The sequence below is a fragment of the Staurois parvus genome, unplaced genomic scaffold (genome assembly GCF_062004578.1).
Source record: "Staurois parvus isolate SC_StPar_1 unplaced genomic scaffold, SC_StPar_1.0 ptg000429l, whole genome shotgun sequence".
Lineage (NCBI taxonomy): Eukaryota > Metazoa > Chordata > Amphibia > Anura > Ranidae > Staurois > Staurois parvus.
Genome location: NW_028318225.1, coordinates 365,255 through 437,343, shown reverse-complemented (window position 1 = coordinate 437,343; position 72,089 = coordinate 365,255).

Genomic DNA, 72,089 nt, shown 5'->3' with positions numbered 1-72,089 from the left:
GTACTATGTATTTTTTTCATATATACAGTCATGGCCGAAATTGTTGGCACCCTTGATATTTCTCCAGGAAATCATGTATTTCTCACGAAACGTATTGCATTAACACATGTTTTGCTATACACATGTTTATTCCCTTTGTGTGTATTGGGACAAAACAAAAAAAGGGAGGAAAGAAAGCAAATTCGACATAATGTCACACAAACCTCCAAAAATGGGCTGGACAAAAGTATTGGCACCCTTTCACAACTGCGGATAAATAAGAATGTTACAAGCATGTGATGCTCCTGTAAACTCACCTGGGGCAAGTAACAGGTGTGGGCAATATAGAAATCACACCTGAAAGCAGATAAAAAGGAGAGACGTTCACTTAACCTTTGCATTGTGTGTCTGTCTGTGCCACACTAAGCATGGACAACAGAAAGAGGAGACGAGAACTGTCTGAGGACCTGAGAACCAAAATTGTGGCAAAATATCAACAATCTCAAGGTTACAAGTCCATCTCCAGAGAACTAGATTTGCCTTTGTCCACAGTGCGCAACATTATCAAGAAGTTTGCAACCCATGGCACTGTAGCTAATCTCCCTGGTCGTGGACGGATGAGGAAAATTGATGAAAGATTGCAACGCAGAATAGTCCGGATGGTGGATAAGCAGCCCCAAACATGTTCCAAAGACATTCAAGCTGTCCTGCAGGCTCAGGGAGCATCAGTGTCAGCGCGAACTATCCGTCGACATTTAAATGAAATGAAACGCTATGGCAGGAGACCCAGGAGGACCCCACTGCTGACACAGAGACATAAAAAAGCAAGACTACAGTTTGCCAAAATGTACTTGAGTAAGCCAAAAGCCTTCTGGGAAAACGTCTTGTGGACAGATGAGACCAAGATAGAGCTTTTCGGTAAAGCACATCATTCTACTGTTTACCGAAAACGGAATGAGGCCTACAAAGAACAAAACACAGTACCTACGGTAAAATATGGTGGAGGTTCAATGATGTTTTGGGGTTGTTTTGCTGCCTCTGGCACTGGGTGCCTTGACTGTGTGCAAGGCATCATGAAATCTGAGGATTACCAAAGGATTTTGGGTCGCACTGTAGGGCCCAGTGTCAGAAAGCTGGGTTTGCGTCCAAGATCCTGGGTCTTCCAGCAGGACAATGACCCCAAACATACGTCAAAAAGCACTCAGAAATGGATGGCAAAGAAGCGCTGGAGAGTTCTGAAGTGGCCAGCAATGAGCCCAGATCTAAATCCCATTGAACACCTGTGGAGAGATCTTAAAATTGCTGTTGGGAAAAGGTGTCCTTCCAATAAGAGAGACCTGGAGCTGTTTGCAAAGGAAGAGTGGTCCAAAATTCCGGGTGAGAGGTGTCAGAAGCTTATTGATGGTTATAGGAAGCGACTGATTTCAGTTATGTTTTCCAAAGGGTGTGCAACCAAATATTAAGTTAAGGGTGCCAATACTTTTGTCCAGCCCATTTTTGGGGTTTTGTGTGACATTATGTCATATTTGCTTTTCTGCCTCTGTTTTATATTTGTTCCAATACATACAAAGGGAATAAACATGTGTATAGCAAAACATGTGTTAATGCAATACCTTTTTTGTGTGAAATACTTGATTTTCAGGAAAAATATCAAGGGTGCCAACAATTTCGGCCATGACTGTATATATATATATATATATATATATATACAGTATATATGTACACTGATCAAACAAATTAAAGGAACACTTTGAAAATACATCAGATCTCAATGGGGAAAAATGTCATGTTGGATATCTATACTGATATGCACTGGGTAATATGTTAGGAACATAAGGATACCCATCGTTTTATGGAAATTAAAATTATCAATCTACAGAGGACTGAATTCAAAGACACCCTGAAAATCAAAGGGAAAAAATTATGCAACAGGCTAGTCCATTTTGCTGAATGCTCATTGCAGCAACTCAAAATGGTAGTTTGTATGGCCACCACGTGCTTGTATGCATGCCTATCAATGTTGGGACATGCTAGATCTAGACCAGGGCATCATTGAGCTCCTAGACAGTCTGAGGTGCAACCTAGTGGCGTCGGATGGACTGAAACATGATATCCCAGAGGAGTTCTATTGGATTTGATTCAGGCAAGCGTGGGGCCATTCAGTGGTATCAATTCCTTCAACCTCCAGGAACTGCCTGCATACTCTCTCCACATGAGGTCAGGCATTGTCATGCACCGGGAAGAACCCAAGACCCAGTGCACCAGCATAAAGTCTGACAATGGGTCCAAGGATTTCATTCTGGTACCTAATGGCAGTCAGGGTGCCATTTTCTAGCCTGTAGAGGTCTGTGTGTCCCTCCATGGATATGCCTCCCCAGACCATCACTGACCCACCACCAAAACAGTCATGCTGAACAATGTTACAGGCCGCATAATGTTCTCCACGGCTTCTCCAGACCCTGTCACGTCTGTCACATGTGCTCAGGGTGAACCTGTTCTCATCTTTGAAAAGCACAGGGCGCCAGTGACAGTCTTGCCAATTCTGGTGTTCAATAGCAAATGCCAATCAAGCTCTATGGTGCCGGGCAGTGAGCACAAGGCCCACTAGAGGACGTTGGGCCCTCAGGCCACCCTCATGAAGTCTGTTTCTGATTGTTTGGTCAGAGACATTCACACCAGTGGCCTGCTAGAGGTAATTTTGTAGGGCTCTGGCAGTGCTCATTCTGTTCCTACTTGCACAAAGGATCAGATACCAGTCCTGCTGATGTGTTAAGGACCTTCTACAGCCCTGTCCAGTTCTCCTAGAGTAACTGCCTGTCTCTGAGAATCTCCTCCATGCTCTTGAGACTGTGCTGGGAGACACAGCAAACCTTCTGGCAATGGCACGTATTGATGTGCCATCCTGGAGGAGTTGGACTGCCTGTGCAACCTCATTAGGGTCCAGGTATCGCCTCATGCTATAGAATTTAGTGACACTGGCCATAGCCAAATGTGAAACTAGTGAAAAACAGTCAGAAAAGATGAGTAGGGGAAATAAATGTCAGTGGCCTCCACCTGTAAAACCATTCCTGTTTTGGGGGTCATCTCATTGTTGCCCATCTAGTGCACCTGTTGTTAATTTCATTAACACCAAAGCAGCTGAAACTGATTAACAAACCCCTCTGCTACCTAACTTTATATTCAAGGTTTAAACAAAACGTCTTCCCAACCAGTATTTATCTGACTAAACAGAGAATTTAAGGCTCCCAGTCAACAGTCCAAAACATTGTCGGGTTACAGAGGCACATTGTCATGCATGTAATACCTTCACTATATTTAATACTGTTAACCATATTTTTTTTTATTTGCAGAGGCAAACATTTCCATCACAGCTATGATGGCCCCATTTACTAGATTTCACTGATTCCAACCCCCAGAAGTCTCCCTGGCCTTGCTTTCAGATGTGAAACTGGATCTTTCATTTAAAAATATAATTTCCCAAATTGCCCAGCCCTATCATATGGGGGATTAAGATGACAATCAAAGCATACTTATGGAAAGAGTTGTGTGGTGGATTGATTAAAAAGAATAATTTTGATTTCTAAAATATCGATCATTCACATGTGCCAACCTTATATGTTCTGCCCAAGATTCATAAAGGTTACACCCTTAGGCCACCCTATAGTTGCAGGATGGGGTCTATATTTGTGCTGTCCCTTTTGCTACATATCTTGATAGGTTATTAGCAGTACAGAACACTTTGACATACATCAAAGGTCTTTTTTTTTCATTACAAGGAGTCACATATGATGTAGCAGACATTCTACTGGGGGAATACATACTGCACATGGGGGGAATAAATATTGCAATTAATCTGAAAGAATTAAGTGATTTGTATACCGTTGAACAATTGCAATGGTTTCATTTGAATTCATTTGGTCCAAAAACGTTCACATTTTCAGGATGTTTTGTTATTTGCAATACAGAGGAGTTGCAATGGGATCCAATGTCACCCTGTAATTGGCAGGGGCATTCATGAACCAGTTTGAGACCTGATCTATGTATTCAGCTGGGGCATTCACAAGGCCTTGTTGTGTTTTGTGGGGCTAATCTGATAGAATTAAGTGATTTGTATACTGTTGAACAATTGCAATGGTTTCATTACTTTTTTGAATTATTTTTTTCCAAAAAAATTTCTAATTTTCAGGATGTTTTGTTATTTGCAGTACAGAGGAGTTGCAATGAGATCCAATGTCACCTTGTCATTGGCAGGGGCATTCATGAACCAGTTTGAGACCTGATCACTGTCACAATGCCCTGTTGTGTTTTGTTGGGCTTCATTGATGATGCATTTGCATTATGGAAGAGCAACATTGGTACACTATTTTCCTTTCATAAAGAACTAAATAGTTTTACTTTATCAATCCAATTTAATCTTACCATGGATTTGCATACAATTGTATTTCTGGACAGAAACAATTGTTGTACTATCCACTTTGACATACATATTAAACTAATTGATAGAAATCAGCTGTTTCTGCAGAACAGTTTTCATCAATTGTTAGCAGTAAATTAATGTGGGTTCACAGCATTGTCAGTGGAGATATTCGCAGAAAAAAAGAGATTTGTCAGAAATGGTTATGACAACAGGTTATCCAAAGGCATTGGTGGATTTTGAATTAATGAGATTGGAAAGGGTTACTACTACTGAGAAAGGGATGACATAAAGGAGGGTAAAAGCTGTCCCATTCCCTTTGCCACACAATCCAAGTTGTACAACAAAAATGTTTGGTATTCTAAAAGAAAATTGTCACATACTATTGGATATTTTTTTTAGATTATGTTGAATTCCAACAGATACAAGCTTTCAAAAGAACATGGTAGCTTATGAGATATGTTGGTGAAATCTGAATAGTTCTCACCTCTAGTGACATTTTTTGGGTCCCAGAAGAGCTCTCCTGTCTTTACTCAATGTAGTGTCAGTTATGAGGAACAACTACAAACATTAAAGAAATTCTCCCTGGAGAACAGAAGAAATGATCACAATATATTGTACAGATATCCAAATAGTGGTTCTAGCATAGGGAGAAATCTATTCAGTTTTAGGTCTCTTAAGAAGATATGTGGCCACTCATTGAAGCTGAATGGGAAGTGCTTTAACCTTAAACTGCATATGGGGTTCTTTATTATTAGAGTGGTAAGGATGTGGAACTCCCTTTCATAGTTGGTGGTGTCAACGGAGAGTGCTGATAATTTAAAAAAAACAAAACATTTAGATGTGTTTCTTTGTGAATGCAATGTACAGTGATATAGGAAATGGTAGTGACATAAACACACACACACACACATTAAACTGGATGGACTAGTGTCTTTATTCAACCTTATCAACTATGTAACTATATGTAGCATGTGAAAAGGTTCAGTAAGCTCTAGTTATTTTCAATATGGCCATTATTTTCAGCAAAAGCAGCAAAGGAGGCCTGAAAACAGTCACATGGCTGAACATAAAGATGGTTATGACAAAGAACATGAAATTTAACTTAATGAATTGAACCTCAGATCATTTAAACATATATATAAATCAGAACAACTGTTTAAATATAATTTCATCATCTTGGTCAGGGCTTTTTTTCTCAGAGAATAGGTGCAGGGTACTCCCCCTTCTAAATCTGCCCTTGTCTCCACCCCCTACCGACCTCAGAGCACCATCATTTGGTTCCACTTCCTGCCCACCCCTTTTAGAGAATAAAGAACCAAGTATATTTTTGTGGTGCTAAGTAATTTGTAAATGAAAAAAGAAAACTAGCAAAATAGACCTTGAGCAGCCAGCATTAATAGACCCACCACCAACAACAGATTTTGCTAGCAACAATAGATCCCTAAAGCAACAACGGAATCCCCAGGAACAATAGATGCCGCACAAAAAATGCTTGATCCAATAGATCAATTCCATCAACGATAGACCCCTGCCAACAACTTAGATTTCCCAGCAGCCAACATCAATAGACCCTACAGCAGTCAGCAACAATAGACCCACCAGCAACAATAGATCTATCTAGAAAAAATAGACCATCCTGCAGCTGTAGATCCCCCCAATGACAACAGATCCACCAGCAAACAGCATCAGTAGGCCCTCCAGCAGACAACAACAATAGACCCTTCCCTCAACAGTAGATCCCTGCCAGCAACAACTGACCCCCCGCAGAAGCAATAGATACCCACCAGCAACAATAGATCTCCCCTGCAACAATAGATCCCCACAACAATAGATCCTCTAGCAGCCAGCATCAATGGACCCTCCAGTGCACCCTAGTACCCCTTGCCATTAAAAACTGTAGTTTCAGTGCTCCCCCGAGTTCCTGCTGAAAAAAATCACTGATCATCATCATAATGACATACCTACTGAATTGTTAATCATAGCAAATGGTATGACTGATATAATATATTGTGTTTATTTGTGTACCTAAGAAAACTGGACATGGTCTATAACTGGCTAAGACTTAAATTCACCTTTGACTGTTTGTTACCTCTTGGGAAATATTGTTTGACTGAACCCTGACCACTTCAGTGTAATTTACTTTCTAATGTATTATATTCCATTATGTTTGATATTGATTTAAGCAGCAATGTGCATTATTTATCTTAGTGTGTGATGTACTAAGATAATACTTCAGGGAGAAGTTACATTTCCAAAGTGTATTCCACAAATTATCATTATCTTATCATACTCAGATGAAAATTTACTTTAATTAACTGAAGAAACAGAAAAGATCTGAAAATTACAATTGCATGCACATTGTAGTGAATGCCATCTGGATGCAAGCAAGGAAGGAGATTTATAGTGTTTTTACAGACAATTACATAGAGTAGGCTGTCCAGCAAAATGATCTGTGCATGTGCTGCCTTCACACAATGCCCTCAGAGAAAATGTCTATCAAAATGACGTGTCTGGGGAACCGTGAAGCAAAGACTTTCCATCTGGGATTTATACAAATATTTGATTAAGACAAAAAGGTATTATGTGGCAGCTATGAAAAACAACAATATTGTTTGTCCATGGAAATATACAACTTGAAGGTCAACATAGGCCTTTAAAGAGAGCATTTCGCCATCTACCTCATTATCTGTTCCCTGGCATTTATTTTCTCATACCCCTACTACATACACACACACACATGCAAATTTAGACAAAAATATGTTAACCTACTATTATGTGTAGGGTTTTGAGAAAACCAGATCAATAGGGAAAAACTGGAAACTCAGATTATATACAAGAAGAACTAAATGTCTTGTAGATTTTAACACAAGATCCCGGTCCTGCAAAACAACAATGCTGACAACTCCAAGCTGCCAATCTTGTGTAAACAAATAATATTTTTTTTTCTTGACACTATCAGAATATCAGAATATTGAATGTGCTCTAATATAAAGCAAAATCATATGGTATTATATTTATAAATTATCTTGTAAATAAGGATTATATTTTGTAGATATTTATGCAAGGCTTAGTTTGAATAAGCTGAGACTGCCAACTAAACTAAATATATTGGCCCTGCGGTTCAAACGTCATTTGAAAATTTTGAGTGTTTTACCATTATGCACATACAACCAAACCAATAGTAAAATTTGAGTGCTACATGACAGTGAAAATAATACATATTTTAACCCAGTGTTGGTAAGCACAAAGGTTTTCAGGGGTTGTCTGTGAGTCTGAATTTTGCAAGTGTTGTTATTTTGAAAGCATATTTTTAGGCACGGCATGAATAAATGGTCAATCACACGCACATACGCACACACACATACAACTATTTTGCTCACAATGGTCAAAAGCATAGGAAATTGATGTTTCTTCAACCTCCCAGGACCACTCAGTATGATGCTACATGCCTAAAACTCTTTGCCACCTGTACAGACTGCCCAGCACATCTCACTTCTTCTACACCTGCTCCTGCAAGAAATACAACTGATTCGTCTTCCATAGCTTACGCATCTTCCAAGAGAGACAAAACAAATAGAAAAGATAAGTATACAGTTGTGCTCAAACATTTGCATACCCTTGGAGAATTGGTATGCATGAGCAGCATAATGACAACATGGCAAAATTGATATCTACAAGAAAACATGAGTGAGTAGGCAAAACACAATTCTTTTATTTCTTATGGGATTCCTATTCAACTGTAGGTCATAACAGGATGGCACAATCATCAAAAAAACATGGCAACAAGTAAGCAAATGAAATTATACCTGTTCAAAAGTCTGCTTTAGTTCTTAATATTATGTATTGCCTCCTTTAGCATCAATGACAGCGTGCATTCTTTTGTAATAGTTGTCTATGAGGCCCCAAATTCATGCATGTGGTATAACTGCCCATTCATTTTGGCAAAATATACACAGAAGATAACTGGATACTAACAATTATAGGTAAAGTTGATCCAGGGAATATCCGATTGCCTCTCAGGGGATCAGGAAGGATTTTTTTCCCCTGCAGGAGCAAATTGGATCATGCTTTGCTGGGTTTTTTTGCCTTCCTCTGGATCAACTGTGGGTATAGGATTATAACTTCTTTTTTTTTTTAATGGTTGAGCTGGATGGACTTTTTTATTTTTTCAGGCAGACTAACTATGTAACTATGTTAGGTATCCATTTATAAATGCCTCCAGGTCATGCAAAGTCTTTGGTCGTTTTGCATGAAGATCATGGTTGAGATGCCCCCAGAGTGGCTCAATGATATTAAGGTCAGGAGATTATGATGATCACTCTAGAGCCTTCACTTTTTTCTGCAGTAACCACTGGAGGGTCAACTTGGCCTTGTGCTTAGGGTCATTGTCATGCTGGAAAGTCCAAGAGCGTCCTTAGCTTGGTTTTAAGAAAGCCCCAAAATTGCCACTAATTAATTGATTGAACAATACTGACTGCCATATTCAAGGCTTTTGATATCTTTTTATATACTTTTTCATTTTTATAAAGTTGCATTACCTTGTTATAGTTGACAGTTCGTTTCTGCTCCCCATGGCTCAGTATCTAGCCTGCTCAGTGTATCTACATGTAAGCTAACAAACTCTTTGACTATTTATACACAGACACTAATTGCAATTTAAAAAGACACAGATGTGGAAAATTAATCTTTAATTGCCTTTTTAATCTGTGTGTGTCATGTTGTGTGTCTGCACCACGGCCAAACATTCCTGGATATTTAAACTTTTGATCAGGGCCATTAGAGTGATTTCTGTTATAATTATGATTTAAAAAGGGGCCAAACAACTATGTGATAATAAATGACTTCATATGATCACTACCCTTAAATAAAAGACAGTTTTTTGGCATCAGTCATATTTTCAATATCAGTGACAAAATATTGATGATTTCTGCCAGGGTGTGCAAACTTTTGAACACAACTGTACATCGCCTATGTTCAAAACTCTCCATGTAAAGTAATTTACAGTTGCAAGAAAAAGTATGTGAACCCCTTGGGATTACATGGAGTTTTGCATGAATTGGGCATAAAATGTGCTTTGAACGTCATCTTAAGTCACAACAATAGAAGAACACAGTCTGCTGAACATAATACTACACAAACATTAGATGTTGCCATGGTTTAATTGCACATAACATGTAAACATTCACAGTGCAGGGAGGAAAAAGTATGTGAGGCCCTAGCTTAATGACTTCTCCCAGAGCTAATTGGAGCCAGGAGTGAGCCAACCTTGACTCCAATCAGTGTGATGATATTGGATGTGTTGCTGACAGCTGTCCTGCCCTTAAAAAACACACACCTGTTTTGGGTTTATTGGTTTCAAGAAGAACTGTCTGATGTGAACCATGCCTCGCAGAAAAGAGCTCTCAGAAGACCTAAGCTCAAGAATTGTTGACTTGCATGAAGCTGGAAAGGGTTACAAAAGTATCTCCAAAAGCCTTGATGTTCATGTGTCCACGGTAAGACAGACTGTCTACAAATGGAGAAAGTTTAGCACTGTTGCTACTCTCCCTAGGCGTGGTTGTCCTGTAAAAATGACTGCAAGAGCACAGCGCAGAATGCTGCATGAGGTAAAGAAGAATCCCAGAGTGTCAGCTAAAGACCTACAGAAATCTCTGGCACATGCTAACATTTTTGTTGACACATCTACAATAAGGAAAACATTAAACAAGAATGGAGTACATGGGAGGACACCACGGAGGAAGCCATTGCTGTCCAAAAAGAATATTGCAGCATGTTTGAAGTTTGCAAAAGAGCACCTGGATGTTCCACAGCACTACTGGCAAAATATACTGTGGACAGATGAAACCAAGATTGAGTTGTTTGGGAAGAACACACAACGCTATGTGTGGAGAAAAAAAGGCACAGCACACCAACATCAAAACCTCATCCCCACTGTAAAACATGGCGGAGGGAGCATCATGGTTTGGGGCTGCTTTGCTGCCTCAGGGCCTGGACGGATTGTTGTCATTGATGGGAAAATGAATTCCAGAGTTTATCAAGACATTTTGCAGGAAAACGTACGACCATCTGTCCGCCAACTGAAGCTCCGCAGAGGATGGGTGATGCAACAGGACAATGACCCAAAGCATACAAGTAATTCAACAAAACAATGGCTGCAACAGCACAAAATACGCCTTCTGGCGTGGCCCAGTCAGAGTCCTGACCTGAACCCGATTGAAATGCTGTGGCATGACCTTAGGAGAGCGATTCACACCAGACATCCCAAGAATATTGCTACACTGAAACAGTTTTGTGAAGAGGAGTGGTCCAAAATTACTCCAGATCGTTGTGCAGGTCTGATCTGCAACTACAGGAAACGTTTGGTTGAGGTTATTGCTGCCAAAGGAGGGTCAACCAGTTATTAAGTCCAAAGGTTCACATACCTTTTCCTCCCTGCACTGTGAATGTTTACATGTTATGTGCAATTAAACCATGGTAACATCTAATGTTTGTGTAGTATTATGTTCAGCAGACTGTGTTCTTCTATTGTTGTGACTTAGATGACGTTCAAAGCACATTTTATGCCCAAATTATGCAAAACTCCACGTAATCCCAAGGGGTTCACATACTTTTTCTTGCAACTGTAAACACTATTGAGCATGCAGCTATCATTGAACTAACTCCCAAGTTTTCCTCCTGGGACCCTAGAGGCATTAGGGAGTGACTTAACCACCTAAAGGATAGTGAAAATCCAGTGTGTAGAATGTAGGATAGTTATATTGTAGTTGTAAGTTGGTACAGTGCATTCATAAACTATTCAGACCACCTTAATTTTTTTCAATTTTGTTATGTTGTATCCTGATACTACAGTTGTTTAAATTATTTTTTTCTCTCATTAACTTGCACTTAGTACCCCATAATGACAAAGTGAAAACATAATTTTATAAATGTTTGCAAATAATGAAAAAGAAAAAAACAATATATCACATTGGCATTAGTATTTAGACCCTTTGCAACAACACTTACAATTTAGCTTAGGTGCATCCCAATTCTCTTGATCTCTGCTGAGATGTTTCTACACCTTGATTGGACTTCTGCTGCACTGAAAGTTCCCAAGAGCACAGTGACCACCAAAATTCACAAATGGAAGAAGTTTGACATAACCAAGAATCATCTGAGAGCTGATCGCCCGTCCAAACTGAGTAATTGGTTGAGAAGTGCCTTATTAAGAACCTGATGGTCACTCTGACTGAGCTCAAGAGATCTTGTGTGGAGATGGGACATAGTTCTAGAACGACAACCATCATTGCAGCCCTCCACCGATCTGGGCTTTATGGCAGAGTGGCTAGGTGGAAGTCTCTCATCAGTGAAAAACACATGAAAGCCATTAGGAGTTAGCAAAAGAGCACCTGAGAACTGTGAGGAACACGATTCTCTGGTCTGATGAAACCAAGATTGAAGTGTTTGGCCTCAATTCTAAACTCAATGTCTGGAGGAAACTAGGCATTGCTCATTACCTGCCCAATACCATTCCAACAGTGAAGCATGGTGGTGGCAGCATCATGCTGTTGCTCTGTTTTTCAGCAGCAGCAGGGACTGGGAGACAGGTTAGGGTTGAGGGAAATCTGATTGTAGAAAAGCACAGAGATAGCCTCAATGAAAACCTGTTTCACAATGCTCAGGACCTCAGACTGGGCCAAAGGTTCTTTCTAACATGGCAACGATCCTAAGTACACAGCCAAGACAACACAGGAGTAGCTTAGGGACAGCTCTGTGAATGTAGAGTGTCCCAGTTAGAGCTCTGACTTGCATCCTATTGAACATCTCTGGAGAGACCTGAAAATGGCTGTCCACCAATGGTCCCCATCCAACCTGAATGAGCTTGAGAGGGTTTGCAAAGAATGGTAGAAAATCCCCCAATCCAGGTGTGCAAAGCTTATTGTGTCATAGTACAAAAAATGGCCACTGTCCCAGCCTGTAACTGACCTTCACAGCAAGGAGCACATGGAAGGGTGACGCATGTCAAACAACAAGAGAAAAATTCCCAGCTCTAACTTGCCAGCCAGCTTGCAAACAAACTGAATTAACCTGTCTAACAGTATGTGTTAAAAACAGGGCTTTAGTTAGTACACATTTACAAACACATCCATAAGCTATAGAGCCTTGTCACAGCACCCGAGTATCCTGTAGTTCCTAACTCTCCAATTTTAAGAGCCCCCATAGTAGAGGCACATGTATTTAATGGATAGACCAAGGGCAGATGAAGCTGAGGGAGCCCACCCCTCCTTAAAGGTACAGGAGCGCATTGGATACCCAGCATGTAGCACAATGGCAGCTAAGGTATTCAGTGCACCCCCTCGACCAACAATTCAACAGTAGAAAAAATGACCACTGCCCCAGTCTATAACTGACCTTCACAGCAAGGAGCACATGGAAGGGCTACGCATGTCAAACAACAAAAGAAAAATTTCCAGCTCTAATTTGCCAGCCAGCTTGCAAACAAACCGAATTAACCTGTCTAACAGTATGCGTTAAAAATGGGTTTAGTTAGCAGACATTGTCATACCCAAAAAGACTCAAGGCTGTAATTGTAGGCCAAGGTGCTTCAACAAAGTACTGAGTAAAAGGTCTAAATACTTAAGTACATGTAATATTTCAGATTTTTCCTTTTAATAAATTCATTTTGTCATTATGGGGTACTAAGTGTATGTTAATGGGAAAAAAAAAAAATTAAACAACTGTAATATCAGGCGGCATTATAACAAAATTAAAAAAAGTGAAGGGGGTCTGTATACTTTATAAAATATATATAGTATATGGGCTGCGTAATGTGTTAGGAACGTAAGGATGCCTCATCATTTGATGGAAATGAAAATTATCAACCTTCAGAGGACTCAATTCAAAGATGCCCCGAAAATCAAAGTGAAAAAATGATGCAGTAGGCTAGTCCATTTTGCTGAAATTTAATTTCAGCAACTTAAAATGGTGCTCAGTAGTATGTATGGCCCCATGTGCTTGTATTCTATGCCTCACAACATCGGGGCATGCTCCTAATGAGACGACGGATGGTGTCCTGGGATATTTCCTCCAAGACCAGGGCATCACTGGGATCCTGGATAGTCTGAGGTGCAACCTGGCAGCGTCAGATGGACCGAAACATAATATCCCAGAGGTATTCTATTGGATTTAGGTCAGGCGTTCATGGCGGCTAATCAATGTTATCAATTCCTTAATCCTCCAGGAACTGTCTGCATACTCTCGCCACATGAGGTTGGGCATTGTCATGCACCAGGAGGAACCAAGGACCCACTGCACCAGCATAGGGTCTGAAAATGGGTTCAAGGAATTCATCCCAATACCTAATGGCAGTCAGGGTGCCATTGTCTAGCCTGTAGGGGTCTGTGCATCGCTCTATGGATATGCCTCTCCAGACCATCACTGACCCACCACCAAAACGGTCATGCTGAACAATGTTACAGGCAGCATAACATTCTCTTCTCCAGACCCTTTCACATCTGTCACATGTACTCAGGGTGAACCTGTTTTCATCTGTGAAAAGCAAAGGGTGCTAGAAGCGAACCTGCCAATTCTGGCGTTCAATGGCAAATGCCAGTTGAGCTCTATCGTGCCGGGCAGTGAGCACAGGGCCCACTAGAGGACATTGGGCCCTCAGGCCACCCTCTTGAAGCCTGTTTCTGATTGATGGTCAGAGAAATTCACACCAGTAGCCTGCTGGAGGTAATTTTATAGTGCTCTGGCAGTACTGTTCCTCCTTGCAAAAAGGAGCAGATACCGGTCCTGCTGACGGGTTAAGGACCTTCTACTGCCCTATCCAGCTCTATCCATGCTCTACTGTGCTGGGAGACACTGCAAACCTTCTGGCAATGGCATGTATTGATGTGCTATTCTGGAGGAGTTGGACTGCCTGTGAAACCTCTGTAGGGTCCAGGTATCACCTCATGCTACCAGCAGTGACACTGACCCTAGCCAAATCCAGAACTAGTGAAAAACAGTCAGAAAGGAGGAGTAGGGAAAATATGTCAGTGGCCTCCCAACCTGTACAACCATTCCTGTTTTGGGGGTTGTCTCATTGTTGCCCATCTAGTGCACCACAGTGAGCAAAAATGATCAGGCTTTTACAGCAAAGCTGATTACTGGCACTAAAAAAAGGTACGTGCAGCTGCAGTCATGGTCTTGGTATAACCACTTTCTGCCCAAGATGTAAAATAGCTCAAATAAAAAATAAAGCAAAAAGTATGCAAAGTTGGAAAGGTCATCAAAATGATTTTCTATTATTATGCTAATAAGTTACAAATAATAATAATTTACATTTTTGAAAGCCTATGTGCTTGTAAGCAAATTATTTGGTAGTACTAATCACAGAAGTGAATACAGTGTCCTCACATTAGCTTGCAGGAAAGAAAATAGCTCAATTCCCCCATCAACACAGTTAGTCCAGCTTTTTCCTCCTCTGCAGTGTCAGCTCATTGATTCTTAGCACTTAGGTGACAGGAGTAGTGATGTTGCTGTCACTGATCCTGTCCGCCTGTAGCTGTGCACCACATGGCACTCCCCCCACATGAAGCCATTGCACCTGGAAAAACTGCTCCTCCTGCTCCCCAGCTCCTTTTCCTGGTCTGTGCTGAGATAAATGTATCAGCAAATTTATCAAGATGCCAGGTGGTGCAGAAGGAAGTGATCCATTTCCAATTTAGAATCTTTCTAAAGCCGGCATGGATCGAAGTTCTGCTGATTCATCAGGGACCTGCTGAATTTTGATCCATGTAGGGGCAGGGAGGTTGTACAGACATTGATCTATCAATCAACATCTGTACAACCACCCTTTTGGAAAATGTACACTTGATCAGTGCTGCCAGCTATAGCCAGCAGCACTGATCAGTGTATTCAAAATCCTTCCCGCGGTCAAAATGCAAAAGCTCAGAGGGGAGGATTCCCTCTTCCACCTTAAATGTGTAGATGGAGGAATCAAGATTTTTTTTTTACATTCAACCTACTGGTTGAAAAAAAAATATAATCTATGGGCTGCCTGTGACGTTTGGTAGCGATAGTCTCTCCACCACATTTGCTGTAAAAGGGTTCAACCACAGGTGTTATACTGTCATAAAATCCAAATGTAAAAAACCTTCTATTCACAACACAGTTGCATTGTTTTCTGAATTTTAGTTAAGCTGCAAAAGTGATAAGCTATATTTTCCTAAACAAAAAACTAACTTCATGACCACAGCATCAATGCCATATCACACCGGGCAAGGTCATTCACAACAGCTGATTTCTGTTTTTCATGCCAGAAGAAGTAAGTCGGTGCTTCGAATTGAAAAAGTGATGCAATATTGAATAATAAAAAATGTCATTTAAGGTATCTCAAAAAAGAAATATCTTTACATATATATTATATATCTGGTTCCCCTTTCTTTAACACATTTGAAGATACTGTGAATACTCTATATACATCACAGTTCAATATTAAGTTGTATGATGCACTTTTTTCAATGAACTCTTACAGGTCTATGTATAAAATGTTTGTTGTCTGGATGTGACAATACATCGCAGTTCAATATTAAGTTGTATGATGCACTTTTTTCAATGAACTCTTACAGGTCTATGTATAAAATGTTTGTTGTCTGGATGTGACAATACATCGCAGTTCAATATTAAGTTGTATGATGCACTTTTTTCAATGAACTCTTACAGGTCTACATATAAAATGTTCGTTGTCTGGATGTGACAATAAATCACAGTTCAATATTAAGTTGTATGATGTACTTTTTTCAATGAACTCTTACAGGTCTATGTATAAAATGTTTGTTGTCTGAATGTGACAATACATCACAGTTCCATATTAAGTTGTATGATGTACTTTTTTTCAATGAACTCTTACAGGTCTATGTATAAAATGTTTGTTGTCTGGATGTGACAAACATTTTCACAATCAGGATGATAATTTCTGTACTTCTTCTATTATATGTGATTTATATAGTGTCAGTGCCACCTAGTGGCCATAATGCCTTATTTTTCCAGAAATACCTCAATCAGGAAAAAAAGGTTTGTGACCACAAGATGGTGCCGACAACTAAACTCACACATAATAGAGGAAGAATGGCTAGTTTCACCCTGATTAGGTTTGCAGATAAAGTAGGCTTGGTAGTTATTTTAAAAGTAGAGGTTTATAATAAAGAAGTATTGAATACTGAATGGCTAAAATGTATAACAAATACAATCAGACTGTATTAATACATTTACACCAAAGCCATTATTAGATAAAGGAAAAAAAAGGAAAAGAACAACATTAAATAAAAAGTTTGAACTAACATTATTCAGTCTCTCCACAAATTCTTATTTTGTTTCATTTTATTTTTCCCTATTAGATACTGGAAGCAAATTGCCTGTCACTCAAGCATTCTGTTTGTACTTCTCACTAATGGATGCATGTTTTTGGCATGGAGATACTCTTTGATTGATTTCTTAACTTTAAAGAAATATGTTCTATCTCTTGGGTATGCTTCATTAGTGTTACTTCATTTTCAAGATTCCCCTTTATCAGTTTCTCTATGACTCCATCTGTTTCTCCACAACATCTTGAATGCATGTTGTTGAGGATTCCAACCACTGCTTGAAGCCTTACCTCATCCATTGCCTGCGGATACGTATAAATTCAACACCCTGGTTACTTCACTATTTGGCGACATTTTCTGGTTTGATCATCCAACCTATGAACACCCTCATCTGAGATTCTTCTTGAAAGCTTAGTTTATGACACCAACAGAATTCACCTCTGGGCTGTATTTTTATTTTCAATTGTACCCATTTGTTTATCTGTTTGTGAATGTTTACGTACAGCATTCTACAGTAATTATAAAATTGATTACTCCTGATTATTAACAAAGCACAGTAGCTTCCCCCAAAAAGGTAGCCTTCTTAGCTTATCAGAGACTGAACACATATAGATGTTTCAAGCATTTCATATGCCTCCTGAAAGACCTATAATATATCTAGAATCTGTAGGGAGCACAATGGCTAAGTGGTTAACACCTCTGCCTAGCAACACTAGGGTCATTGGTTTGAATCCCAGCCACGCCAGTACATGCCTGTAGTTTGCATGTTCCCCCTGTGCCTGTGTGGGTTTCCTCCCACACTCCAAAGATAACCTGATAGGCTAATTAGATCCTGTCCAAATTGGCCCTAGTATGTATGAATGTGCGTTAGTGACCTTAGATTCTTAACTACATGAAGGTAGGGACTGATGTAAATGTACAATATACTGTATATGTAAAGTGGTATGTAAATTGATGACACTATATAAAAATCTGTAATTAACAAGATAGATTCCTTGGCTTCCAATGTACAGTATGTCATTAAATAAATACAGTTCTTCAAAGGTTTTTGGTTCAACTACCATCACGTTTTTCAAGTTTTAAAGATAAGGGAACTATTTTACAGCTGGCAAAGGAAATGCAAGATGAGTAGTATAAAGATATCTTGGTTTGGCTTCTTCATCTATTGTGATTGGAACTAAAACAGATGCAAAATAGCTATTTATGTTTCAAGTATTTTTAACATGGACACAGACTATCTATTGACTCTCTGGGGTTTATTTACTAAAGCTGGAGAGTGCAAAATCAGACTCACTTCTGCATAGAAACCAATCAGCTTCCAGGTTTCATTGCCAAAGCTTCATTGAACAAGCTGAGGTTAGAAGCTGATTGGTTTCTATGCAGAAGGGAGTCTGATTTTGGACTTTAGTAAATAAACCCCTCTGAGTCCATATTCAAATGTAACTATTTAAATATAATGATGATTTTTATTTAAAACCATGGTGTATAGCTATGTGTTTGTGGTTTACCCCAACCCTTTACATGGGTTATGAGTAAGGTAAACAAATATGGCCTGGCAGGAAACTATAGCTAGACCACAGATAGATGGATAGATAGATAGATAGATAGATAGATAGATAGATAGATAGATAGATAGATAATTTCTATACAGAGTATCATATACTCACTTGACATTTAAAAAAAAAATGCAAAATTAATTTATTTACATTTTACCCAACATATAGTAGAACATATGTTACTTTTGTAGTTATCATAATAGTCATTAACATTTATATTTTAAAACAATTATAAATCATACTGTAATTATAAACGTAAGTCTCTTTACCATCTGTTCAAATGGTTGGAGAAACTCAGTTTTTTTAATAAGAAGAAACTATAGAAAATTATATTTTGATACAGAAGCAAAAATATTGGAAAACCTTTTTACATAATGGTGACAATTTGTTTTAGTAATAAAGTTTTAGACAATGTAAGACCAAAATAAAGTGATAAATAATTCTTCCTAAAGAAAAAAAGGTTAATGATATTTGTAAAGGAGAATAGTTGCAATCTTATCTTTGTGTTTGTATAAGGCTTAAACTTCTGGGGCCGACTGAATGCAATTTTTTTTATTTTTAATGTAAAATTTTCAGTCTCTGTAATATATTATATACTGATCATTTTCTTTTATTAATGATAGGTAAATAACCTTAATGGTAAAATGTAACCAAAATAATTAGATCTATATAAAATTGGGAAATCCTGAAAGCACAGAAAGCAACCAATGAACTCTAAAGCTGATTGCATGGCTCTACCCACCATCCTGAATTGAGGAATAATTTATTTATTTTTAGGATATGCAATAAAATTAGACATTGGAATGCATTCTTTCTAAAGAAGACATTACTGCGATACCTGTGACACACACTGGTTCAATGGAGGGCTTTTTGTTTTGTTTAGTACCTACTCACTATAATCCTCTGGAAATTTTTTTTCTTCATTTGGTTCCCTAATCCTACCCTATTACTGTGGTAGATTAAAATATAATCACCACCAGTTTGCACAGAAGCAAACTGGCAATAATTGGTGAACAGAGAGAGAAACAGCTTCCCAGACAGAGCTTGTGGGTTGTTTGGATATGGACAGACAGGCATTGTTTTCACCTTCAACAAAATACTACAATGATAGGCAGGTTTAGGAAATCCCAGCAGCTGAAGCTTACCGTGAAGAAGATTTTAAAGCAGAAGGAGGGTAGGGAACGAAGTGGCAGACCACATGTAATTTTTATCTCTTAATACGATGCAGTGATGTACTGCAACAAAAAGTACTCACAAACTTTACATCTGCATACTACACAATTTTATGTAGCATTCTACAGAGACTAACAGGGCTTCCTGGTGTAGATTACATGACCACACTTATGAAAAAAAAAAACAAAATAAAATAATATCACCCTCACATCTCAATAAATATTTGTCAGTGTCCACAGAGCAGGATGCCAAAATAGACCAGAATATGGCATGCACTGTCCAGCTGTCAAGTGGAAAGCCAGTGCTGGACCCAGGCCCAGACTGGGACCAAACGTAGGCCCGGGCATTCTGAAATGAGCAGCCCTAAGCCCGGGGACCCTTTGTTCGGAGTCCGGTGGTGGAATGCCAGGACCCAGTCGCAACCTTTAAAACCCTGGTAGTTCCACCACTAGTGTCAGTATTTTATTTTATTTTTTACAATTTTATATTGTATTGGGTCATTTTATATTTTTTTGTAGGAGCCCCATTGGGGGGCTTTGGTGAGAGGGAAAGGAAGGAAGGAGAAAGAAAGAAGAAAGATACAGAGAGAGAGAGAGAGAGAAAGAAAGAAAGAAAGAAAGAAAGAAAGAAAGAAAGAAAGAAAGAAAGAAAGAAAGAAAGAAAGAAAGAAAGAAAGAAGAGAGTGAGAAAGAAGAATGGAAGAAAGAAAAAAGAGACAGAGAGAGAGAGAAAAAGAAAGAAAGAAGAGACAGATGGAAAGAAAGCAGGAAAGAAAGAAAGAAAGAAAGAAAGAGGAGAGAGAGAAAGAAAAAGAAAGAAGAGACAAAAAGAGGGAGACAGAGAGATAAAGAAATAAAGAGATCTAGAGAAAGAAGGAAAGAAAGAGAAAGAGAGAGAAAAAAGGAAAGAAAAAAGAGAGAAAGAAGGAAAGAGAGAGAGAGAGACAGAGAAAGAAAGAGAGTGAGAAAGAAAGAAAGAGAGCGAGAGAATGAAAAAGAGAACCTGGTGGCAGTGCTGAGTGGAATGAGGGGGGGGAAGCCACAGGGTGGGGTGGGGGAGGGAGCATACAGGAGCCCACGGCAGCAGGAGATGGATAGAAGGGGCGGGAAGGCGGCACATAGAGGAACTGGATTGTGCATTTCTCTCCTGCCGCCAATGAATGCCTGTGAGAGGGAGAGGAGAAGCAGGCATTAAGTGGCTGCAGGAGAGAAATGCACAGTCCGGTTCCTCTATGTGCCACCCAACCGCCCCTCCTATCCAGGTAGCCCTCGCCCACCGGGCAAAATGCCCCATGTGCACTATGACCAGTCCAGGCCTGGCTGGACCCACCAAGGAACTGTCATAAGCTATGTCTGCAGCTGCTCTAAAACCTGTTAGAATAGTTGCTGACCCTACAATATTTTAATAGAGATCAAATCAGGGATTGGACTATAAACCTCAATTAAATTTTTTTTGTTGGAGCCATTCCTTGATGGATTTGCTAGTATGCTTCTGATCAATATGTTGAAAGACTAGCTTATTTTATTTTTTTTTCCATAAAGTTTATTAATAAACTCAGAGCATACAATAAGTACAGGTAATACAAGGTATCAGTCGGAAATACAATAGGAGGTAATGCACATACAGCGAACAAAAAGATACATAGCAATACATAGACAAAGAATCAGACGTAAGTCATCCCAGGGAAAAGAAAACTGGAAAAATGAGAACATGCGAGCACAGGAACATTAAAGGCATATCAGGTCTCAAGCCCTCATTCAGCATATTGGAATCACAGCACTGGCAGGGTCAATGATATATAACCTCAGTTAACGAGCAGCAGCAAAGAGCAGATGAGTCAAAGGTATGCGTTGGAAATGTATACAGTAGGTGTGGAGGGGGGGGGGTGCAAGGACTTGTAGGGTATGGCCTTGTACTTTTGATGAAACTGAGGTAACCCACTACAGGTTGCCAGCACGTGGGTGAAAGGGTTTGGGAAAGGAGATATGTAAAAGTAAAACATATGCGCAGCTGGATTGCAGATAGGGAGTAGGGCTCCTATGAATAGAGAAGTGTACCAAAATAGGAAGGGGAGAATGTAAGCTAAACTCTGAGTAAGAAAGCAGGGAAATGGGGATTACGAATTTAAGAATAAGCATGAAAAAGAAGGGAAGAGAGGAGAAGAAGAAAAAGAAAAAAAAATGGGGGGGGGGGTGACTAGTTTATGGCTAAACTGAAAGACTAGCTTTTGTACAGATGGCCATAAATCCTTATCAAGCACAATTGAATTTGAGATTGCCAAGCCCTCAAGCATCAAAGCAACCTCAAACCATAATATCTGCACCACCATTAGTCACAGTTGTCCTGAGGTTCTTCTTTTAAAGTACAATCTTTGTTTTTTGGAAAGCATGTTCCAGAAGGACCACTCTTTAACTATATGTTTGATGGCAAACGTTAATATTGCTCTAATGTTCACTTTCGACAGTAAAGGTTTTTTACTTAACACACACCTGAATCAAGATCAAATATTTTCCTGTTCAAATATTATAAAAGGGCAACAATTTCCATGGGGTATACTTACTTTTCCACATGACTGTATAAATAATAAAATGATGAATATTACAGATAGGATGTAGCTTGAAGATTGTAGGCCCCAGTGCAAAAGTTGACCTGGGGCCCCTCACTACCACCTGCTGCTTCCACCGTGTGCCAAAATACTCCCACCGCACTCCAAGACACTCCAAGTTGCTTCCGGTTGCAAGTGCACAAATGATAGGGGCAGGCCACACTCTGAGCTGCCAAGTGAAAGTGGTGGGCTTGTATGTAAAAGAGGAAACTCAGAGGGCCCAGCCTGGGCCCAGCTTGGGCCCCAACCGAGGTGGATGGGCCCTCTGACTTCCAGATTCAAATACAAGCTCACCACTTTCTCCTGGAGTGTGGCCTGCCTGCCCCCACCTTGTGGGCACATGCATGGTTGAGCAGGGCTGAGCAGGGTGTGGAGGAGCTGTACTAATGATGAATATTACAGATAGGATGTAGCTTGAAGATTGTAGGCCCCAGTGCAAAAGTTGACCTGGGGCCCCTCACTACCACCTGCTGCTTCCACCGTGTGCCAAAATACTCCCACCGCACTCCAAGACACTCCAAGTTGCTTCCGGCTGCAAGTGCACAAATGATAGGGGCAGGCCACACTCTGAGCTGCCAAGTGAAAGTGGTGGGCTTGTATGTAAAAGAGGAAACTCAGAGGGCCCAGCCTGGGCCCAGCTTGGGCCCCAACCGAGGTGGATGGGCCCTCTGACTTCCAGATTCAAATACAAGCTCACCACTTTCTCCTGGAGTGTGGCCTGCCTGCCCCCACCTTGTGGGCACATGCATGGTTGAGCAGGGCTGAGCAGGGTGTGGAGGAGCTGTACTAGGTTGGAAGGGGGGCTAAGCAGAGAATGTACCACTGGAGGAATGGGCTTTCCCCGTCACTCTGTGTAGGTGAAACCAGAAGGGGAGGGGGGTTAAAGTGTCACTGACCACCAATGATTGATTTTTTTTATTTTTATAGTTTCTTAAAACACTGTTGTACGGAGTCTATAGTGAATGAATGATGTGATAATACATATGCAAATGCTGCATAAATTGACTGCACTATATAAGTACCTAACATAAATAACCAAATGTACTTCATCAGCCACTGACATATCTGAGCTTATGAATGGAGAACTGCCTCCACCCTACTCTGCACAGTCACAATGCTACATCCTGTAGACTGGGTAATGCAGCCACAGTAGCACATACAGAACAGGATGGACAGCTGCACCCTTCGATTCACTTGTTGGCCACTTCCCTCCTAATGCCAGTGCTCTCCTCCACCTGGCTACTAGCTTTCTGGCATTCTGGAAGGTGACCTCTTCTGGCACCTCATCATCTTCATTCTCCAGCTTGTGCTCTGGACTCATTCTACTGCCACACAGCACACAGCTCAGTTGAGCACAGGAAGCGGAAGAGTGCTTTGAGTACAACATACTGCCTGCTGGAATTGCCCAAACAGCGATCCCTGCTGCCCAACAAACCGAGACTCTTGATACAGTAGATCAGGGATAGGCAACCTTTTAAGCATAGAGTGCCGAAAAATGTTTTCAAAGAAGAAAAAAATTGAGAGTGCAAGCTACACAAAAAAGGCCAACTTCACACAATCATGAAAATATTTTTTTTGAAGTAAATGCTGTAATTAGAGATGAGCGAATCGAACCAGGCGAACCGGAATTCGAGTCGAATTTCAGGAAATATTCGATTCGCGGCGAAACCAAAATTTTGCCTACTTCGGGTGCGCGAATCAAACATTTCCCGATCAGCCGGCAAAAGTGTCCCTGCAGTGAGCTCCTCTATTTCTGACAGTTCTCTGACAGAAGGAACACATGTTTAGCGGTTGAAACATTGTATCTATTAGTTTACATTTAGGATACAGATGTTTCAACCACTGTACATGTGAAGAAGCTGTGAGAGAACTGTCAGAAATAGAGGAACTCTGCACATACACTTTTTGCCGGCTTGGAATTATTCTTCTTTTCATCCTACTTCTTCTTCTTCTTCATCTTCATCCTCAGAAGAAGAGGATGAGGATGAGGATGAAGAAGAAGAAGAAGAAGTAGGATGAAAAGAAGAATAATTCCAAGCCGGCAAAAAGTGTATGTGCAGAGTTCCTCTATTTCTGACGTTCTCTCACAGCTTCTTCACATGTACAGCGGTTGAAACATCTGTATCCTAAATGGAAACAAATAGATACAATGTTTCAACCGCTGTATGGAAGGACAGTCCCAGAACTGTCATTAATAGTCTATTTCTGACAGTTCTATGACATTCCCTCCATACAGCGGTTGAAACAGCTGTATGGAGTGAATGTCCCAGAACTGTCAGAAATAGACTATTTATGGCAGTTCTGGGACATTCACTCCATACAGCGGTTGAAACATTGTATCTATTTTTTTCCATAAATGACATTCTGCAGATACACTTAGAGGAGCGCTGCAGATACACTTTTTGCCGGCTTGGAATTAATCTTATTTTCATCCTACTTCTTCTTCTTCATCCTCATCCTCATCCTCATAAGAAGAAAAAGAAGAAGTAGGATGAAAATAAGAATAATTCCAAGCCGGCAAAAAGTGTATCTGCAGCGCTCCTCTAAGTGTATCTGCAGAATGTCATTTATGGAAAAAAATAGATACAATGTTTCAACCGCTGTATGGAGTGAATGTCCCAGAACTGTCATAAATAGTCTATTTCTGACAGTTCTGGGACATTCACTCCATACAGCTGTTTCAACCGCTGTATGGAGGGAATGTCATGGAACTGTCAGAAATAGACTATTAATGACAGTTCTGGGACTCTGACAGTTCCATGACATTCCCTCCATACAGCGGTTGAAACAGCTGTATGGAGTGAATGTCCCAGAACTGTCAGAAATAGACTATTTCTGACAGTTCTGGGACAATCACTCCATACAGCTGTTTCAACCGCTGTATGGAGGGAATGTCATGGAACTGTCAGAAATAGACTATTAATGACAGTTCTGGGACTGTCCTTCCATACAGCGGTTGAAACATTGTATGTATTTGTTTCCATAAATGGATCCATTTATGGAAACAAATACATACAATGTTTCAACCGCTGTATGGAAGGACAGTCCCAGAACTGTCATAAATAGTCTATTTCTGACAGTTCTGGGACATTCACTCCATACAGCTGTTTCAACCGCTGTATGGAGGGAATGTCATAGAACTGTCAGAAATAGACTATTAATGACAGTTCTGGGACTGTCCTTCCATACAGCGGTTGAAACATTGTATGTATTTGTTTCCATAAATGGATCCATTTATGGAAACAAATACATACAATGTTTCAACCGCTGCATGGAAGGACAGTCCCAGAACTGTCATTAATAGTCTATTTGTGACAGTTCCATGACATTCCCTCCATACAGCGGTTGAAACAGCTGTATGGAGTGAATGTCCCAGAACTGTCAGAAATAGACAGAAACTGTCACAGAACTGTCCTTCTTCTCATCCTTCTCCTTCTTCTCATCCTTCTTCTCATCCTTCTTCTCATCCTTCTTCTCATCCTTCTCCTTCTTCTCATCCTTCTCCTTCTTCTCATCCTTCTTCTCATCCTTCTCCTTCTTCTCATCCTTCTCCTTCTCCTTCTTCTCATCCTTCTCCTTCTCCTTCTTCTCATCCTTCTCCTTCTCCTTCTTCTCATCCTTCTCCTTCTCCATCTTCTCATCCTTCTCCTTTTCCTTCTTCTCATCCTTCTCCTTCTGCTTCTCCTTCTCCTTCTCCTTCTCCTTCTTCTCATCCTTCTCCTTCTTCTCATCCTTCTCCTTCTTCTCATCCTTCTCCTTCTCCTTCTTCTCATCCTTCTCCTTCTTCTCATCCTTCTCCTTCTTCTCATCCTTCTCCTTCTTCTCATCCTTCTCCTTCTCCTCATCCTTCTCCTTCTTCTCATCCTTCTCCTTCTCCTTCTTATCATCCTTCTCCTTCTCCTTCTTCTCATCCTTCTCCTTCTCCATCTTCTCATCCTTCTCCTTCTTCTCATCCTTCTCCTTCTTCTCATCCTTCTCCTTCTTCTCATCCTTCTCCTTCTTCTCATCCTTCTCCTTCTCCTCATCCTTCTCCTTCTCCTTCTTCTCATCCTTCTCCTTCTCCTTCTTCTCATCCTTCTCCTTCTTCTCATCCTTCTCCTTCTCCTCATCCTTCTCCTTCTCCTTCTTCTCATCCTTCTCCTTCTTCTCATCCTTCTCCTTCTCCTTCTTCTCATCCTTCTCCTTCTTCTCATCCTTCTCCTTCTTCTCATCCTTCTCCTTCTCCTTCTCCTCATCCTTCTCCTTCTTCTCATCCTTCTCCTTCTCCTTCTCATCCTTCTCCTTCTTCTCATCCTTCTCCTTCTTCTTCTCATCCTTCTCCTTCTTCTCATCCTTCTCCTTCTTCTCATCCTTCTCCTTCTTCTCATCCTTCTTCTCATCCTTCTCCTTCTTCTCATCCTTCTCCTTCTCCTTCTTCTCATCCTTCTCCTTCTCCTTCTTCTCATCCTTCTCCTTCTCCTTCTTCTCATCCTTCTCCTTCTCCATCTTCTCATCCTTCTCCTTTTCCTTCTTCTCATCCTTCTCCTTCTGCTTCTCCTTCTCCTTCTTCTCATCCTTCTCCTTCTCATCCTTCTCCTTCTTCTCATCCTTCTCCTTCTTCTCATCCTTCTCATCCTTCTTCTCATCCTTCTCCTTCTTCTCATCCTTCTCCTTCTTCTCATCCTTCTCCTTCTCCTTCTTCTCATCCTTCTCCTTCTTCTCATCCTTCTTCTCATCCTTCTCCTTCTTCTCATCCTTCTCCTTCTCCTTCTTCTCATCCTTCTCCTTCTCCTTCTTCTCATCCTTCTCCTTCTCCTTCTTCTCATCCTTCTCCTTCTTCTCATCCTTCTCCTTCTTCTCATCCTTCTTCTCCTCATCCTTCTCCTTCTCCTTCTTCTCATCCTTCTCCTTCTCCTTCTTCTCATCCTTCTCCTTCTTCTCATCCTTCTTCTCATCCTTCTCCTTCTTCTCATCCTTCTCCTTCTTCTCATCCTTCTCCTTCTCTTTCTTCTCATCCTTCTCCTTCTTCTCATCCTTCTCCTTCTCCTTCTTCTCATCCTTCTCCTTCTCATCCTTCTCTTTCTTCTCATCCTTCTCCTTCTTCTCATCCTTCTCCTTCTCCTTCTTCTCATCCTTCTTCTCCTCATCCTTCTCCTTCTTCTCATCCTTCTCCTTCTCCTTCTTCTCATCCTTCTCCTTCTCATCCTTCTCCTTCTCCTTCTTCTCATCCTTCTCCTTCTTCTCATCCTTCTCCTTCTTCTCATCCTTCTCCTTCTCATCCTTCTCTTTCTTCTCATCCTTCTCCTTCTTCTCATCCTTCTCCTTCTCCTTCTTCTCATCCTTCTTCTCCTCATCCTTCTCCTTCTTCTCATCCTTCTCCTTCTCCTTCTTCTCATCCTTCTCCTTCTCATCCTTCTCCTTCTTCTCATCCTTCTCCTTCTTCTCATCCTTCTCCTTCTTCTCATCCTTCTCCTTCTCCTCATCCTTCTCCTTCTCCTTCTTCTCATCCTTCTCCTTCTCCTTCTTCTCATCCTTCTCCTTCTTCTCATCCTTCTCCTTCTCCTCATCCTTCTCCTTCTCCTTCTTCTCATCCTTCTCCTTCTCCTTCTTCTCATCCTTCTCCTTCTCCTTCTTCTCATCCTTCTCCTTCTCCTTCTTCTCATCCTTCTCCTTCTTCTCATCCTTCTCCTTCTTCTCATCCTTCTCCTTCTTCTCATCCTTCTCCTTCTTCTTCTCATCCTTCTCCTTCTTCTTCTCATCCTTCTCCTTCTTCTCATCCTTCTCCTTCTTCTCATCCTTCTTCTCATCCTTCTCCTTCTTCTCATCCTTCTCCTTCTCCTTCTTCTCATCCTTCTCCTTCTCCTTCTTCTCATCCTTCTCCTTCTCCTTCTTCTCATCCTTCTCCTTCTCCATCTTCTCATCCTTCTCCTTTTCCTTCTTCTCATCCTTCTCCTTCTGCTTCTCCTTCTCCTTCTTCTCATCCTTCTCCTTCTCATCCTTCTCCTTCTTCTCATCCTTCTCATCCTTCTTCTCATCCTTCTCCTTCTTCTCATCCTTCTCCTTCTTCTCATCCTTCTCCTTCTTCTCATCCTTCTTCTCATCCTTCTCCTTCTTCTCATCCTTCTCCTTCTTCTCATCCTTCTCCTTCTCCTTCTTCTCATCCTTCTCCTTCTTCTCATCCTTCTCCTTCTTCTCATCCTTCTCCTTCTTCTCATCCTTCTTCTCCTCATCCTTCTCCTTCTCCTTCTTCTCATCCTTCTCCTTCTCCTTCTTCTCATCCTTCTCCTTCTCCTTCTTCTCATCCTTCTCCTTCTTCTCATCCTTCTTCTCATCCTTCTCCTTCTTCTCATCCTTCTTCTCATCCTTCTCCTTCTTCTCATCCTTCTCCTTCTTCTCATCCTTCTCCTTCTCTTTCTTCTCATCCTTCTCCTTCTTCTCATCCTTCTCCTTCTTCTCATCCTTCTCCTTCTCATCCTTCTCTTTCTTCTCATCCTTCTCCTTCTTCTCATCCTTCTCCTTCTCCTTCTTCTCATCCTTCTTCTCCTCATCCTTCTCCTTCTTCTCATCCTTCTCCTTCTTCTCATCCTTCTCCTTCTCATCCTTCTCCTTCTTCTCATCCTTCTCCTTCTCCTTCTTCTCATCCTTCTCCTTCTTCTCATCCTTCTCCTTCTCCTTCTCTTTCCTCATCTCCAAGGGCATTTAAATTAAAGGTACAGTGTTCTGCACTAATTTAAAGGCTCTCTGAAGCCTAGAAACCCTTTTTATAAGTCATCTTCGTAGCAAAGAAATTCGCATCGAATCGAATTTCACACTGGAATTCGCCGAATCAGCCGAATCAAATTTTTGAGAAATTCGCTCATCTCTAGCTGTAATCAATTTGAATATTTGTAAGAAATGACTATTGAGCTTTGTATTTTCACACCTCAGATCAGCCCAAATTCCTGCACCATCATGCCTCAGACCACCCCAATTTCTGCACCTTCATGCCTCTAAGAAAGGTTATTGAGACCCTTGATAAAGTAGACCAGGGGTAGGCAACCTTTTAAACATAAAGTGCTGAAAATGTTTTCAAAGTAACAGGGAGTGTCAGCTACATAAAAAAAGCCAACTTCACACACTCAATCATTAAAAGAAATTTATATAAAGTAAATGCCATAACTGACTTGAATAATTGTAAGACATGAATATTGAGCTTTGCATTTTCACACCCTAGATCAGTCCAATTCCTACACCTTTACTCCTCAAATCAACCTAATTGTTGCACCTTCACACCTCAGATCAGCCCAATTCCTACACCTTCACATCTCAGATTACCCCAATTTCTGCACCTTCATGCCTATTAGAAAGGATATTGAGACATAGTCATGCAATAAATCTACCATGAAATCAAATATGGCACATCAGCACAATGGCACATAAAAAAAGGCTAAATTTGCACACTCAATCACAAAAATAAACTTTTATAAAGTAAACGCTGTAATTGACCTAAATTATTGTAAGAAATGAATATTAAGCTTTGCACCTTCACACCCTATATCAATCCAATTCCTTCACCTTCACACCTCAGATCACCCCAATTCCTGTACCTTCATACCTCAGATCAGCTCGATTCTTGGACCGTCACACCTCAGATCAGCCCCAATTCTTGTACCATCAAGCCTCAGATCACCCCAATTCCTACACCTTCATGCCTCTAAGAAAGGATATTGAGACATAGGCAGTAAATCTGCCATGAAATCAAATATGGCACAATGTCAGCACAATGGCACATAAAAAAGGCCAACTTTACACACTCAATCACAAAAAGAAGTAAATGCTGTAAATGACTTGAACAATTTTAAGAAATTAATATTGAGTTTTGCATCTTCACACCCTAGATCAGTCCAACTCCTACACCTCTACACCTCAGTTCAGCCTAATTGCTGCACCTTCACTTCTCAGATCAGCCTAATTCCTGCACCTTCACATCTCAGATCAGTCCATTTCCTGTACCTTCACACCTAAGATCAGCCGTGTATTTTTACTTATTAGAGGACCCCTGATGATGTCACGTGATATGTGACAATACGCTTGGGGAGGAGCCAGAATACCAATAGTGTGTTGGAACTCTGTGTGCTTGCGATCCAAGCCAATCATCATTCCTACCATGTGAATTACTTCTTTTGAAATGTGAGCGTTATTTTTTATAAATGGAATCTGTGATTTTAACCTACTGCACTATGGTGGCTTTTATGTGGCTGTGAGTTTTACCTACAGGTTTTATGCGGTGGTACACTGAAAGCATTAAAGCCACAGATACCCCTAATTGGTGAAAACAGGAGGAGATCCAGGACCAGTGGGAGGATTTGGCTAGCACCCAATAGAAGGGGAGATGCCCAGTTTGACCTATTATAATTTATAGGTCAATACATGAAGGTGAGGGTCCACCTTTGAATCGTGTCTGTGGTAGTGCACATCATTAATTTGAAAGGTTTACAATACAAGGATCGCGGGTTCATTCACCAGCAGGACATTCTCTAATTATTTATATTGGAGTTGAAGAGACTTTATGGGATCAATTTCCTTGCACTTTTAAGAGACTTTATATAGTTCACTTTGTTGCTAATGTTTACAGAGTGCAATTTTGCTTTCACTTCATATGTATATGGTTGGGAACCTAAGCATCCTCTAATTTAGCAGCTCAACACTTGTTAAATTTTGGTGTATCGTTTATATGTGATGAACACACATCATTTGTGATTGCAGCAAGCTTAGCTCTTTACATATGTACATTTTTCACATGGAACATAATTAGCGGCAGTGCACAATTATCATTTATTGTTATTACTGAGACATGCTGCACATTATGTAAGCCTTTTTAGTAGACTGCGTTTGAAGAGCTTACATTTTTTATCCAGAGATAAAAATAACATTGGATTACATAAAAAATAAAAAAAGGCAGACATATCACAGAGGCATGCTGCATATCATGTAATCTTTTTTGGGAGGCTGGATTTGAAGTGGAGGAGACAAGGCCATTTTTTTCTAAAAATAAAAATGACAATGGATTATATCACAGACATGAGGAAGAAACATTACTGAGACATGATGCACACTGTGGAAGCCTTTTTAATACATCACATTTGCACAATAGGAGATGAGGCACTTTTTTATCCAGAAATATAAATTACAGTGAAATGTGTTAGAAATACGAAGCTGCAATATTGCAAAAGCAAGCTGCGCATCATGTAAGCCTTTTTAGGAGGCTACATTTAAACATGGAGTGAAGAGATGAGGCACTTTTTAGCTAGAAATTTAAACTGCATTGGATTATGTCAGAAATATGATGCAAAAATATTTCATAGACATGCTGCAGATCAAGTAAGCCTTTGTAGTAGGTTGTATTGTAAAAGGAAAAGATAAAGCACTTTGTATCCAGAAAAAAAAATTACTTTGGATTATGTCAGAGAGATATGAGGCAACATTATTACAGAGACACACTGCACACCATTTAAGCCTTTTTAGTAGGGCACATTTGAACAAGGCGATATGAGGAACATTTTTAGCTAGAAATAAATATTGTATCGTACACAAGGCAGAACAGAGACATGCTGCACATCATGTAAGCCTCTTAAAGTGGTATTATACTCAAAAGCAAAAATGTATTCTATTACATCTGATCAACTCTTACCTGTGATGGCTGCATTCATTTTATTTTTTAGGCTTTCTTTCTTCTATTTTCATCTGGTAATCTAGCTGGTAAGTCTGTTGTTTTTCAAAACAAGTTCTCCAGCAGAATGATCAGCTTCTATTTATTTCTGTAAAACCTTTCTTCTAAAAGGGAAAAACTATTTGCTGTAACTGTTTATAAAGTATTAGCTAGACTTTGGCTTGAATGTGTTAGTGTGCCTAAACTTGCTAGTACATCTATTACGTCCATCACCAGATTAACAATGCTACTCTATAAAGGCTCCCCCTGTGCTCTTTCATCCAGAGTCGGGACACTTTAATACAGGGTATATGTTACTGTATTAGAGTGTGAAAACAGAAAACTAAAGCAGCCCCCACATCTAAGGAGCTGCAATATATTAAACTTTTGGTTTTGGGTTTAATATCACTTTAACTAGGCCAGATGTTAACATAGAGGGATGAGGCACTTTTTGAAAGCAGAAATAAAAATTATGGTGTATTATATCAGACACATGTAAGCCTATATGGTAAGCCTATTTTGAGGAATTAGAATCAAACAATGAATTGTCGTTTTATAATAACAATAATAAAATGGAACACAGTTGTAACTCCCTCACATTAAAAAAAAGGAATTCCACACCCAACATATAAACACGTAACCAAAAATAGCATGCATACCATAATAAATACATAACTCCCAATGAGTTTTTTACACAACACCTCTATCATTCAACAGCCATACAGATCAAGGAAAGAAGCTATTCCACAACCTAATGGTGTGAAAGCAAAAACTTCTAAACCACCTACCAGAAGGTAGCTATCCCTCTGATGAAGTCACGTGGGAGTGACGCAACGCGTAAGGGGCGTGGCTTCGGGCAGACACAAATCGCAATTATAGCTGCAAGGAAGTGCAGCTTGGAGCTTGTGAATTTTATCTGTTTACATGGTGTTTTATTAATTTTTACATGTAAGTGTACCACTCTTTTAATAAATACATCTGTTAGTACATACTGCACCATCCTAGTGTCCTTTGTTTCCACTATTAAGGATAGAAATCTGGGACCTCCAACTTCCTTAAAGGGACCGGTCCCTAGCTCTGGCTTGATACTTTATTGAAAGCTTAAAGGTGTCTGACCACTTTCATATGGTTGATGATCAGGAAAGTGAAGAGCCTGTTCCCTATTTGGTATTACAAACCGCATTTCTATCGCTCTGAGGTGAGAGTTCTGTGAGCACTGAGGTGACACTGCCTGTATGATCTATATAATTTCATCTGATGATGTTGGGATATCAGCACGTGAAGAAGCACAATTATCTGTGAAAAGTTATACCACGAATCATTAGTGATGATTTTACATTTATGGACTCATTTTCATGGACACTTTTTTTAGTTATGTTTTAATTCAGTTCAATTTTATTTTGATTTAATGTGCAGCGCAGCATTGTTTTATTTATGATTTATACATACACACACTATATTGCCAAAAATATTGGGACACCCCTCCAAATCATTAGATTTAGGTATTCCAATCACCTACATGGCCACAGGTGTATACGTTCAAGCACCTAGGCATGCAGACTGCTTCTACTCTACAAACATATGTGAAAGAATGGGTCACTCTCAGGAGCTCAGTGAGTTCAAATGTGGTACCGTGATAGGTTGCCACCTGTGCAACAAGTCCAGCCGTGAAATTTTCTTGCTACAAAATATTCCATGGTCAACTGTTAGTGGTGTTATAACAACGTGGAGGCAACTGGGAACAACAGCACCTCAACCACGAAGTGGTAGGCCACATAAAATGACAGATTGGTTCAGCGCATGCTGAAGTGCACAGTGCCCAGAAGTCACCAACTGTCTGCAGAGTCAATAGCTAAAGACCTCCAAACTTCATGTGACCTTCAGATTAGCACAACAACACTGCGTAGAGAGCTTCATGTAATGGGTTTCCATGGCCGAGCAGCTGCATCCAAGCCTTACATCACCAAGTGCAATGAGAAGCATTGGATGCAGTGGTGAAAAGCACGCAGCCACTGGATTCTAGAGCAGTGGAGACGTGTTCTCTGGAGTGACAAATCATGCTTCTCTGTCTGGCAATCCGATGGATGTGTCTGGGTTTGGTGGTTGCTAGGAGAACAGTACTTGCCTCACTGCATTGTGCCAAGTGTAAAGTTTGGTGGAGGAGGGATTATGGTGTGGGGTTATTTTTCAGGGGCTGGGCTTGGCCCCTTAGTTCCAGTGAAGGGAAATCTTAAGGCGTTAGCATACCAAGAAATTTTGGGTGATTTCATGCTCCCAACTTTGTGGGAACAGTCTGGGGATGACCCCTTCCTGTTCCTCCTCAATTACTTTTTGAGGTTTAAAAAAAAAGTAAAATTTGTATTTCTCTGCTTCTGATAGATGTATGGTGGCAGCATATGCAAAAATTATAGATATTCTTTTAGACTTCATAGACCAAAACACATCCCCATTTAGCTTTGAAGTGTCCAAAAAAAGCAAAGTAGATTTTTATCATTAAAAAGGAAGTAATATGGTACTTGAGTATAATTTTACTAAACTCATGGGAAGCTTCATTTGATATACTGCTTATTCTCATGTATCTTTTGAAGACAACATAATAAAATGTTAATTTTAAGTTTGAAAAAAGAACGAATGTTATGTTCATGTTGTTTTGTGTGTGCATTTTGGAAAAGACATCATGCATGCAGGTTTGGATGCCAAAATCTACATTTAAGTGTATGTACTTCACATGCAAAATGAATAACGAATTCCTTAATGTATAGACAGTATTTAAAGCTATATAGCTGGGTTTGAGCATGACCTGTCAGCTTCTATTAAAAAAAATCAACTTTAGAGTGTGGTTTTTCACTGAAAAAATGCAAAATATTGTACTGACCCACTACAGATTAAACAAGAATTTCAGTTATCCACATTTTGAACAGGAGATACACAAGGCAGCATGAAACCAAAACATCAACATTTAATTGCATTATATGTCCAAAAACAAGTCATTAAAATATTTCCTAGACTGCATGAACAACATGTAAGCAGTTTTACCAGGCCACTTTTCATTGTGGAGAGACCAGGCAGGTTTTAAAGGGAAAAAAAAACTTTTAGACCACACTATTTCAGAGACACAATAGCATATTTTCTGGATTAACATAATACAGGAATTGCCTGAGAAATGAGAGACAATGAACATGATTTAGCCTGCAACAAGCACTATACATTTTACAATTGGAGATCAGCTGCAAAAACATTAAGTTTTCCAGAGAAGCATAATACACTACACACATTGAGGTGCAAGGAAGGAATGACCCTGACTGACTCTAGGGTCTAACAAAAGAGAGAAAGTATTTTATTCATGCTGGTGGGGGGTAGGAATGGCCTTCTGAGTGAAAAAATTACAGCTGGGATCCTGACACTGTGGTCCCACAGTGGCAGGTGAGGACTACATTTTTTAAAGTTTGCCAAGCTGGCAAAGCTTTTGCTCCAGCCTGGTAAAGGCTATAGCCTCTTGAACGCCTGGACAAAAATGTAGCTGGAGACTGCAGGATGGGTCTAGGAGACTTTGATTGTGATTAATCTCTAAGCCTGGCCATAGATGTTTTTTTTTGTTCAGCCAGCTGAAAAAAAAAAGGATTGCTCTATCCACGTAATCAAGGTGAATAGGGGAATCCTTCCCACTGTGATTGTTAGATTGATGCATGTGACGTCCAGCTATACCAAAGTGACAGCAAAGGCATCTAGTGCATCCCTGAGTCAAAATTAGCCAACTACACAAAAGATGGCAACTGTCCCAAGCTACACAAACTGTTAGACAGGGCCAAATTGGTTGTTTTGCAGGCTGGCTGGTAAGTGTTGCTGTTGTTTGTGATATGCATTGCCCTTCCATGTGCACCTTACTGTTAAGGCTGGTTATAGGTTGGGATGGTTGCCATTTTTTGTGTAGTTGGCTAATTTGGATGCAGGGACATACTGGATGCCTATGCTGTCATTTTGGTATAGCTGGGAGTCCTGTGAATCGCTGTACCTTTAAGGAGGGATGTCCTCATCCAGGCATACCTGCCCTTAACCTATCCATTGATACATGTGCTCCTACTATGGAGGCTTTGGAAATAGTTAGGTCCACAGTATACAGAGGACCCTTGACACGGGACTGTGGCTTATGAATGTATTTGCAAATGTGTGCAAACAAAACCCTCTGTTTTAATGCACACTGTTAGACAGGGCCAAATTGGTTGTTTTGCAGGCTGGCTGGTAAGTGTTGCTGGGAAATCCTTTGTCTGTTTGCAATGTGCATTGCCCTTCTATGTGAACCTTACTGCTAAGGCTGGTTAAAGGTTGTGACAGTTGCAATTTTTGTGTAGTTAGTTAATTTGGATACAGGGATGAACTGGATACCTTTTCTGTCATTTTAGTATAGCTGGGCGTCACATGTGTCCTTGTACCTTTAAGAAGTGATAGGCTCCTCCAGGCATACCTGCCCTTAACCTATCCATTGGTACATGTGCTCCTACTATGGAGGCTTTGTTAATTTTAGTTATCCACAGTATACAGAGGACCATCGATGCGGGACTGTGGCTTACGCATGTATTCTCAAATGTGTGCAAACAAAATCCTCTGTTTTTAACGTGAACTGTTAGACAGGGCCAAATTGGTTGTTTTGCAGGCTGGTCGGTAAGTGTTGCTGAGAAATCTTTTGTTTGCTTGCGATGTGCAAACCATCCATACCTGTAAGCATTTGTCTGCAGCACATAAAAGAAATAATGCTCATATTGCTGATCTATACAAAACAGATCTTGGGACTCCTATAACCTGCACCTGTGGAGTACTGCCATTTAGTGGCTGCCCTTGGATGACTGGCTCACTGATGTTATGCATTTCCTTTTACTTTGCTCCTTGGCATTCTCAGGACTACCACCCCTTCGTCCCCACCTTCCTCATTGCTCAAGTCAACTTGGCTGTAATCTGAAGCTCCAGGAACATCTCTGGCAATAAATTCTTCCTTGCTCTTGTCCTCTTCCTCTATGCTATGTGCAAATTAACTGCTGGACATTTTCCTTCAGCCTGTGACTGGAGGTATGCTTGAATAATTCACCTGACTCCACAATGCCAGTTTTCAGGGCTATGACAACATAATCGCTAGTACTGAGTAATTTGTCCCCTTCTACAAAAAGGGACTTATGTAGCAGGCTTCCACACAGCACATTTATATGTAGAAAATGTGTCCATTGGAAATATATTTTTACCAGCAAAAATGTTTTACTTCCCAATAGGCAATGATTCAACCCCAGAGATGTTACAAATTGTTTAACAAATGGTATTATCTTTCTACATGGGGACAAGGGGCTTGCCAGGAGAGCGAACCTGACAAGGTACCCTCTTAATGTTGAGGGCTTGTGATCTGGTATAGCTCAGTAGTGGGGTTGCATGCTTTCTGCCCCTCCTTCAACTAGCCAGCAAGGATGCACACCCAGATAAGAGTATGGTATTGTCAGGGCAGGAACGCTGGAATGGGCAGGCAGGCCTATGGTACGGTCACGCTGCGACTGACGACAGCCACTACCCACAGACCAGAGCCCCTCAGGGCGCGGAGTCTAAGCCCCAGGCTACCCTTCACCAGGGCCCCTGATGGTGGGGATGGACTTGACGCAACCTGAGACCAGGTCGCGGCCCCCGAGTGACCCCAGCTGCGATAACGACTGCCTCCAATGGCGTACAGCTGGTGGGAGCTAGATGGGAACACGAGTAGAGTAGTCAGACAAGCCGGGTCAATAACAACGGAGCAGACAGTACTAGACGGTAGGCAAAGAATACTCAGGTCACGGGCCGGGTTCAGCAACGGGAGGTCAGGTAAAGGGTTAACGCAAAGAATAGTCTTGTCCAAGCCGAGTCGGTTACCAGGAGAGCAATGGGAACAACACAAGAGCTTGCAACAGGGCAACAACAGGACACAAGCGCAGAGCACACTTGCAGACAGCAGGTTTAAATGTGCTCAACCACACCCTTCTGAGGAGGAGCCGCAGAAGCCTGAAGGCATAAAGATTCCCACCATGCTTTGCAGAATACCAAGATGGATGCCAGCTCATGGAGATGCACAAGCTCTGAAGAAAGGTAGGACCTTGACAGGTATGGATTATGAAGGGGACTATGTTTTTAGTTGTGTGGGTTTCCCCTCAAAATCTAGACCAGACCTAAAGTTTGAGAGGGATTCTAAACATTTTTTTTTTTTGCATGGGTTCCCCTCAAAATGTATATCAGACCGTTATAGAGGCATTCGCCTGAGTTGCCAAGAAAGGAAGACAGTGTGTGTGCATGCTCCCCTCTATAACCATGCAGGGCTATAAGAATTGAAAAAAGCAATTAAACTTTAATTATTCATTTTAAAAAAATTGCATAGGGTCCCCCGCAAACTCAATATCAGATCTATACCCAGGCATGCAACCTGGCTGGCCAGAAAAGGGAGAGGCAGTTAGTGTGCTTTCCCTCTTCTGGACCATACCAGATCACATGCCTCCAGGGATGCCCCCCTGGCAAGACATCCTTTTGCCATAATGATGGAGAAAAGGGCCTGATTCCCACATCCCTTGCAGTGGATGTAAGGGTCTGCAGGGCAGTAAATGATTGGAGTTTGGAATCTGCCCTTTAAATAAGAGGGGCTCTAGTTTTCTGCCCTGCTTACATGATTGAACAAGGGATACATAGTACCCCTTTTTATTCATTCACGAAAAGATTTGAAAATGTAAAAAAAGCGCAAACACTATTAAAAAATCCTTTATTTAAGAAAAAAAAAAAGAAACATGGTGTGATTTAGAAAGAAACATGATGTAGATTCATCATCAACTGAGCAGCAGCTCGGAGACTCATGGACATGACAACCTGCATCATGATGTATTCAGATAGTAATCAAGAATATTAGGATGCACAATAACCAGAAGTCTTTTTATACTCTATAAATTTCATAAATTAACTGCTTGCCTACTGCCTCACCTAGGAGTGCAGAGGCAGAGTGGCTCTTCGCCAGATCATATATCTAGTATGTGATCCAGCACTTCTGGGTAGGGGCACACGAGTGTGCTGCCAGCACATTGGCTGTGCTGTGATCAGTCGCAACACAAGCTTGTCAGGGCAGGAGCCGAGGAACGGACAGGCAGGCCTAACAATGTAACGCACTGGCTGACGACAACCACCACCCACAGACCGAAGTCCCTCAGGGCGCGGAGTCTAAGTCCCAGGCTGCCCTTCACCAGGGCCCCTGATGGTGGGGATGGACTTGACGCAGCCAGGAACCAGGTCGCGGCCCCCGAGACACCTCAGCTGCGGTAATGGCAGCCGCCAATGGCGTGTAGCTGGTGGAAGAGACAAAAGAGTAGTCAGACAGGCCGGGGTCAATAACAACAGGACAAAACAGTACAGGACAGCAGACGAGAATCACAGGTCACGAGCCGGGTTCAGCAACAGAGGGTCAGATCAAAGGAGAATACAAAGAATAGTCAAGTCACAAGCCGAATCAGATACCAGGAGAGTCATGAGAGTCAGAACAGAGTAATAGCAACACAAAGACACAAGACACAAGTGCAAAGAGCATGTGCGGGCCACAGGCTTATATGTCATCAGCCACGCCCCTCTGGGGGGTGGACCTCAGAGACCTGAAGGCATAAAAGGATTCCCACCATGCACAGCAGAATCCAAGATGGACGCCAGCACATGGAGTAACATAACCTCAGGGAAAAGGTAGGACCTTGACAAAGCTGATCAGCGGGTGCTGGCCAGTGACTGACCACCGGCACTCGCTGATCGATGGGAAAGAAGACCAAGCAGAGCTCAGTCAATGTAAACAATACAGAGATCTGTCCTGTCAGCGAGAATGTGCCGGTTTTTGTTTCCCTACAAAGGGAATAAAGTGAATAAAAACCACATACCTTAGTAAAAGCATCTCACAGTACACACTTAAACAATGGTTAGGCACACATTTTACCCTTTGAATGCCCTAGATGTTTAATCCCTTCCCAGACAGTGTCATTAGTACAGTGAAAAAAAAGAGACGTTATTATAAATAGCATTTGTAATTTTTTAATTTTTATTTATATGAGGCTATACTTTAAATCGAATTTGTCAAGTGATAAAAAGTAACAAACAACTTATTTAGGTTAATAATCTCATATTGTCACATCAATTATTACTTTTAGACATACTTTTGTATTTTAACATGATTACTAAAAGATGATGCACAAGGAACTCCACATTTTGCTCAACATTTCTTATTACCTCTGAAAGTCAAAATTGCAGCTCAAAATGACAATTACAAATAGACATTCATTATAAGAAGATCTGCTAACCTCTGTTACAGGTTTTAATTATATGCCTATGATACTCAGTATTAGCAGCATAGAGGATGATAATATGAGAGATTCTCCACAATCCACCTTGAAAACGGTGCACAGGCAAGGTTTCCTCCTCCTTTGCACAGCTTATAAATGTATGTAATCAATCCTATTACTGTCAGTGTGCAGACTGTCTAATGCAAACAGCCTCTGCAGTATCATTACACAGTGGCAAAAGCTTTGTTCTGTAAACTATCATTACACTTTGCATTATTAGCGCTACTAAAATGGATAACACAAATAAGCAACAGGAATATTAAACACTCTATTAGAAAGTGCTAATTACAAGAGAATAGATGCAAAAAAGTAGTCTTTGCCATTGTGATTTTTAGGACATAGCAATACTTTCATTTATATATCATTCATGTACCTATTGTAATTGGCAATGGGGGTTCTGGAGTTCCAAAGCGGGGCATGGTGAGATGTATACTTGTGTTCACCTCATTGACCACCATGTTTTTTAAGATGTCTGTCTCTGTCCTGCATACACCTTGCCTAGGAATAAAGTCTTTAGTGTTGAATACCTCATGACAACAGATTGATTCAACAGTAGATGACTTAGGTATGCATTGACCACATTTACACCATATACTGTATTCTATTATTAAAGTGGTTTTAATCAAAATTTTTGTTAAAATTAAAATATTAAACATGTTATACTCACCTTGCTCATCTGGGGTCCCCTGTTGCAGCCTTTGCTCCTCCTCTTCTGGGTCTGTCCCATAGCAAGAGCTTGCTATGGGGAAGACATTCTTGTATGTTTCTTAGCACTGCAATGTATTCTAAATATTATAAATAAAACTCCCCCATGTGCTACTACAACCTAACCTAAAATTCAACAAAATAAAAAAAAACACGCAAAATAACTCCAAGCTGCAGTACATGTTATGATATATGTTTGGTAGTATCTTTATATTTGGTTATTGTTATTTATTGATTAAAGCAAAACTGCTGCCCTTTGCTGGATTTTATCTGGCCCCTTGGGCACTTTTCCACCCACTGATACAAGACACTATTCCTCCCACTGCTACCAATGATGGGGCTATATTTCTCCCATTGATACCAATCATGGAGCACTATTCCTTCCACTGACACCAACAATAGAGCACTATTCCTCCCACTGACATCAATGATAAGGCACTATTCCTCCTACTAACACCAACAATAGAGTACTATTCCTCCCTCTGACACCAATGATAGGGCTCTATTTCTCCCACTGACACCAATGATAGGGCACTATTCTTTCGGCTGACACCAGCAATGGGGCACTATTCCTCCCACTGACACCAGTGATGGGGCTGTTTTTCTCCCGTTGACACAAATCATGGAGCACTATTCCTTCCACTGACACCAACAGTAGAGCACTATTCCTCCCACTGACACCAATTATAGGACACTATTCCTTCCGTTGACACAAATGATTGACCACCATTCCTTCCATTAACAACAACAAAGTGGCACTATTCCTCCCACTGATACCAACGATGGGGCGCTATTCCTCCCCCTAATACCAAAGATGCATTGTTTACTCCCACTGATCCCAGGACAATTTCTGATCCCGATGCTCACAGTCCAGCTCTCCAAAACCCTGAAGGACAGTAAACTGGCCCTTTGTTTAGAAAGTTTGGAGACCTTTGCTCTAAAGCTTAAATGAACTAGAAATTTGAATTTACTGTCAAATAACTTACTTAAGCTAATTTTTTAAGAAGATTTAAAAAGATATTAACAGTAACATCCAGTTTTGTGCTTTTTAGTTTTATTCTGGTATGAAAAGTTTATGAGTGATTATTCATCATCTACATGTTTCTGAAACTGTTTTTAAAATGATTGAATAACATCTGTTGAAAGATGCTATCATTAATTATCAAAAAATGTATGATTACCCATAGGATTCTCATTTTTGGAAAAATATTTGAATTACAAGAACAGTTGTTATAAAAAGAATCACTATTGCACAAAAATACAGTTTTCATTAATTGAAGTACTTTCTAATGACATACTCTTTCATGATGTGTTGCAACTCCTTCACCCATTGATGTTTGATCTCAAGCGATCACAACTGTTGACGTCGAAGCTTCACTAGAATAGACGTAAAATATAAACATTTTCTTTATACATCTGTATGCAATATTTAAAGTAGAGTTTGAGGTGAAATGTATTTTATAAAATGCACTTTAAGAAAATACCTTTTCTATCTACTTTTTATGTGTCCCATTTTAATAGATACACTCCATTCCCAAAGCTGTGTGATCTGTCATTTTGTTCCATGTTCTACTAACATTGTTTGATTTCCAGAAGTGTGTCATTTAAAAAGTGAGGTAGCCTGCAATTTCTAGAATGGAAGAAATAGAGACAAAGACTACCCAGGAGGTGATTATAACATCTTTTCTGTTTAAATATGAACATGTTCTGTTAAAGAGATTTTCAGTAAGTATTTTTAATACACAAATATTGGTTTAAGAATCATTAAAATATCAAAATATGCTTACCAAGTTTTGATCTATGGTCATGATTCTATAGTATCCTGAATCTTTTGTAAATTGATTATTCTCTCTAGAGAAGGATAAAAAAAAATAATATGTTGCTAATGTGAACAGTCAATGAAATATGTACTAGCATTAAAATTATTGTATTGGTGAGGTTACCCTAATTTTACGAAGGCATCTTACATATACGTATATATATTTGGTGTAGACATATAACAAGAGCAAAGTGTATATTTGTGAAGAGACAAAGAGGAATAATGAGTTATGACCGCATTGTATGTGTGTTGGTGGTATACTTATGGGGTGTGGGGGGTATGGTTTGCACTTGGTACTGCAATTCCAAGGTTTCCACAGCTTAGCTGGTTACGTAATGTACATACCAGTTTATTTCTGTATGTAGTGTGCTGTCAAACCCTGGTCTAGTAAAGGGGTGTGTGGAGAGGAGGTCCTGGACAAGGAGAGGGGTGTGGAGAGGAGGCTCTGCACTAGGAGAGAGGAGCATGATGTAAGGGCCTTGGACTAAGAGAGGGGTGCATGTAGCAGATACAAATGGAGAAACAGAAAAAGGGCACACCGACCTAGTGCATTATCGTTTAAAATAGTTTATTAAAGAAACAAAAATAGGTATCATACTACTCACAATGGACATAATAACACAGGCATGTCAAACTGAACAAGATGTATGATCCAAACAACATCTTAGTCCATGCGATGGAACCCTGGATGACCAACTATCTAATGTGTTTCGAGTACACAACCTCTTCCTTAGGTTGGCTCTGAGGAAGAGGTTGTGTCCTCAAAACGCGTTAGACAATTGGTCATCCAGGGTTCCATCGTATGGACTCAGATGTTGTTTGGATCATACATCTTGTTCAGTGTGACATGCCTGTGTTATTATGTTCATTGTGAGTATGATACCTATTTTTGTTTCTTTAATAAATTATTTTAAACAATAATGCACTAAGTCGGTGCGCCCTTTTTCTGTTTCTCCATTTGTATCCAGTGTATTCAGACCACCCTGGTCTGTTGAGGGCAGCAAGCAGTGCATATTCCAGAACATTCCTATTGGGTTTACTGAGTCCTTTCCTAGCGCAGGAGTAAAGTGTTTGTTGTGGCGGTTGTGCATGTAGCAGAGGCCCTGGATTAGCCGAGGAGTTTGTGGAGAGGAGGCCCGGAACTAGGAGAAGGGTGTGTGGAGTGGAAGCCCTGGACAAGGAAAGGGATGTGTGGAGAGGAGGCCCTAGACTAGGAGAGGGGTGCATGAAGCAGGGGCCCTTGATTAGGAGAGTAGTGTGTGGGGAGGAGGCCCTGGACTAGGAGAGGGGTGCATAGAACAAAGGGCCTGGATTTAGAGAGTAGTGTGTGGAGAGGAGGCCATGGACTATGAGAGGAATGCATTAAGTGAAGGCCCTGGACCAGGATAGGGGTGCATAGCGTGGAGGAGAGGCATGTGTGGAGAGTAGGCCCTGTATTAGGAGAGGGGTGTGTGGAGAGGAGGTGTCAGGGATACCAAAAGCATGTATCCAGCAAGGATGACCAGATCAGTGGGCTATAATTTAAGAAATCAGGAATCAGGCTGAGTAAGGTTAAATTAAGTTTACTAACAAAAATATCACTCTTACAACACTGACAACACCACCACCAGTAAACAATAAACAATGTAGTGACAAAATAAACATAAAACTGCAGCATCCCAAATGATAACCTAACTATATACAAATGTAGGGAGCACACATAAGCAGGACTAAGACAGGAAACAAGAGGAGCAGGAGCAAGGTACTGGGAGAGCTGGATACAGGGAGCAAGGCACAGGAGCAGGTCTCAGGGTCAGTTTCAGAAACGAGGATTAGGTTTGGGCAGGGACACGGCTTGCAGAAAGAACACAGAAGCATTGAACCTCAGTTATGGACGGGCTTAAATACCTCCCAGCAGCCTATGTCAGGTGCAGTCTATTTACTCAGACAGCCAGCCCAACTGCTGGGAGACATCCACTAGTGACCACCGGAACTGCTCCCTTTGACTCCAGGATCGACAGTGCCAACAGCAGGTGACCCTGTTGATGACACAAGTCCTGACAGGAGACCCTGAAAGAGAGAGGGGTGTGTGGAGCGGAGACCCAGGATTAAGAAATGGGTGCATGGAGCAGAGACCCTGGTCAAGGTGTGGGATGTGTGGAGGAGGTCCCAGACTAGGTAAGGATTGTGTAGAGCAGAGTCCCTGGAGTAGGCAGGGGGGTTGTGTGGAGGAGGCCCTGGACTAAGAGACGGAGTTGTAGAGGGCCTGAACTAGAAGGAGAGTGTGGAAGCCCTGAACTAGAACAGGGGGATTATGCAGGCCTTTGTCTAGGAAAGAAGGTGTCTGAAGGCTTTATACTAGGAAAGGTGGTGCCTGGAGGCCCTGGACTAAAAAAGGGGAGTCTGGAGGCCCTGCTGTACTCAGGTAGAAAGAGACTGGAGTAGATGAATTCAGAACATAAGTCACACGTCTCAATGGTCACTCAATGCACAATAAAGTAACAGCAGAAGAGCAGCAATGGTATACTCATTGGGGGTTCTGCATGCAGGCCCCACAGCACCATGCAATACAAAAGAAAAAAATCAAGTGGCTACGGCACCTCCAGTGAGTCCGCACCTGCTGCTTCAGCGACAGCTAGAGCTTAGTATGAGGGAAAGTCTTTTCCCCTGCTCCACCCATCACCTTTCTTCCTTTCCGCTCACTCTGAGCTCTCACTGTATATCATTTGGTGAGTGTAGGCAGGGGGTTCCTGTTCTTACCCTGGGGGGGGGGGGAATTGCAGTTGAAGGGATATGTCAGTACTGGAAGGTCTGTATTGAGGGAACTGTACTGGAGAAAAGGATGTCTACACTGAGGGGTCTGTACCTAGGGGGAGGGGTGTCTGTATTGGGGGGTCTGCACTGAGGCAATTTAAAAATGTAAGGGGAGTCAGTCTGTGCTAGGGGGAGATATGTCTGTGGTGAGGGGGTCGATCTGTGTTAAAGGGTTTGTGCATGGGGTGATCTGTCCTTGAAGGTGGTCTCTTCTGGGGAGTCAGTCTGTACTGAGGGCTCTGTAGTCTGTACTGTGGGGAGGTCAGTGTTTGCTGAAGGACTTGTGCCGGGAGGTGGTATGTCATAGGGGGTTGGTCTGTGCTGGGGGGGGTCAGGCTGTGCTAAGGGGCTTGTGCTGGGGGGCCAGGTCTGTGCTGAGGAGTCTGTGCTGTTGGGCAGGGTGAGACAGAGTCTGTACGTAGGGGTTTGTGTTAAAGGGGTCAGTCTGTGTTGAGGGGCCATTGTGTGCTGAGGGGGGAGCTGTTCTTCGCTGATGAATCTGTGCTGAGGGGGGGTCAGTCTGTGCTCAGGAGACAGTCTGTACTGAGGGGTCTGTGCCGTGAGAAGGTCAGTCTTTGCTGAAGGGCCTGTGCTGGGAGGGTGGTCTGTCATGGGGGGGTTGGTCTGTACAGGGGGGTCAGTCTGTGCTGGGGGGGTCAGTCTGTGCTGGAGAAGTCGGTCTGTGCTAAAAGGTCTGTGCTGTTGGGGGGTGAGATGGAGTCTGTACTGAAAGGTTTGTGTTAGAGGGGTCAGTCTGTGCTGAAGGTTCTATGTTGGGGGGTCATTGTGTGTTGATTGGGTAGATAGTCTTTGCTGAGGAATCTGTACTGAGGGGTATGTGCTGGGGGGGTCAGTCTGTGCTCAGCAGAGAGTCAGACTTTAAGGGATCTGTGCTAAGGGGGTTGTCATTTGCTGGCATGGTTCAGTCTGTGCTCAGGGGTCTGTGATGGGGGGTCAATATGTATTATGGAAGGCGGTCTGTGCTGAAGGGTCTGTGTTTGGGAAAGGGGGTTGGCCTGTGCTGAATTGGAAGTGTGTACTGAGGGGGCATGCTGGTGAGGGATTTACGGATATTCGGGAAATCTATACTGTGGGGGATGATTTTAGTTGTATTCTGTAAAGTGGCATGTGTGTTACAGATTCCTGACACAAATACTATAGACACTGAGGAATAATTATCAAATCTAGAGCAGCTGTACATGAAAACCAGTCAGCTGATATCTTTCATTTTTAAAGCTGATTGGTTGCCATGCACAGTTGTTCCAAATCCTGTCTGCTCGAGTTTTAATAAATTCCCATCGCTGCATTTTACATTTCATACTCCTGACCACTGCACTATAAGTATGTTACTTCTGAAGTTCTTCTCTGAGGTAGGCTGTGTGTAGAAAAGCATATGTAATGGAAGAGTTTCAATAAATGTAGTATGCCAAGGTCTGTGACTGTTACACAGCCTTTAGAGCATATTTTATGGGTAAATGGACTGTGGCATGTATTTTCTGAGTATAGGGGGAGTAGGCTGAGGTACTTAACTATGCCCCTTTAAGCCCCTCACACTTTTAACCCAATTTGACAAGGCCCACAATTTGGATTGGCATGTTTAGTGTTTTGTTTCTCTATACAACTTTTTTTGGGAGGAGGGTGCCAAAAAACTTACCAGCCCCAGATGCCAGATGTGCTAGGTACACCACTGATGTGTGTTGTTCAAAAATGGCATGACCACTTATTCACTGAAGGTTTGCCAGTAAAAGGAGAAGGCTGGAAATAAAGCCCATATACATTATAAAAAGTGACACGGAGTGACAGTGAAGTAACTGCTGATGATGTCTTTCTGGTTCTCTTGTTGGTTTCCCAGTGCATCTTGGGATATCTCATACCTGCAATACTTCCAAAACAAAGTGAAGCTAAGTCTGAATTAAAGCCCCTCAAAAGCTGCAGGTGCTGTTAGCAAGCTTTGTCACAGACTTCTATGGAGGTTGTGGAAATGTTTTGAAGCACCAAAAAAAGTGACGTAGTAAAATTTTTAAATCAAAGCAAAGCAAACTCAACATGTGAACAGGACTGTAAGCTTAGCAATTTATTTAGTGACAGGTGCTTTGATTGGCATTCAGAGTTCTTTAAAAAAAAAGGGTGTCCAATGCCACAATTTGAAGCCAATGTAAACAAGCTGTAAAAGTGATCAGGCAAATTTATAGCCACCCAGATTACTTTTACATCAGAGCCCAATAAAGAAAGCTAAAACAAGTTCTCTTTTGCTACTGCAGTCATCAGCTTGTTTTAGCCTTTAAGCATTTTTTAGACGTTTCCAAAAAAAAAAAAAAAACCAGAGGTTAATGTTATGCTAACAGTTTACACAAGCTAATGTTTTCCCTGTGTGCTTCACAATGTAGTGTCAGAATTGGAATAAAGCTCCCCTAAAGTAAAATACAAACATTTACTTTTAGCTTTACTATTCCATTATGTTACATATAAATCACACCTATGTTATATCATTTTATTTTGCAGACTTTGATCATTATTTTTGGGGTATATACTATATCTGGGGTGCACAAATTTCAAAACTGTTGTGTTGGAAAAAAAAAGGATTTTTTTTTTTTTTTTAAACGTGTCCTTTGATAAAGTTTTTTTTTTTTATCATGTATAGAATGTCTACAAAATCATGAACCAATTTCATAAAACAAATGATGCGGAACACTATTGATTTGGGATCATCACCCAAAATGATCAAAAAATAGAAAAAAATAAATAATGTACACCTGTCAAACTTTTTCTTTCAAGACTAGGTTTTGCGTAATTCTTTATTTCTATTGAACTTTTGCTATTACTTAGGGAATTTTCATGACAGAATTCCAGGTTGAATATATTTCAAGCTGTTCTTTTCTATCTTGTGAAATGACAAGGAGCCAACATTTTTCTGTCCCAATTGTCACCTGTTGCAACTGGGGATTACAAGAAATAGATCTCAGAACAGTTTTAGTTATAAACACAAAAGATCACACTGTAGCCTGATATAACCTTTAACACAAAAATACATCTATTGTATTTTATAATATTTGCACACATCTTCTTATATTAATAATCCTTTTTTCCAGGTGGAAAAATGTAGTTCTTTTTGAAAAATACTTATACTATATCATCTCTGGTTAATCATAAGTGATTTAGTGTGCCCAAAACAAAGCTTGAGCATCTGCAACATGGGATGTTTGCTAAAGATTGCCAAACCACGCAGGTGAATTAATATGCTGCTGCTGCTGTGTAAGCTGGTTAGTGGGTCCAACGTTTAATCTTTTAGACATTGTGGCCTCTATCCAAACTCCTGAAACCTAACTTAAAGACTTACAGAAAACAAGTGCATCGGACCTGTTGGAGACCCTTCAATTATGAACTGAGTGCGCAGTGAATTTTAGGGGATCTCTGTTGCCCCTTTTTGAGGTCAATGCCCTAATATGTAGTTAATGTATGGTGACATGGGGTCATTAGCTCTTGTGGTAGATGCATTATTTTAGTGACTCCATGGCAGACAGGAACTTGGTAGCTGGGGCGGACTGACCGTTTGGAAACCCGGGCCAGTAGGGGGCCCCATGAGATGCCCCTGGTACCTTTTTCATAGGTTTTTTTGAGTTTGGGCAAGGACACAGGGGCCCCATGATCCCCTATTGCCTGGGGGCCCCATGAGTTGTCAGTCCGCCCCTGCTTGTTAGCCCACGTTTATTTAAAAGAAAGCAAAACTTCACAAACAAATGATTTCCCATGTAGTGGATCTTCTCCAGTTTCAACATAAATCCACACTGGAAGATGCTGAGTCACCTGGCTCATATACTCACTCAGCTTCACTTGCAGTACTTCTCCAGGATACTTGGCTCTCAAGCCTTTAGACACAGTGCCCTGCTGTATGGCCCACCTCTGGTCTATGGATGGGAGCTCTCCTAACACCCTGATAGGAGTCGACTTGATTCCTGGAAATTAGATCTCTGTCTCTTGGCTTCCAGCTGGGTCCACTGACCCCTTGATGAGACCTTCTGTCTCCCATGCTGGGAGCCCAGAGCTATTCTCAGACCTGAGTATATAACAACACCTCTCACCTGTGTAGTCCCGATTGCAGGTGTTTAGCAAAACTCGGACGCAGGTTTGAATGCTTTGATCCAGTGCTGCAGAATCCAGAGAAAGCCAGATCTGCAGCTTTCTCTGCCCAGAAATATTAATCTGGAATGTTGCATTCACCCTAAATGCAAATCCTGTGTCACATTTTCCTATCTTCTCACAGTGACAGGGTCTTGTCCTGCCACAGTATTTATTTAGTTACAAAGGATAGTAATTTCTTCTTACATCAAATATGTCAAAGGGAATAGGAAATCTTATCACATAATCCAAAACATGTCATTCAGTCAATTAAAGTCAGTTGTCCTTTGTTTTCTACTCATTTTGAGTGCAATGTGCATCCAGTGAATTACATCTCGGCCTCTGCTCTGAATATCTTAAAAATAAAGGCTAAAGGGTGCATAGTCTGAGCCTGCTGTGAGATGGCTGCTTGAAACAAGAGCTCCAGCCTTTACAGACTCTGTTACGTACACTAACACATATGAGTAGTGTTTTGCCTCCCTAAAGACAGCATTGGGTCCCCTAACACGGTGGCAATGCAGTATTCAGTGCGCAACCGCTGAAGAGGGAAGCCTTGCAAGCTTACAGTGTTCTTCTCTACCTCCAGCTGCAACAGTTCTCCTCTTTCTTCATACTCCCAAGACATGATGGGCACTGGTAACTAGCTCTACAGGTTACTGAGCAAAAAAGACCTGGGATGTCTTTCCCTACATCCTGTTCCAACTCCAAAGGCCCTGTAAGTATAAAAGCAATCCCAGCAAATATAAGCAGATACCTCTTAGACCTTCCATGGGAGACTCACTACTCTCCTACCCTAACTCTATTGCCCCAGCTTCAGAAAGACATGCTATTGTCCCTGAAAACCTCTTTACAACAGGATTTAACGCATATTAAATATTTACAAATGTGGTTGTCACATACCTTGGTTGAAGGCCAAGTTTATGAGAGGACTTTTCTTGTGGCTCTGGTCCGAGTACCCCTGAATGTGTTGACAGAGGTGCAAGGCTCAAAGAAGCACAGCTTAATAGCAGGTGATTGCCACAGTCATGGATATAGTCAAGGTGAGCCAGGGTCATACACAGTGAGACAGCAGCATGGTCAGGAGGCAGGCCAGGGTCAGTACCAGGTTAGCAAGCAGAGCGAGGTCCAGTTGCAAGCCAAGGTCAGCACCAGGAGATCAGGCAGAGAATAGTCTAAGGTAAGCCAAGGTCATAATCCGGAATACACAGAGCAAGGTCAGGAGCAAGCCGAGTCAGCAACGGAAGATCAGCCAGTACTAGCAGGAACATGGGTCACAGGAAGCTGAAGAACATCCAGCGATTAGTACACAGCAGAGTCTCCTTTACATAGGCAGCTTGGCGCCAATGCGGGAAAACGTGCACACAGATGCGTGGTAGCTTATAGAAATGAACCCACATGGCAATGCACGCTAGATATTAGCCTGGGCTTGTCTGTGTGCTGGTACACATGAACGAGCATTAGTTGAATGGGAATTAGTATTAACTGAAGAAGAAGTTGCATGAGTTTGCAAAAGAATTGTCATTAGCTGCACTAGTTTCCTGACAGCAGTGTTGCATTCTAATATCTCTCTACTGAAAGCAACTATATACTTCTCATACACAAAAAAAAAGCAAACTCAAGGATTAGAGATATTTCATTTTTATATATGCTTGACTCCCATCACAGTGGTTTAATCAAGTCCACTCTATGCTGAAATGGGAAGAAGACTCAAGAATATGGTCTACCAAACGATCACATTAAACAATTCATTGGGAATCAGCACAAAAAGATTTACGCAGATGGTACAATACCCTTTCTAGAATGTCTAGGATAATATTGCATTACCCTGAGACATTTTGGAGAAGATATGAAATATAAAGGTATACTGTTGCATATGTGATGAAAATCCGAAAACCTGAAAATAGAACTCAAACCCTAATGAAGTCTGTGGGGGCTGAATCTTGTAAAATTTTTCTTGCTTTTTTTTTGGTCTTCTGACTGACATATTTCAGCTAGCTTTGCTCTGTTTGTAAAAAATGATGTGGGGTCCCCCTCAAAATCTATAACAGACCATTATCCAGTGGATAAGAGTCTGGTATGGATTTTGAGGGCACCCAATGCAAAAAAATAAAAAAATAAATATATGCTATACAATATATTGTGGGATCCCCCTACAAATCCATACAAGAACCAGGTTGGGAGGGTACTCCTCCATGACAAAGGCCTCATCCTCACATCCTGGCATGTGTGTCTGTGCAGGGGACATATTAAAATTTCAGAGCCCCCCCCCTTAGAACAATAAAGGTAAATAGTAAATAAACACACATACATCATAGTAAAATCCTTTATTTACAAAAAGTCCCACAATAAAATTAAAGATCATTTATGCCATCCAGCAATGTAGGTTCAATGTCAGTCACAATGAACAATGCCCCACTGACATGTTGGTCCTCTCCTGCTACTTCCATCAGAATTGACAGTTCCCAGAAAATGTCAACACAGTGTCAGGAACCTGGGTGACCCCACTGACCAAATAAGACCATATTTGGACAATGACATCACTCAAGATCCCACTGGTTTGTTTCATATAGGAGGATCTTTGGGCTCAGGTCACCCGTGAGTTTAATGTGGACCCAGTTTGTTTGCAGTGCATCTAAGAGATGAACAGATTTGTCCAGTTTTCACATCCATCCACCGCACCCCTGGCTACTGTAGACAGAAGGTGCGAGCATGTGTACACACTGGCGGAATCTACCCATTTATTTCCCCATTTCAAGAAAAGTGAACAAGCTGGGTTTGTGTTGAACACATGGCTGACTTAAAGCGCATTCTAACTCACAGCAAATTGGCTTTAAAGGCATCAACATGCAAGAAATTACTAAAACAACATTTTTATTGATTATAGAGAAATACAATATATTTCCAAAGGGACTCATTTAAAAAATATTGTGATGAGATATATTTTAGAGATTCTAAATGAACTCCAGTTTATGTACTGCTCCATACCCCGCATTCACGATGTACTATATACTGGTAGTGCTGGGTATACAATGGGAATAGAGGTGACTTTTGTTTTTAGAGGACATCTAATACACTCATGCGATGAGGTGGATATCACATTGGGACACTTTATTTTCTATATGTCTGTTGACTAATGCCATTTTGCTAAAAAAAATTTCCTTTAATATATTGGTGGGCAGCACAGTGGCTAAACGGCACTTCCGCCTGGCAGCACTAGGGTCGTTGGTTCAAATCCCAACCACAGTATCAACTGCCTGGAGTTTGCATGTTCTCCCTGTGCCTGTGGGGTTTCCTCCGGGTACTTTGGTTTTCTCTCAAACTCCAAAGACATCCTAGTAGGTTAAGTGGCTCCTGTCTAAATTTGCCCTAGTATATGTATGTATGAATGTCATTTAGGGACCTTAGATTGTACACTCCTTGAGTGTTAGGGACTGATGTGAATGTGCAAAATATAAGCGCTGTGTAAATTAACGGTGCTATGGAAGTACCTGTAATAAATAGAATATAATAATAAATGTTCTGCGGTGGATGCTACTTCAGGATGTCAATCTTCCTGTATGTTTAAATTACCACGGAGAGCTTCATATTGATCTTGTTAATGATCTAATTTAAGCCTTTGTATTACCTTATGACATCTTTATATAGCATCTACAATAGCTTGGTATATTTCATGAGTGATTTTGGTCCTGCATGGGAGGTTTGGGTTGTAGGTCTTACCTTTTAACTGCCCCTGCACTTGCCTAAGGGAGTTTTAAAGCTGTTCAAACTAGTATAATTCATTACAGAACATTTCCACTTCCATTTTCTCCTGAGGAAGCAGACCACACTGCCTGAGAAATGCTTGGTCATCTTCATCCCACCACACAGTGTGTGCTAGATAAGGCTTATATAGCATTTTACAAAGTGGGTGTGGCTGTATTGGATTTGGTCTTATTGGCAAATTACCGGTATGTAAATGCCCAGGTGGTGGTGTACAAAGTAGTATATAAATGGAGGTTAAATTTGTATTTGTAGAAATACAATTCATCACAATTTTTTTTTAATATGCCCATATCAATAAGATCTTTTATTTGTACATGATCAGTGCAATATTGTTTTTTTTCTTGTTTGTGGGTATCTTTAAAGTCTAACCCTTCTATTGTGAGGGTATAGGAGATTTGTTTCATAGCTTTTCTGATTTGAAAAAGAAAACCAAATTCCCCATCTGTACTCTCAGGTGTATCCAGCCCAAATTAATTCTCCAACGTCAGCATTAGTAATCAAGATGTAACCAGGATCTGTGCAACTCTCCCTTTAACTTGTCTCACCAAGGTCTTGGAAATCTGTATAACAAAAGCAACAAAGGGGGAAGTGCAACCTAGTGCAGTAAATCTTTAATAAAGTGGATTAAAACAATAATATTGCACTCACATGGTTCCAACAAACACTATATTGCCAAAGATATTGTGACAGCCCTCCAAATCATTGGATTCAGGTATTCCAATCACCTCCATGGTCACAGGTGTATAAAATCAAGCACCTAGGCATGCAGACTGCTTCTACAAACATTTGTGAAAGAATGGGTTGCTCTCAGGAGCTCAGTGAATTCAAGAATGGTACCGTGATAGGTTGCCACCAGTGCAATAAGTCCATCCGTGAAATTTCCTTGCTACTAAATATTCCACAATCAACTGTTAGTGGTATTATAGCAAAGTGGAAGCAACTGGGAACAACAGCAACTCAGCCACGAAGTGGTAGGCCATGTAAAATGACATGGGTCAGCACATGCTGAAGCACACAGTGTGCAGAAGTCATCAACTGTCTGCAGAGTCAATAGCTAAAAACCTCTAAACTTTGTGTAGCCTTCAGATTAGCACAACAACAGTGCACAGAGAGCTTCGTGGAATGGGTTTTCATGGCTGTGCAGCTGCATCCATGTCTTATATCAACAAGTATAATGCAAAGCATTGGATGCAGTGGTGTAAAGCATGCCACCACTGGACTCTAGAGCAGTGGAGACGTGTTCTCTGGAGTGAGGAATCACGCCTCTCTGTCTGGCAATGCAACGGACGTGCTTGGTTTGGTGGTTGCCAGGAGAGTGGTAAATGACTGACTGTATTGTGCAAAGTGTAAAGGATGGAGGGGGGATTATAGTGTGGATTGTTTTTCAGGAGTTGAGCTTGGCCCCTTAGTTCCAATGAAAGGAACTCTTAAGGCATCAGCGTACCAAGACATTTTGGCCAATTTTATGCTCCCAACTTTGCAGGAACAGTTTGGGGATGCCCCCTTTCTGTTCCAACATAATTGCACACCAGTGCACAAAGAAAGGTCCATAAAGACATGGATGAGTGAGTTTGGGGTGAAGGAACTTGACTGGCCTGCACAGAGTCCTGACCTCAACCCTGTAGAACACCTTTGGGATGAATTAGAGTGGAGACTGCAAACCAGGCCTTCTCGTCCGACATCAGTGCCTGACCTCACAAATGCACTTCTGGAAGAATGGGCAAGCTTTCCCATTGACACACTCCTAAAGCTTGTGGACAGCCTTTCCAGAAGAGTTGAAACTGATATAGCTGCAAAAGGTGGGCCAACTCAATATTGAACCCTATGGAATAAGACTGGGTTACCATTAAAGTTCATAGTGTGTGTGCGTGTATACATATATATATATATATATATATATATATATACAGTCCTCAGCATAAATGAGTACACCCCAACAGATTTGTCAGAAAACCTTTACTTTCCTTTCAGAATCAACATTTTCTATAAGACACTATATTACAAAATACTCTCACAAATGTGGGCCATTGATTGCAAACAAGATTTGTTAATTTGCACACTGAAAAAAGTATTTTTCCTAACAAATTCATTCAAGACCATGTTGCAAGAATGAATACACCACATGGAAGAGAAATGTCACAAGGCCTGAGAAAGAAAATAATTTATTTACACAAGAAAGGTGTAGGCTACAAAAGATCAGCAAAGCGTTACTTATCAGTCAGAATACTGTAGCAAAAGTGATACAAAAATTTTACAAAGATGGAACTGAAACCATCTCACAAAGATGTCCAGGCCATCCACAGAAGTTAACACCTGGACAGGAGCGTCTTCTGATGAGAAGGGTTGAAGAAAATTGCCATGCAAGTTCACTGCAGTTAGTTAAAGAAGTAGAAAGCCAAACTGGGGTGATTGTTTCCCATGACACAATACGGCATGCACTGCAGAGGAATGGCATGCATGGGTGTCATCCAAGAAGGAAGCCTCTCCTAAAGTCCATGCACAAAAAAGCCCCATAGAATTTGCCAGGGCCCATGCTGAAAAAGAAGAAGCCCACTAGGACTCTGTACTCTGGAGTGATGAGACCAAGATAAATGTTTTTAGAACTGATGGCTTCAAAACTGTATGGTGTTGCAAAGGTGAGGAGTACAAAGAAAAATGCATGGTGCCAACAGTGAAACATGGTGGTGGCAATCTCCTTCTGTGGGGCTACATGAATGCTGCTAGTGCCAGGGAGCTGCATTTCATTGATGGTATCATAAATTCACAGATGTACTGCTCTATATTGAAAGAGAAGAGGCTATCACTCTGTGCTCTTGACCAATGTGCACTTTTCCAACATGATAATGGTCCAAAACACATATCTGCTGCATTTCTGAAGAAGAACAGGGTGAAAGCAATTCAGTGGCTAAGTATGTCTCCTGATCTGAACCCAATCAAACACCTATGGGGAATTATGAAGAGACAAGCTGAGCATCACTCTCCATCCAGCATCCAGGCTCAATGTTGATATTGATTAAAATCTTACTTTTCAAAAGGGGTGTACTCATTTATGCTGAGCACTGCATATATATATGAACATACAGTACATAGACCAGTGGCAAGTCCATCAAAAAGGAGGTTATCAAGATTGATAGAGCTGGCAGACTGTGCCTACGCTAATTCTATTCAACAGGAAAGCAGTACCTGTGTAACTGTCCTGGGTAACAGGGGTTGTAGACACTGTAGCCAAGGGCGGACTGACAACTCATGGGGCCCCCGGGCAATAGGGGATCATGGGGCCCCTGTTTCCTTGCCCAAACTCAAAAAAGCCTATGAAAAAGGTACCAGGGGCATCTCATGGGGCCCCCTACTGACCCCGGGGCCCTCGGGCAGTGCCCGAGTTTCCAAATGGTCAGTCCGCCCCTGACTGTAGCTTAATTGTAGGTCTTACTTGTCAATGGCAAGTAGGGTCTTTTCATGTTAAGATCAAAACTGTTTGGTCAGCCTATCAGAAACCCTTTCCATCTTTACTCATTGATAATTCAAAGGGAAACTTCACTTGTTATATTATTCATTATGGAAGCCCAGGCCCAGAAGATAGTATACATCACTGCATGCATGGAAGCTACCCAGGTACATATTATAGGTGTCTGATAGTTGCATGAATATTCTAAGTACCCTAGCATCTGTCTTGTCTATACCTCTGTACTGTGGATTATTCAAGAACTGAATACAATTTCTTTCTGTGGAAAAGAACCGCTGAACTTGTAAGTGCGGAAAAATAAATTTCTTGGGTAGAGGAGTTTTACATTCCATATCGGCTAGTGAACTCTTGCTCAACAACAATCATTATAACAATAATTATCATTCCTTATCCTTGATATATGATAGATAGATAGATAGATAGATAGATAGATAGATAGATAGATAGATAGATAGATAGATAGATAGATAGAAAAGTGGACATAACAGTTAAGTGAAGGGATACCTAGATGTAGCAAACCATTTAAACATAAATTGCACAGACAAAAACAGGTTGGGGATTACTTTGGCTCTAGTATGATGGTTCATTTTCAGAATTTCTAGAGACAGTAGCAGTGGCTCAGTTAAAGCTTGCAAAAGAGCAATGGGTTCTGATGGTATGCATCCCAGAGTTCTAAGAGAATTTCTAGATATAGTTGTTGGACCATTAACTGATCTTTTTAATCAATCATTTTAAATCTCAAATTTTTAATCTCTTCTAACAAGAGAAGTTCCCCATGACTGGTGGACAGCTAATATTGTACCTATCCACAAGAAAGGCAGCAAGGTAGAAGGTGGCAATTAAAGACCAGTGAGTTTAAAGTATACCTAAAGGCAAAACAGGATTGCCATTGTCATTGAAAGTGAAAGTAAAAGAAAATTCCAAATTTTGGGTTGTCCCCAGAAAAGTAATGGGAAATCTTACAATGGGGAAACTAGTTCTAGTGACCTGGGGGCCCCCGAGAAATTCCCTTAATTTACAGAGATTTTCTCTCACTTCCTGTTTGGCTATGGGACAGGAAGTGATTGAAAATATCCTCAGACACGGATGGTGAAAAAAACAAATCTGACAGGGGTTATAACTCTCCCTTACTCTGTCTAGCCAGAGTGAATACATTTGTTGCCATTGTGCTCTTGCTGGGAGTCTTCCTGTGCCTTTAAAGAGGGGTGGGCCCCCTCCAGGCTTACCTGCCCTTAATCTATCTATTCTTATATGTGCTCCTGCTATTGAGGCTCTGGAAATTTAGAGTTGGGACCGCAGTATATACAGAGGTCCCTTGACGTGGGCACAGAGGCTTACCCATATATTTGCAAATGTGTGCAAACAAAATCCTTTGCTTTTAACATAAACTCTTGGGTGGTTCAGTGGATATGCATTTGTCTAAATAATAGCTACCAGAGTGTGATTATAAATAAGGTTCATTTGGAAGAGACCAGTCACAAGGCTCTGTACTGGGTCCTGTTCTATCCAACCTATTTTAAGCAAGAGGAAGGAGGTTCTGATTCCCCTAAATAGATCTTTAGTTAGAGCTCATTTAGAATCCTGTGTCCAGTTCTGAAGGTCTCACTTGCAAAAAGATATTAACACAATAGAACAAGTGCAGTGTCCTACAGACGGTTAGCCAACAGCTAGCTAAAAAAAACTAGCAGCGTTGTGTTCACTGAACAAGTGAATTAAACTTTTACTATACTTTTTACAGTGAAGTGCAGCTTTCTTCTTTTCTGTGATGTGGTATAACACAGATCAGCAGCCTCTCACTTTGTGATTTTCTTCAAAGTAAAAATGTAGAGTTTGATCCCTTTGAGAGAGGAGACTGAGAAAATGCCTTTTCCTACCCATAGCAGATCAATTACATCATTTCGCCCAGGCAAATTCACTTGGTTGGAGCTCAAGCTTTTAATTGATAAAATAAATATTTTTCAAAAATTATACTATTGTTGTTCTATTATGAGATGTCATGAGCATGAACTCTTGTAAGGTTACTGCAAGGTCCCCTTTAAGTGGCCCCTCCCAGCTGTGCATTTTCTTTATTGATTTCCATTTTAGGAGTAAGAGCAGTGCACATACCGACCAGCGTTGTACTTATCCCTGATCCCTATGGCACATGAGTCAACTTGGTAATGTACTCATCCTAGTATCTCTGTTAACTGCAGAGCTTGGGTGCTGCTGTGCAGTGGGCAGTGCTAAGCAAGACTGAGTGGAAATGTCAGGAGCTGGATGATGTTCACTCTCAGTCCATTAGGGTCATCACATCTGTGTTTATGTGCCAGTCTTGGCTGTGTGAGGACATCAAAATGTAATCCATGTCAGGAGTGAGGATAGGAGGATGACTACATTCTACAAGTGCAGTTAAAATCACACCTTTAATGAAATAGCAAAAATAACAGATCAGGAACATAGTCATAAACCGAAGCCAGGGTTTGGATGCCAGAGCAGGTACTCAGATGATCCGGGGTCAGGAAACAAGAAGTCAGCATGGCCAGGAGCAAAAACCAGGAACAGGAATCAGAAGAAAAGTCAGCCAGACTGAGTTGTACTATGCAAGGGCAAGGAAAAAAATGAGCTAAGCTGCTAAAATAGCAAAAAGGAATGGCTGTAGGATGGACTAATAAGGCAGGTAATGGTATCCAGGTACGTTATTGTGAAGACAACAAGTGGCTGGTAACTAACCAATGGCTGAGCAGCTTCTGAGCACTGAAAAAAAGCTGCTTGTTAAGTATCAGGTGCCCAGTCTTGACAGGGACCATGTAGAGTGGCCATGTAGAGCCACCCTCAGAAAGAAAGTTAAGTCAAAGGAGTTCTGTGAAGATTTCTATGATGACATTACTAGGGGCAGTGATTAAAATATATGTACTGAACATTCATTTTTAGTTGGAGTTTAGTAACAGTTTAAGTTTGGTGTACATTCCCTTGATCTAAAAAGACTTGCATTTTAAATAGGTACCATTCTTTCTGAAATGGTTAATTGCCAAGTGAGGTTCAATTATTCCATGGGATCTGAAAGCAGTGCAATCAGTTCAAAGAAGATTGTTCTTATTTTTGTTTTGATTTATTTTTACATTGACTGAAAATGTTTTGCTTCATTTATTCCATTGCTCTCATATTTTTCACACTCAAAGTAAATTAGCACTTGCCACTTCAGAATCAAACTACTCCATGTTGAGTTGCAATTCAGGAAAACATTATTCTCCAATCAAAAGCTATGGCTATATCAGCAAAAGCAATTACAGTTTTTTTTTGCATAATAATCACAAATAGCATGCAGGAAGAACAGTGATCTATCACATGATAGTACTTTGATAGTAGCTACTTGTAGTTTTAAATGTTTCTTCAAAGTACGGTAAATATAAACCCTAACGAGAGGACAATTTAGTTGATAATGCACTGGGTATCAAATAATTAATTTTATAAAATACAATTTTCACTCTTTTTCATGAAATTTATTTGTTACTGATTCCTCTTTCCCAAAGCCAGTTTATTGATAGTGACAATATTGGGCCAGAGCTGTGCTTTGGGTGTCAGTGCAATCACTTGTAATCTCCACTATATAGATATAAAAGGATGAGAATTCAGGTGCACAACTGGAAGATAGTTGTTACTTCACAATAGAAAGTGCCTGAATATTACCCTTCATGGCAGAACTGCTAATGCTAATTATTCTTTTAATTATGGCTTCATATTTAAAGAGATTGAATAAACAGGGTAACTCTTCTTTGATAATTGTGTGATTGTGTTTAGATCTACAGTATTTTAATTCACCATCAAGCAAGAGAGAAAACAAGCACCATCTAGGTGTAGTATTTAATAAACCATTTAATGAACAAAAAACAATAGCACTCACAAAGGAGGAAAGATCAAGGCATGTATGGCAATAGGGACGGTCGTCAGTGTCGGTCCCGGACCGCAATGGATAGAGGCTGTGAACCAGCTTCCAGGATGTTCTAAGGCTCCCAGGGCTTCCTAGTCGGTGTGGAACACAGCACGATGAGCAGAAGTGACGTCAAATTCTGAGCTTTTGAAAAACCCTTTAGATGTTGGTCCATCTGGACATTATTTTTACCTGCTAAATAAGCAACCTCCACAGACAGCTTAACTCTCCAAAGAGATACTTCAGTTTATTCCAACGTAGTTATACTTGATAAAATATAATACATTGTGTTCACCGAGCAAATCAAAGTGTAAAAGCAAAATGATCCTCTTCACCTTGCCTCCGCTATGAAGGCTAGAAACTAATTCGCTTCTAGCCTTCATAGTACAGGCAAGGTGAAGAGGATTGTGCTGCATTCCACGCCAACCAGGAAGCCCTGGAAGCCTCCAGAACATCCTGCAAGCTGTTTCACAACCTCTATCCATTGCAGTCCGGGTATCACGTACCTGACAGGAGGCTGGAATAGAGAGAGGGCTCCCCTTATGGCTAAGTGCAGTGCACCCCTGGAGGTGGTAACAGGAGGTGCAGTGCCCAAAGAAGCATGGGTTGCTAGTGGTGTAGCTGCTTGGTGATGCCTGATGAGACAGAACCCATGGGTGCTCCAGATACAGGAGGAGTTTCTCCAGAGGATACGTGGATCCTGGAGGATGAGTAGAATAGTCAATAGCCAGAGCCAGGGTCAATACGGAACAGCAGACAGGAGCAAGATCAGGATCAAGTCGCGATCATTCACAGAGCAGCAGACAGGAGCAAGGTCAGGATCAAGCCAGGATCATTCACAGAGCAGCAAACAGGAGCAAGGTCAGGATCAAGCCAGGATCATTCACAGAGCAGCAAACAGGAGCAAGGTCAGGATCAAGCCAGGATCATTCACAGAGCAGAAAACAGGAGCAAGGTCAGGATCAAGCCGAGGTCATACACAGAGCAGCAGACAGGAGCAAAGTCAGGATCAAGCCGGGGTAGAGAGCCAGGAAGAGAGCCAAAGCAAGGTCAGGGTCAAGCCAGGTCGGTAACGTAACCAGCAGTATGCACAGGAACACAGGAACAGGGGGCTGATAATAATCCAGTAATTATTGAACAGAGCTGCAGTTCTTATAAAGGCCACTGAGTGTCAGCAATTATCGCGCCCTGCATGTGCAGGTGCGCTTTCACACACAGGAATGTGCGATTACATCCCTCTCACGTATGCGCACGTACGCATTTTTGCATGGATTTGCACAGTCATATTGAGCATTGGCGCATTTGCCCAGGCTTCCTCATCTTTTCTCCTGACACCGGGACTGACAGTAATGACCATATGTATTGCCATACATGCCTTGATCATTCCTACTTTGTGAGTGCTATTGTTTTTTATGTTCATTAAATGGCTTATTTATTACTACACCCTTAGCCTTATTTTCTCCTTTTATTGATCTATCCACAGAGTCACCTTCTGCTCTTATTACAAGCTGCCTCCTAGTGGACATTGTGGCAGTGCGGTATCTTGCCACGGTCTACTCTAAATCAAGGTTATAATCCAGGATTCTCAACTATACAGGCTGAGGGGCTCCAGGCAGGTTGCTTAATGCAGAGGAAACTGATTTGTCAGTTTCCTCTTTGGTTCGTAAAGCCGTTTTGGAACCTAGGACATGGAGATTTTGAAGTGATTTGGGAGGGATGAAATCTCCAATCCTGGATCCTTGTTTTCAGAACTCCCAGCACACTAATTGCATAGGTGTGTGCAGGCCTTTTTGAAGAGGCCAAACCATGGTTCCAGGCTCCACCACGGCACACAGAAAGCCCTGGAGTCAGGAGGGTTCCACTTAGGAGAGGTGAGAGCCAGAGCAGCAAGGGGCTGTTAGCTGTGTGCAAAACAGCGATTCAGAAAAGAGTCGGCAGGAGACAGACATGAGCCTGAAGTGGAAGGCCAGAGCAAGATTGTATGTATACCTGAGAGGAGGCTGAATCTTTGTTTTGGTTGTATTGATGGTGGATACCCCTGCATGGGAAATCATTTATGTTTGGTTTTATGGTACTTTCCTTTAAATAAAATTGGGTTAAAAGGCCCTTAAAAAAAGAAGAAAGCGAGTGGCTGTGTGCTGTAAAAGCTCTACCATTTGACACTAGTTCTCACAACATTTAGAGACCTGAATAGGTCCTTGGACTTTCTCTCTTTAGATGCATCCCCTTGCTCTTCTTATCTAGTAGCGCACAATTTGCTTGTTTTTTTAATTCACCATTAGAACATGGCAACATATAGTTATTCATGAACTGCATGTGTGTGTCCCCCACCCATTTCCTTTTTTTATTAGAAAGTGGGTTTGCATATTGTCTGTTCTCACCTACCCACTACTAGGCATGATGTTTAGGTTTGCTGCAAATCCATGGGATTGGTAAGGCTCATGAATTGCAAACTTTTGGCCAAAAATTGTAAAGATTTGTTGCTAGAAATAGGTCACAGTTTATAATGTAGTGCACAGCCAGGAAAAAATACTGTTGCTTTCTGTACTATTTATTTATTTTAATTTTGGCATTTGTATATGTTCCCTGGGGCAGTGGCTGGCTTCGGATGCTTTCTGTATGACAGTATCTTACTTATCAGCCCTACAAATGGCCAGAATTGAATAATAGGATTTGCATCCCTTAGACTTCAATGACTTGCAGCACAAACCATTCAAGCTTCCTTCACAAAACTGTTTGCAAATTGAACACAGTATATGTAAATATATTATACCTGCAGTAATATAGTTTAGTAAAGAGAGTTCATACACTTCAGTAGCAGCTTCAACACAATAACATGCATTTATTGGTATACAGTGAAAAAGGCCTAACAAACCAGCACACAAGCATTTCACACCAGTAGGGCATACTGAGTGTCAGTTGTTTCTTGAGATGAGAGTGCCCACTTGAGAGGCAACCAGTGAGACCATCAAAGCCCCCCATGTAACAGATAAAAACATGAAGACACCTTTTTTCACTTTTTATGTTGCTTTAACTGACATCATATTCAGATTGAAGCTCATTCTTTTGATCTGCAGATCAATGGAACAGAGTAGATTCAGAAGTAAAAATGTTACTTTTTATCTCTCTGTCTCTAGGCTGAACTATGTTTACATACAAACAAACAAAGAAAAGGTATGTGGGGACCTGCTGGAAAAAGTTAGAATAAGAGGGACCCCAGGTGAATGAATAGAGTGTACATACACCATGTTACTTATTCACAAAAAAGAAAATTACAAATAAATAGCTTATACTGATGAAAAAAGGCTTTTATTAACCTTTTATTATACGGCGCTGTGTAACTTTCACTGATGCAACCTTTTACATAAATTAGATTTTTGTAAATTTTTTGAGAGAACATCTGTTGACCGCCACTTGCAGATCGTCTTCTACTATCAGTGTTCACAGCAGAAGCGATCTGCTGGTGGCATGTACGTGCCCCCTATGGTGGAAGTGCAAAATCAGGTAAATATACTTTATTTTGTACAGGAGGGCCACCATGTAGCAGTAAAACTGCTACAGGGTGGACCTTAAGTGGTTAATAAAAACAGAAACAAACAATGTCGCCTCATCCAACCTCAGTCATGTTGTCTGGTGATATTGATGCATGTCAATTATATTTATTAACACCCAATGTTGTTGATCAACCAACATCACAATGCGGTGCCACAACAATGCTGCCCTAGTATTACTTCCATCCATTGGGACAGTTCCCTGGTGCTTCTTGAATGTAAACACAACAGTGAAGATGGTGGGTGGAATCATCGAGCAAATATGGTCATGACCATATGTGCTCAATGACGTCACCCAGGACCCCTTGGCACTGTTGTTTACTATCCTGCAGTAATGGGGATTTCTCATGTCATTTAGCAGCAATATTGTAACCCTGGGGGTTTGAGTGGGTAAACTGGCCAAATATTGCTAGTATGTTTGCTGGACTGTGAGCAGGCTAGGATGGGGTAGAACTCATGTTCAACTCAAACCCAAAGCTCATTCCCAGCTATAACAAGGAATGCTCTTTTCTTTGAGGAATTGGAGCTAAGATTTAGCTCGTCATTATGGTTGGGTTGAAATTTTTCAAATGTTCATTTGTATTACAGTTTCCTTACAATGTATAGCAGAATGCAGGAGAGATTTTCTCAAAAGACATGACTTGATAAAAGATTCAAAGTCCAAAATAAAAATGATGCAATCAAAAAAATCTCACGAGCAATGAAATACACTCTACCAAAAAAATGATCTATATAACTAACAAAAGCAGCTTACACTAACCACATACTCATACTGTGTGCACAATTGTGAAATATAAAAAATACAGTGCAGCGCTACCTACCAATAAACTAAAAAAACTACAAAAAAGCAACAATATCACAATTAACATGAAATAAATTCTACAGTTGACGTTCAATGCATCCAAGTGAACATGCATTTAAAGTCTCTGAACAGTGATATCTTCTATTTTATATTTTAAATATCTTCCCAAATCAGTGATCTTCATAAAACTAAATCCTCCACCATGGATCACCAGATGTGCCCTCGCCTGGATAATTTGACCTCACATTAAGCTTGGACAAATAAGACATGCGTTTCTTAGGGTGGGGCGTAACCAGTTGGTATATCCCAGGTATAGCTCTTCCTCCAGAAATGGACACCTTGGTCTCTCCTCCTCCACTCAGTACATATATTATAAAATATATAGGAAACACAATAGTGCTTTATCCTTAAAACATTACACTTTATTAAAATAATATAAGTGGCCACTCACACTTTCAATGTACTAAATCGCACCAAATATAAAGCACTTTATACAAGGCAAAACGTGCTGAAATACAAAGATGCAGAGACAATCCTTCACTCATCTGTAATTGTAATGTCCTGTGTGTGCTCGCAGCGTCGTGACATCATCAAGCCCCTCCCCTATGTGTTGCACCACAGGGTCAAGTGGCTTCTTCAGGGAGATGTGATTGGATGCCACCACGCATATGCACTGTTTATATAGCGGTCCACAGCCATTTTGCTGTAGTCTATTTGTTTGTTTGTTTTTTATATATAAATATTTATATATTTTACGAAGAAATAAATTGTACAAACACACTCTTTTAAAAACATTGACACATTTTCAGTACATTTATCGTATCACCTTTTCTTCCCCCCACCCTCCTATCTAAATACCACCCCCCCCAACCAACCCCCCCCCCCCACCCCCTCTGCTCTGCATTTTCCTATTCCTATCTGGAGATCCATAACCTCAAAAGAGAAGAGAAAAGTGTAACTGTATTATTTTATATTATTCCCCCATAAACTCCATCTTATATGATAGCTCTCCATCTTATCTTCGTTCATAAGTTCCTCCATCTTACATATTTGATCCACCCTGTCAACCCAATCCTCTATTTTCGGCACCTCCTGTCTCTGCCAGAACTTGGGTATCAAGCCCTTTGCTGCATTCAAATAATACAATACACCAGATTTTTTATATTTTTTGACTGAAAGCTTGGTACTATGGAAAAGGCAAGTCTCTGGGTCTAATATAATGTCAACCTCTGTAATTTTCTGAATCAAGTAGTCTCTGGGTCTAATATAATGTCAACCTCTGTAATTTTCTGAATCAAGTTCACTATTTTCTCCCAGTACTCCTGTATTTTAGGACACTCCCACCATATGTGATACATAGTGCCTCTACCTCCACATCCCCACCAACACAAAGGTGAATTATCTCCACTCAATCTATGTGCCACACTCGGTGTAATATACCATCTTGCCAAACATTTATAGTTCATTTCAACCTCCCGCATGTTTATATTTTATTGGATTAATCTATAAATTTTCCTCTGTTTTTCCACATCTATGATTACACCTATATCTCTTTCCCATTTTTCTATATATGGTGGCCTTATATCTGTGTTTATTTCAGTGAGAATCTTATATATTTTAGAAGTTCCGTGTTTCCCATCCTCCCCGTGTGTCTAATAACCGTTTAAAGGGGTTCCAATCCTTTCTTGTTCTTAAGGGTTTTGGACGCTTCCCTATAAAGTGTTTTAATTTAAAATAACACCACTCATCCATTCTTGTGAAAACTTCTCCCTTTTTTTTCCAAACCCATGAGTGAGCCTATTTTCTCCCCCACCATTATATCCCTCAATTGTGCATCTTCCTTCTTAATGCACTTCCCTGTGATACCTTCTTTACGTGGGGGAAAAAACTCTGTAGACCCTAAGGGCATTAACAGTGAATTAAATTCCCATCCCATCTGTCTGTGCAATACATCCCAAACTCTTAAAACATTTAATGTGAACCATAGCTATCTGCTAATCCTCCGTATTGTGTGGGCAACCATACGACCCTACTTAAATTAGTATTACTTAGTGTATTTTTAATTTTAACCCAACTTTTCCCTTTTGCATTATGTGTTCAGTCATAAATTCTCGCTATTATTACCGAGTTATAGTATCTTTTCAAATCTGGTACTCCCAGTCCGCCTTTCTCTTTATTTCTACATAAAATTTCATAACCTATTCCTGGTTTTTTTATTCCTCCAAATATATCTTGTTATCATTTTTTAAATTATTCTGAAATATACTTCTGGTAGTTTAATTGTTATCATTTGAAATTTATATAAGATTTTGGAACAATCACCATTTTTATCAGATTTATACGACCTATCCATGACGGAGTTCCCCCTCTTAATTTCCTTAGTTCATCCTTAATCTCATTTAACAATGGGATATAGTTTAATTTATATAAGTTCTTGGAGGAAGCAGTTAATTTTATTCCTAGATATTTTAATTCTTTTTCTCTCCAGACGAAGGGAAATTCCTCTTGTATCCTATTTTTCTTTCTGTTTGGAAGGTTTATATTTAAGATCTCTGTTTTTGTTGGATTAATTTTTAAGTTTGATATCTCCCCATACTCTTTCAGTGATTTCATTAAATTTGGCAATGTTATCCTAGGGTTTCCCACATAACACAACATATTGTCCGCATAAGCTGCCACCTTATGCTCTGAGTCTCCTATCCGTATTCCCTTTATATCCACATTATTCCTTATTGTAGCCAATAGAGATTCTAATGACAAAACATATAATACTGGAGACAGAGGGCATCCCTGTCTTGTTCCATTTAGCATCCCAAAATACTCTGATAAATCCCCATTAACCATGATTGCTGCAGAGGGTTGACTATATAACGTCCTTATCTATTCTCTCAGTCTATCTCACATCCCCAGTACTTCCAGTGCATCCATCATATATCCCCAGTCTACCCTATCAAATGCCTTTCCGGCATCGATCGAGAGCACCACCGCAGGGGTTTTCTCTTTTCTGCTTTTTTGGATGAGGAACAAAGATCTCAATCCGTTATCTCTATCCTCTCTCCCCGTATCCATTCAGGCATTAGGTCTTTCAACCTGTTTGCCAGAACTTTTGCATATAATTTAGTATCTGTGTTCAGTAAAGAAAACGGTCTATAGCTTGAACATTGTGTGACATCCTTACCTTCTTTATGAATGAGAACTAAATGTGCTTGTAGGGATTCCTGCCTCATTTCCATTTCTCCCCCCAATGCATTCATATATATCCTTAATTTAGGTACTAATAGTTCTTTATATTTTTTATAATACCTCACCGTATAGCTTTTTTCAGTCATGGTACTTTTTAATGCTAATTGTATCTCTTCCTGCATAATTTCTGATTCTAGGGATTTTAATTGTACCTCACTTATTTTCGGTAGTATTGCATTTTTTAAATATATCCGTCTTTTTTCCATTTTTCCTATTCCATCATTATTTGTAGAACTATGGGGAGTAATATTATATAAATTGCTATAATATTCTTTAAACACCCTAGCGATGTCTTTAGTTGAGTACACTAATTCTCCTTTGAGGTCTCTTATTTTTTCTATATAGTTCCTAGATTTGTTTTTTCTCTGAGCCCTCATTTAATACTTTCCTGGCCTATCTCCCCATCTGTATCTCTCACTTATCATTTTATTAAATACTCTTCTCTTATCTTCTTCCAGAAAATTATTTAGTTCTTGTCTTTTATTTATTACCCTCTGCATAATCTCTTTTGTTACTCTACTTTTATGTGTCTGTTCAAGTTCAGAGAGTTCTCTGAGAAGCACATTCATTTTTTCTCTTCTTTCCCTTTTCTTCTTTGCTCCGATCGCAATAAGGATTCCTCTAATATAAGCCTTATGAGCCTCCCACACTGTTGCTACAGACACATTTCCTGTATCATTTTCTTCAAAAAATTGCTCTATTTCTTTTTTAATTTTTTGATCTGTCTCTTGATCCAGGAGAAGTGTCTCATCTAACCTCCATACTTTTCCCCCCTTCAACTCCTTTCCCCATAGTAATTTCATTGTAACAGGCACGTGGTCCGATATTGACATTACTTCTATTTTTACTTTGACCAGAGACTCAATAAGTCGATGTTCCAGCAATATATAATTCAATCTTGAATACATCTCGTGTGCATGAGAGTAAAATGTATAGTCTCTGCCCTTCATATGCTTAATTCTCCATATATCTACAAGTTGACATTGAAATATCATTTTCTTCAAGGATCTCAGAGACCTACTCTCCTCCCTCTGCACAGGAGACGTCATATCTATCTGAGGGTCCATGCAAAGATTGAAATCTCCCGCCACAATTAAACCACCTTTCGTGAAATCCATCAATTTTTTCAGAGTATTTTTTAAGAATATCTCCAGTTTCTTATTTGGACAATAAATATTTGCTAATGTACAATCTATTTCTTGTAATCTTCCCTTTAAAAACAGAAATCTCCCTTATATATTTTTCGCGAATCCTATTGCCACTCCCTTAGCTCTTCTAATTGTGGAGTCTGCATAGAACCACAATGGATAGTATCTAGAATTTAATTTCACATTTGTTTCTCTCCCTTCAGGATCTACCAATCTGTCCTCCAATTCGAACCTTTTATTTTTCACAAATCCTATTGCCACTCCCTTAGGTCTTCTAATTGGGGAGTCTGCATAGAACCACAATGGATAGTATCTAGAATTTAATTTCACATTTGTTTCTCTCCCCAAATGTGTCTCCTGTAAGAAAACCACTGAAGACAATCTATGCTGAAGCTCCTTAAATATCCTAAATCTCTTCCCAGGGCTGTTTAATCCATTAACGTTGTGAGTTACAAACTGTATCTCTTCCATTCTTTCCTGACTCTCCTCTCCTTCATCCCCTCTCTCCTCCTCTCTTTTCCATATCTTCTCCAGACTAATGTATCTCCTACTACAGTATATTGCAGAGTCTTAACCTACTTACCCCCTCCCCATACCCTTCACCCCCCCTCCCCTCCCATCCCACCTATCCCCTCACCCCCACCCCTCCCCTATCCCTTCCCCGATACCCACCCTACCCTCTTTTAGGCTTATGCTTTGCCTACGAATCATTTGTGGACCTAATCCCACCTTTGATTCAGCTTCAAAGTAAAGCTCTGCCCATGAACTTCCACCAGATTGCTTACCCCGTCTCCCTTGTCCCCCCATTCTCTAATCATAAAGAAGAGGGGGAGAATGAATGACATGAAGGGGAGAGAGAAAAGAGAGAAAAAAAACCCAGTTAACACCCCCCATCCCTTCTTCTCCTCCCCACCCCTCACATCATCATTTCTACTATTTCTTCCCCCTAGGAACTGCCTGTCACCTCTCCTCCTTTTCTATACCTCCTGTCTCCCTCTCCTCTTCCCCCCCACCCAGGAATGTTTATTTTCTGCAACTCCATTCTTTCGCAAAAGTCTCCCAAATCCTCTGGGAATTTCAGTCTTGCTGAGCGGCCATTTTTCCAACCAATTAGACATGCTGGGAATCCCTAGCTGTATCGAACGTTCTGTTTTCTCATTTGTTCAAGTAATGGTTTCAGTGATCTCCTTCTTGTTAATGTATCTACTGCTAGGTCAGCAAAGATCTGCAAGTTTATTTCCCCATATTTTATTGCTGCCCTTCCTTTTATCTTCTTCCAATGCTCCTCTTTATCTCGATAATAATGGAATTGTACAATCACATCTCTTGGTTTTCTTTTCTCCCATTTTGCTGTAATCTTCCAATTCTATATACTTTATCAATTTTTATAGGCTCTGTTGCAGATCTATCCACTACTATAACAAGCATGTTCCCAATTATTTCTGTAAAATTTTCTCCTTGGGAGATATCCTGGAAACCTTGTATCCTTAAGTTGCATCTTTTGTCCCTGTTATCCTGATCTTCCAATTTATATAGCAGATTTCTCTGTTCTTTTCTCATTGCCATCAATCATCTCTCTAAGTTTAATATGGCTTGGGCATGTTTATCCAGCTTTTCCTCCGTCTCTTCCACCCTTGATAATACCTGTCCCAGATCTTTATGCAGTTTCGCCATCTCCTGTTTTATTGATATTTCTTATCCTTTAAACATTTCTGCCATTTCTTTTTTTTTTTTTCTTATTTTGTTCTTCTATGTTCTCTGAATCCGCTATTTTTCCTAAGTCTCCTTCCTCAATGTCTTGACTTATATTTGTTATTTCCAGGGATAGTCTAGAACATTCTCCGTTACTATTTTCAGTCTCAGTTCTACCGCTTATTCCTTGTTGTCTCTTGGGGGCCTGTTTCTTTTGTTGTGGTATATATTTTTTAATTGTGCTTGTCTGGGGGGCCTTTGACCCACCTTTATTGCTTTATTTTTATAATGTTGTAATTTTTTCTATTATTCTCTCATTCTCTCCTTCTCTCCCCCCTCCTTGGGACCTCTGTCAGTATCCAGAACCCTTTGGGGATCCTCTCTGTTTAAATTTATCCTCCTTCCGCTTCTTCTTTTAACAAGTCCCTCTAGGTGGAGTCCCGTGGGTGCCGCCCCCCCTCAATTTTACTACGCATTCCACTCAGTAAAATTATTTCAATACAATTCCATCACATCAGTCTCTCACTCACTCACCCTTTTGGCCTCTTCTTCCTCCACACCGAATGCTGCTTTCCTCCAGTGTTTTCTCCTAGGTGAGTGGGGCAGCCACTTCAATGTCCAGTGATGTGAGTCTTCAGGGGGGGCTCCCTCAGTGTGTCCACCGAGGTCCCGACTGATCCAGCTGTGTTCCGATAGTAACGGGGGGGCAGAGAGGGGAGAGAGATCCGTCGCTTCCCTATTCCTCTGTGCCAACCGGATTCACTGTCCTCCCAGGACTCCTTTGCGGCGTGTCACATAACTTCTCAGGGTCCTCGCTGCTCCTTCAAGCTGTCAGAGACCTCCACTTTCTCCTGCCTTCAGCCATGATTTCCACCGCCCCTCGGACCGTCACTGCAGGGACCTTGCTCTCAATCCCAGGGGACTGTACCCACACTTAGGTAGGTCCTGGCGGCAGCTCCATCGGGGTTTCCTCTTCACTCCTAGCGGGACATCGGA